Source organism: Puma concolor, chromosome D3, assembly GCF_028749965.1.
Source record: "Puma concolor isolate L17-30 chromosome D3, mPumCon1.1.hap2, whole genome shotgun sequence".
NCBI lineage: Eukaryota > Metazoa > Chordata > Mammalia > Carnivora > Felidae > Puma > Puma concolor.
The window spans coordinates 34050922-34123010 of NC_141678.1; the positions used below are offsets into that span (position 1 = coordinate 34050922).

The following is a 72089-nucleotide window of genomic DNA, read 5'->3' on the forward strand; positions in this document are numbered from 1 at the left end:
ATTCTAAAGAGCATTCCTAGATACCAAAGGAGTGGTCGTCACTTGAAATGTGTCACCTAAAAGGCGTGGGCTGATCAGGGAGGTGACAGCAACTGTCCCTTTCACCTTTGTCATCTGGGCCTGTTATCAGAGAGCACCCAATCTTCCCTTTCACTTTTAAAATGCCCTGGATTGGACGACAGATTGGTCTCACTCCAAGTAACCAAACTGGGTGGGATGGTGTGGGGTCTGAGGGTCAGCCAGTGTGACAGCGGACCCAGGAATTAACAAGATGAAGCCGACGTTGGGATTAGAACAGTGGTTCCCACGCAGAAAATCTGAGCAGGGCCACAGGAGAGGGCACACGGTATCTTTTTGCCTGCATGCTAACCCCTAAATGGCAGTAAGGGTGCACCCCTAAAACTAGAAAATTAAATACAGAAGTTCAAAGAGCCATTTCCCTCATCTTATAAATGAGAGAGAACAGGTTATATGTGATCAATTCTATAAACTTAAAGTCAAAAATTTCTACCGAACAACTTTATCAAATAAGCAATAATATCTGTAGTTATTTTCATCATAATGAAACCTCTTCTGATTCTTAGAGAGAGAGAGAGAGAGAGAGAGAGGGAGACCTCAGAGAGGAGAACGAATTTCTCTAAACCCCCAGAGCCAGTTCCTGTCAGCGTGGGGACTTGAGCCCAGCCCTCACTGCACTTGGCCAGTGCGTTTCTACTCGATCTTGTCCTCCTCTCCTCATTGTATAAAGGATTTGGTGATATCTAGAGGAGTTGGGGCCTTTAAAAAAAAAAAAAAAACAGTCACTATGGCCTTATTAGAGACCATCTGGTTGTTCCCCAACTCTCCTCTGTCACTGCCCTGCATCTTGACCACACGCACAGCATGTTACATGCACTGCAGGGGGGCCCCACCAAGCACTCATGGGCTTGGTGCCACAGCTCTCGGAACCTGAAAAGCCCTTTAACTGGTTCCACGAGTGAGTGACTCAGATATCCCTACGCTCCCTGAGCCCTGGACGTTGTCACTTCCTGAGTGGTTTCCATTGCTGCCTCACAAAGTCTGACTGAGCACATCTGGCTGTGTGGGCTGGGCACACAGTAGGCCTCAGTCACTCACATGATAATGGTGTTCGGCCAGGGGATCAGCCATCCTGTGTCACAAAGTCCTGTCCCGCTGGGTCAGCCAGGTCATTAGTGCTCAGGTTAGAAGATTCTTCATTCCAGCAGTCTCCTGCATAGGTTCTTCGGGTGCCTGTACCCCTTTGGGTTAAACTATATGTCAGCACTGAAATTCTGCCCACGTCATAACTCTGTCTGCGTCTTCCTCAGTCGCTCACGCAGTCCTCAGTCCTGAATCAACCAGCCTTCTCTCCCCCAGTGTTGCTCCGTGGGGTAACAAGAAGTGAGGATTTTAGCCCATGGGTCCTCGCCCTAAATAACATCTGCCAAGACCTAAAACGTGATCCAGAAGAAAAAAATTCATTAGGCAACATGAGAAGTTAACAGACAAAATGACCCTGCCATTGCTAGACTTCCTCTGTTGTTTTCTTTGTACCATTTTCTTTCTTTCTTTTTTTTTCTTTTTTCCGATGTTGGTTTATATCTGGTTGCAGATCAAACCAGCATCTCCTTCACACGCAAGGCATCTAGTTTGGCTTCACTGAATACCACTCAGAAAATGGGGTGGATAATTCAGTTTGTCATGGTCATTTCTGAGCCTCGCTCCCTCTCTCATCTTGGAGACTGTTATGTTTTTTCTAAAAACGAAATGTTCTATATAAATATTACCCAAGCAGGTATTTCTGCTTAAGCCATTTGGTTACCAAATGGTTTCAATGAACTCAGGATTGGGAGCTCCAAATAAAACCTATCTTCTCTAATTTAAAAACAAAACCAAACTCAGCTACAAAGCCATGAAGTACGAATTCCGCTCTGCGAAAGAAATATTGGGACTTGTAATTCTTCTATTTCCCTGTCCCACCCAGAGAGTGACGTTTCGTGATTTATTGCCAGCCGGGATACTTTTATAAAAACGTAGGACTGCTCTGTTTTCTCGTCCGGCCGAACAGGTCCTTCCCCATCCCTGAGCCCCGCTGTGGTGCTCGTTGTCCGTAGTATTGGTGTCGTGTGTGATTTGCTGCATGACCGTGTGTTGATCAGTGGAGCCGTGTGTAGACTGATGTACCGCTGGTGTTTTAACACTGTGTCTCTGTAACTGTTTGCGCTGCCAGCTGCTACACTGAAGCAACCATGTTGTTCTCAAGGCAGTCTACCCTTGATGATTTAGATGGACCAGAAACTGTTCCTAAAACAAGTGAGCGTGCTCGACCTAGGCTTCGTAAAATGTTCAGCATGGATATGTCCTCCTCATCAGCTGACAGTGGCAGTTTAGCATCAAGGTGCTTAACTCGTGCATGCTTTGTTTTTTCCCTCACGTTACCACTGTTCCCCTTTCGTGTCATTGCAAACGTAAGCTCTTGTGATGTCCGTCTGGTTTTGGTTTTGGTTTCTTAATTTTCGTTTTAAGAATTTGCATGACTGACCAAAAGCATAACCGCCGCTCATTCTGGGACACGACTGGTCACTCCCAGGACAGCATTCTCTTACACTAACCGCTCTTTGCTTTTTGTCTGTTAGGAGTTTCTTAAAAATCCTTATTACAAACGTTGTCCTCCATTTTGTAAGTATTTTCCACTTAAAGAGATAAGCATGCTCCCTCCTTGATGGAGAGCTCATGGGGGCAGTCCTCACAGAGGAAAATGGGCCAGGAAATAGAGAAGACTTTTTCTCATGATTTCATCAAAAGAGACATGCAATAGAAGAAAAAAAATTAAAATCTGCCACAAGGAGTCGTTTTTAGTGGATAAGACCAAATCTACAGAACTTAGAATATACTTTACCATTGGCTTTTGTAAAGAACATTATCGTGCGGTAGAATATAGAGCCTTTGCCGACTGGAACTTATTGCTTTGGGCTTGAGTTTTCTCATTAAGTCCTACCGTAAGACAACACTCATTCAGAAATGAAATGATTTATATACAGTCCCAAAGCTCTTTGTGGAATTGCCTTTTTGAATGGTCCACGGAGGCACAGAAACATCAGCTGCATTGAGCTTCTCGTGACACCAGAAAAATCACCCGAACCAAGACAAATTTCAGTTTTGACCGTGCATGTTGGTAAATCAGAGGGGTGTTAACTTATTCTCTTCCATTGCACTCGGTTGAGTCCTGAAGGTACCAGGACTCGTTGACTCCCTTCAGGGCCAGACCTGATCCAAAACCATAAAGAACGTGCTTGTAATTGGTTAGAGTCCAGCTGGAAGTTAGACTTGATGTGGGGTTGGCTCCACTGTTCTGAAAATTGCCTGGGGTGATCAATTTCATGGCCTTCCTAGGAGGTAAGTCCTAGAAAAATACCCAGTTTGCCTTGGCATTCCAAGAGCTTTCTATGCGATGTCCCGTACTGAAGTCCAAGGTCCTGGGAACATAAACACATGAGTGGGCACCAAGGGTTCACATAAATGTTCTTCGGTCTCAGGATGCCATGAAGGGCTCTGCCAAGGCCTATTCATCTGTCCATCCATCCACCCATCCACTCATTTATTGACATGTCTACTGTCGTCCATGACAAGAAAAGTGGGTATGACCTGTATATTTAAGAATCTCTGTGTTTATGGGCCCAAGCTGCTCACCGTGTGCCATTCAGATAACAGTACAATTTCAGAGTCTAACATAGTATGGTCCTCTATCTACCAGATTCCACATCTCCAAAACATTTTTGCCTTTCTGCCCTTCAGGGGCTGGGGTAGACAATAAAAACAGGCAGGCCATGAGTTTCACTGTTACAGCTGCTGTATTTTCATTTCCAAAGTCGCCTACACAGACATGGCAGGGAAAGTTAGGAGATAAAGGACAGAGAAGGAGAGGTACAAGAGAGATGGCCAGGTTGCCAAAACTGGAGGGTGGAGATAAGTAGGGAAGCTTAGGGAGAATGAATACTCCATGGGGAACAAGTAGAAAAGATAAGTTGCAGTCACTGGGGACAGAGATAGCAGGGGTACACCCTGAGGGTGCAGCCTGCAGGATCCATAGCACTGGAGAGGGTCCATAGCACTGGGGAGGACAAAATGGCAGGCCTTCCCATGTGCAACACAAAGAACCCAGCGGGGAATGTTGGGAGCCAGAGAGATGGTGAAAATTCAGTCATATGTAATAAGCACCAGTAAGAAAGAGGTAAAGGATGGAAAAATAGGGAGGAGGAACAGATATCCAAGAAATAAGGCATTTTTTCCATAAAGCGTGCAGGTTGTTTAACTTAGCCAGTATTTTCTCACTCCTATCCTCCCCTTATGGGTAGGAGTGGGCCCGTTACATAGAATTGGGAGTAGAGTACCTCCTGGCCAACACCCACAGACCCAAACGGGCAAAGTTTCGACTCCATAGGCACCATCCTTTAATAGAGTGGTAGGTATGCTATGCTAACTGTCTCCATTTGAAAAGAAACCCTGGAAACCAGGGCTGCAAATCTTGATACGATTTAGACAACCTCTGTGCATAGGTGGCTTTAGCAACGTCTGAGCCGTGTCGTGTGACTTGTTCAGGGTCTCAACCGTGCGCGTGCACTGTGGGCTTTCGCATTTTGAGGCTGCTGTTTGCAGTCTCTGCAGACCAGACATGAATACTCTGAAGGAACAAAGCAGGTGGATGGAATGTCGGGGGCGGGGTGGTGGGGGCAGGGGAGGGAACGGGGTGGTAATTTTCTCGCCCGCCTTGATGTTTGTATTGGGGAGTGTTGGGAAGGTGTCTCGAGAATCGGGAGGATGCTAAGAGCGGGGTGTGTGCCCTCCCTCTCTCCCGACAGTGAGCCCACGCAGTGCACCATGCTGTACTCGCGCCAGGGGACCACGGAAACCATAGCGGAGGTGGAGGCCGAGCAGGATGACGAGGCGGTGGCCAAAGACGCCGATCAGAGAGGGGAGGAGGCCGCGGACTTGGGGCCGGTGGAGGCCTCGGAGGCCTCGGAGGCCGGCCTCACCCCAGATGCCGAGCTGCCGCACTACTCCACCGAGGATGGGGACGTGGAGGCGCCTCCCTCCTACAGCAAGGTGGTCAGCTTCGAGCGCCTGTCCTTCGGCTCGCGGGACGACTCTGCAGGCCAGAGCCACATGGCCGTGAGCCCTGACGAGAGCCGCTCAGACAGGCTCGAGTCCAGCATCTTACCGCCCCTGACTCACGAGCTGACGGCCAGCGAGCTGCTGCTGAACAAGTAAGAGTGCTGGGCGGGTTGGGGGGGGGGGGTGTTCCGCAGGTTGTGGGTAGACAAACTCCCGTGGACAACCGTCCACCAGGACATTCAGAGCAAACAGACCCAATGTTCAGTGCTCCCATCGTGAAGCACAGAACTAGCCAAAGCCGTCCGTGATAGACACTTATGCACACATTTCTTCCTCCAGTAGGCTATTAGGTTGACTCCGCCAGAACTCTGGCCACATGGGAAGGAGGGGAGGGCAAGAGGGATCATGCAAAGCAGAAATCAGTGATTTGGAGAAATGAAGACGAGTTTATTCTCATGTTGTTTATTTGAACAGGATGTTCCATGATGACGAGCTGGAAGAGTCCGAAAAATTCTACGTTGGCCAACCCCAGTTCTTGCTGTTGTTCTATGCCATGTACAACACTCTGGTGGCCCGCTCAGAAATGGTGTGTTATTTTGTGATCATCCTCAACCACATGGTCTCTGCCTCCATGATCACCCTTGTGCTTCCCATTCTGATCTTCCTCTGGGCCATGCTGTCTGTGCCCAGGCCCAGTAGACGATTCTGGATGATGGCCATTGTCTACACAGAGGTAAGCCTCGAGTGGGAATTGCTAATAAATCGCTTCCGGCATTCACTCGAGGCAGGCCAGCCCTGTCTCCCAGACAGTTTCACGCAGGACATTCAAGTAAATGGATGTTCTTAGATAGGCAAATGGCTATTAACTAACAGTTATTTAGTGCTGGCGATTGTACATGTCTTTTCACAAGTCACACCACACTAAGACAGGCACCGATATCATTTGGTTTAACATACAAGGAAACAGCTTTAGCGAGATGAAATAACTGACCCAGGCTGCCCCAACTGGCAAGTGATGGGAGAGGCTTTTGAAATCTGGTCATCTGTCCTATGATATGAACTACTGAAATAATGTGTTATTTATGCAGAAAATAGTGTCTCGTGCCAGTGGATGTCCAGTGAATGGATGCTGAATTAAACAACACAGTAAACAATTTGAATATAGTTTGATACAACATGCATATTTCCCATTTTTAAGCTTAAAGCCAGTTTCAACACACAAAAACACAAAGTCACATAAGCACCTACCTAAAAATCTGAGTAACACGAGGGTAAATTACCATTTCATTTTCGTCATGTGTGAGGGACAGGAGACACTCTTCCCAATTATACGAACCTGTTTTTCTATCCTTCCCCATCAAATATATGCAATGTCACAAACTCCCATGACAACGATAAAATTGGGAATTAAAAGGGAGGCTCAATAGCCTTTTTTTGCTTGGGTTATTGTAGTTCTTTGTGTTCTGAGGTCTTTGAAGAAGGCGAATTTTCTTACCTGGCTCATAAAGGAAAGTTTTCACTAACATTGGTACTGTAGTTGCTTCTTAAAGGATGGAATTCATGATGAATGTACATTGAGATTCCAGAAATTTTGTAGGTTTATAGGTAATTCACCAGTAAAATAAAGCAAAGCTTTTATCAAAGCATCTCGAAAGTATCAGTGTAAAGTATCATGTATCTTATTTCCATAGTAATTATTTAAATATATTTAAATACTTATAAAAGGTGGAAAGCCAACTACCTAGCTATCACTTTAAGTAGACTGTCTGTCACGATCTTGCCAAAATAATCATTTTTAAGTCTTACTTCCATCACATAAACTTTGTGATCCGGGACATAAATGACCCCCTATTTGGGGAATGGGTCCATTCTCTGTACCACCTCTGTATAGAGGTGAGGGAGTTTCTAACCTAGAAGTGAAGGAAGGGAGTTTCTGATGTAGAAGTGAAGGAAGAAGGAAATTCTCTAAAAATTTAGAGAAGGGAACAAGAGCTACTTACGTTATTTCATCATAAAATGAAATCTTCCTAGTTAAGTTAAATTGGGGTTCCCCATTTTCTCTGTCACACCAAGAAGGGAGGAAGTAGAAGATTAAGGTGATGTTAATTCACTTCACAAGTTAGACTATGCACCAAAACCCAGGAACTATGCCAAGCATAAGAAGAGGGCAATAAATTTAATAAAAAACTTTTTTTAAAAAAAAGTTGTTTTTGTTTCTCAATGGCTCACAAACCAATATGGTGAACACATAGGATGTAAACAAAGAATTGCCCTACAGTACAACACAAAACCGCATTAGAGAGCATACAAGAAATACGGATATGGTCTGTGCCTCGTGCAGCCTGGGTGGTGTGGAGAGAGGCCATCGTAGCATCTTCTCAGTAGAAGACAACTTAGAACTGAGTCTTAACAGATGAGTGTAAGGTCATCAAAGGACAAAAAGCAAAGGGTCAAACAAGGGTATAGACACTCTGACGTGTGCCCAGAATGACACATGGCTTGTGATGGCTGGGAGGCAGGCCGTGAGTGGACAGCACGGTAGCAGGCTCTTGGGAACGTCAACAGGGTGTATGCTCAGGACTTTCTCCCGTTGGTATGAAAGTTTTTGAAAAGACGCTGAGAGGTCATGGGATGTGAACTGACCCAATGGCCACGAGGCTGAAGATGAATGGGGTAAATGAGGAGTTTTAGTAAGTGACCCAAACGGGTTGGGGGTGCGAGTGAGAAGGAAAGAGGCAAAGATAGTCTTCAGGTATCTGCTCTGGCATCCGTTTGTGGCAGTGCTGCTCAGCATGGTCAGAAACACAGGACTGTTCTTTGCGGAAGCTTGGCTATAAGAAGGAGAGAGACGGGAGGAGGGCAAAGTGACTCTAGGTCAGAAGAGGACTTCGAAAAATATTTTTTATGGATGAATTGCATGAATTGCAATTAATTCCCGGTGACCCAGCTGTCAGAGGGATGTTTAGATGAGGCCTGTCAATTTTCTCATGTGTCTTTGTCACAGACCGCTTCCCCCCAACATTTGTACCCTTAACGAGTCACCACAACCGGCAAGTTTTTATTTCTTTTTATTTCTTCTTGAGGAGAACTTCCAGGGAGCAACGAAATGGTGAGAACAGGGGCACCTGGGTGGCTCAGTCGGTTAAGTATCTGACTTCGGCACAGGTCATGAGCTCGCGGTTTGTGGGTTCGAGCCCTGCATCGGACTCTGCTGACAGTGCAGAGCCTGGAGCCTGCTTCAGAATCTGCGTCTCCCTCGGTCTCTGCCCCTCCCCCACTCACGCTCTACCCCCTCTGCTTCTCAAAAATAAAATAAAACGTTAAAAAACATTTGTTTTAATGGTGAGAACAAAGAGGTCAAAGGAAAATGAAAATAGGCATCAAAACTGCCTGAGATGCTCAGGAAGATTACAAATGAAAGCAATACGTAAAATATAGAATTCTTTTTGTTCAAGTTTGTCCTCGTTACCATATCTTAATAGCTGAGTAATTAAACCTTATTAAATCAGCAGAAACTAGCCAAGTCCTGAAAAATAGAAAAAATCATAAGTAGGTGCCGTGAGTAACCTGGCCGGCTCTGAGGTATCTGCAGTCCTGCCCTGGCAGCGGTAAGATATCGCTCTTGGTCTAAAGTCCATGTACGAATGATAATGTTATTTTTCCACATCATTGTGTGTGATCTTATCACCAAAACTGTGAAATGATCTTTTTCTTAGCTTTTATATCACTATTTTTCATATAGAACCATTCTTAAAAGGAGTGATTTTTTTTTTTTTTATTTCCATCATCTGCATGTAGGTGGCAATTGTGGTCAAGTATTTCTTCCAATTTGGCTTCTTTCCCTGGAACAAGAACGTGGAATTGAACAAAGATAAACCTTTCCACCCACCGAATATCATAGGAGTGGAGAAGAAAGAAGGCTACGTCCTTTATGATCTCATTCAGCTCTTGGCTCTTTTCTTCCATCGGTCCATTTTGAAGGTACTGCACGTTAACACTTAACCGGGTCACGTTGATCATTGCAGCCCCGGGTGATACTCCTGGAGAACCTGAACATTACGATTGGCGATGAGGCCAAGGCATATGGGGTTCAATAAGGGAAACTGTAACAAACCTGGAAGAGAATTCCCCCATATTTCTACTTCTATTATGAACATATCATAATTAATCCATATTTGTGGGAATTATGTTAGAGAAAATGCATAACCTTGCAAAGGTATGTTATCCAAGGAAACCACTTAGCCAAAACTGAGTTTGCCTGAATTTTCTAGTTCTTCTGATAAATTACCTGAATTCATGCAGCTTACTAATTCTTGTTATGAATATATTAACAAATGTGTTGACATTATGTTTTCAGTTCTAGAAATTGAAGTTTAAATTTCTGCGTTTAAGACATGGTGGTATTATGTTGTATGTCCACTACACCTCCGTTTAAAAAAAAAGACATGATTGTATAAATTTGGTCACTTCACAACTCTCTTGCAACTTGTATCCTTTTTCACATCATTTAAAAAATGTATATATAAACCTTTAGGCATTTTGCTGCCTTCTCATTAATATTTCAGTGGTTTAGCAGCTACAGTTGAATATTTAAAGCATAGAATAAACAAAATTTTGGCGTTTCCTATTGATATACTTACTCTGGTTTCTTAGAAAATTTCATATCTATGGTGAATGTATTTGAGGTACTCTTATGCTGAAATTTTGGCTAATGATACGAAAAATCATTTTTAGAATAACAAATCTTTTCATAAGGAGACAAAACTACCCTACAGCTTTGGAAATCTAGGAAACCAAACAGTTCAAACTACGTGGAAATTTCAAATGTGGTTAAAACTATCCTATTTGGTATGAATTGCTATAGATCTTATAAATAATTGGAAGAATTCACTAACAAATACACTACTATGAAAGTAGTAAAAGAATCTAAACATGTTCCAATGTTGGCCAAAGAGAAAACAACTTTTAAAACGATTTAAAAGAAAAAAAATGATTTAAAAGAAATCAATATAAGTTGGAAAATCCCATTAGGAAAATCTAGAATGTTTGTTATGTTTTCAAGAATGCATCCACTGACTTTTCTTTTTGAAATAATATACCCATTAATATTTAAGAATAGGGACGCCTGGGTGGCTCAGTCAGTTAAGTGTCAGACTCTTGATTTTGGTACAGATCATGATCTCATGGTTTGTGGGATCATGCCCCACGTCAGGCTCCACACTGGGCATGAAGCTTGCTTTAGATTTTCTCTCTCCCCTTCTCTCTGCCCCTCTCCACCTCAAAATAAATAAATAAACTTTAAAAAATTAAAAATAAAAGAATAATCTGTGTATTAGGTGACATTGTCTTTTAATGAGTTGGTCATGCTCCAAGTTATTTTTTGACCAACTGAATGTTGGCAAATTGGACTGGAGCTCTTATCCTCTACAGCATGTGTCAGAGGGAGGACTGGGTGAGCTCCTGGGGAATAAATGCATGGCCTGGCAGTCTGGGCACTCAGGAGGCAGTGGGCTCCCTGGGGAGCTTCAAGAAATGGCAGCAAGGTCATTGTAAGGTGGATTTGCTGTCCAGGTAACCTCTTGCACCAGCAAGACCCCTGGTTTTTCTCAGCCTCTCCTGCTATCCTTCCTCCTGCTGTCCTACCAGCCCCTTTTGCCCATTTCTTTGAAGCAAAATGCAGGCTCTACAGAGTGCATCACAATCTCTGTCTCATATGTGGGCCAACATTTTTTGAGTAGAGTATTTGCAGCTCTGTTCCTGACCCAGCCGTGGGTGATGCAGGGGTTCACAGCTTACCGTGGCTGTTCAGGGAGACACAGCATTTGTATTCAAGTGTAGGTATTTGGTGAACATGGACGGTGGGGCTAAATTCACCCACTGATATTTAAAATGCTACTTGTAAACACAGAGAAATATGTTCTAGAAAGTGCTTTCCCTCAGGAACGAGTTAAGTGATTATAACTTCGCCTTTACTCCATCTGCCAGACATGATCTGCATCCATGTCAATTAGTTAGCCAAACTCATGATCTGCACCAGCCCGTCCCCGCTCTCTGGGACTATCATAAACATCTAGATAATAAGCTTTCCTAGAGTCCCTTCATTTTCCAATCCTTTTTCTGCTTTATTGCAGTATGAGTGACAAAAATAATTGTAATATATTTAAAGTGTATACATTGTGGTGATGTGTTTTACGTAGACACAGTGAAAGGATCACCTCCATAGGGTTCATTAGTTCCCATCGCCTCCCGTATATATCTGTTTTCTTTTTCATTATTTTTTTTCCTCCCTTCCTCCCATCCCCCACCCTGCTTCCTTCCTTCTTTCCTTCTCTCCTTCCTTCTCTCCTTCCTTCCTTCCTTCCTCCCTCCCTCCCTCTTTCTTTCTTTCTTTTTTTTCTTTCTTTCTTTCTTTCTTTCTTTCTTTCTTTCTCTCTTTCTTCTTTTTCTTTCTTTCTTTTTTGTGAGAACATTTAAATTCTAACTATCTAGCATATGTCAGTTTTATGATGCAATATCACAGCCACAGTCACCGTGTTTCACATTTGCCTTTCTAATCGTGGGGGATGCGATGCTACCTCACCGGGAATGGCCGTGTGAGTTGTCCCTTATGCTTTCTCAGTGCCACGGCTTATGGGATGAAGATGACATCACCGACAGTGGCACAGACAAGGAAGAGTCGGATGATGAGCTGTCCCTCAGTGGTGGCAGGAGAGCCTCCTCTGATTCTCTGAAATCCATCAACCTGGCCGCGTCAGCGGAGTCGGTGCACGTGTCCTTCCCGGAGCAGCCCACGGCCATCCGGAGGAAGCGATCGGGCAGTAGCTCCCAGATATCGCCCAGATCCAGCTTTTCTTCCAATAGGTCCAAAAGAGGTATCTGTCGCATGATTTCCTTAGGCTGGAAAAACTCTGAGTTTTCTGCTTGTTCCGGTGCCAGTGGGTCTGGGTCTTGGGCAGGGGCGTTTACGGGGTGCTCTCAAGGAGACAGATGTGGTGATGTGAGAAGAAAGTGCTTTGACATCACAGGCTCAAGTTCAGTTCGTAGCTCAACTGTGTGACCTGGGGCAGCCATATCATTCTTTAAAACATCTGATTCCTTCCCAGGACGAGGATTTGGGGTCGTTGTGAAAAGTGGCCAGCACACTGCCTCGTATAGTAAGTGCTGGGCACATGCTAGTTTTTAAATCATATCCAGAGATATGAGATATTTCAGGGTGTGTCCAGAATGCTATAAATCATAATTTATTTTGAAAATATTTTTAGATTTTATCAGTGGAAACTTTTAGCAAAACCACCTATTTATTCCCTAAGCTAGTTAATTTCTAACTAAATAGTTGGGTATTATCAGCAGATAGATAAGCTCTCCAGTTTCCACTCTTGGAGAAATTGGGCTTTTGTATTTATAGTGCTCCTGCCTGAAGCTTTTCAAACACCCGTGTATTCATCTTCAGAATACACTTTTCAGGCAGGCACCAGCAGTCATCCATATTTGTTTTACAGTTAGAGAAATCTGGACATGAAAAAGGCATGGGGCATGGACCCAATCTGGAAAACCCACAACCTGAGACCCCGTTTAGCACGATAAAAACTATTCTTCCAATCTGTTTCTTCCTGGAATAAAGATCATATAACAGGGGCGCCTGGGTGGCTCAGTCTGTTAAGCATCCAACTCTTGGTTTCGGCTCAGGTCTTGATCTCTGGGTTCATGGGTTTGAGCCCCATGTCAGGCTCTGCACTGGTAGAATGGAGCCTGCTCAGGATTCTCTCTTGTGCCCTTTCTCTGCCCCACCCCTGCTTGAGCTCCCTCTCTCTCTCTCTCTCCCTCAAAATAAATAAATAAACCTAAAAAAAAAAAGATGGCATAACAACCCCAGAAGGAGCCAGTGTTGGGTGTAGAAACCCAAATACATTTCACTGTGGAGGCAGAGTTGAAACTGCAGATTGCAAATCCCCAGTCACTATTCTTACAGTCCATCGTATATAGTCACCCTCTCAATCTGCTTCAAGCCATCCTCTGCTTGGTGGGTTCCAGGGGCTTCTGTGGTGTTTATGTCAACAAACCTGTAACTCAGCACATCTTGGGTTTTTTTTCTGTCTCTAGGCAGCACAAGCACCCGAAACAGCAGTCAAAAAGGAAGCAGTGTTTTGAGCATCAAGCAGAAAAGTAAAAGGGAACTTTATATGGAAAAGCTTCAAGAACATTTAATCAAAGCAAAAGCATTTACCATAAAGAAGTGAGTCCATGAAGACACTTGGTGTGGGGTGTTTTATTTTAGGGTCAGGGAGCTGATATCAATTATTTCATATAAACCAGGGGTGCAGAGCAGAGAAGTTACCTCTCTATCACAAACATCATCTGCTTAAGGCATAAGAAAATGACTTGTTATTATATTGTTCTTAATGGAGATGTAATTGACATATAAATTAAGTTCAGGCATACAATATAATGATTTGATAGATGTATACGTTGTGGGATGATCACAATAGTCAACATTCATCACCACCTGTAGTTACAGATTTTTTCTTATGATGAGACCTTTTAAGATTTACTCTCCTAGCAGCTTTGTAATGTGAAGTACACGGGGCACCTGGGTGGCTCAGTTGGTTAAGCGTCTGACTCTTGGTTTTGGCTCAGGTCATAATCTCACGGCTCATGAGTTCAGGCCCCACATCAGGCTCCTCGCTGACAGCGTGGAGCCTGCTTGGGTTTCTCTCTCTCCCTCTCTCTCTCTCTGCCCCTCCTCTGCTCTCTCTGTCTCTCAAAATAAAGAAACTTAAAAAAAAAATTTTTAATGAAATGTAAAGTGCAGGATTATTAACTGCAGTCACCATGCTGTGCACCCAGGACTAACTTTATAACTGGAACTTTGTATGCTTTGACCCCCTTCACCCTTTTGCCCAACCCTCCTTCATGGCAATCACCTATTTGTTCTCTGTATCTCTGAGTGTGGGTTCTTCATTTTTATTTTTTTTAGATTCCACGTATTAGTGATATCATATGTTATTTGACTTTCTCAGACTTGTTCCATGTGTGTGTGTTTGTGTGTGTGTGTGTGTGTGTGTGTATTCATCCCAATAATATATATACTTCATTATATACCACTGTGCAAACACACACACACACATTTTTTTTATCCATTCATCCATTGAGGGACACTTGGGGGCCATGAGTTGGCTATGATAAATAATGCTGCACTGAACCTGGTGTGCAGAGATCTTTTTGAGTTAGTGTTTTCATTTCCTTCAGGTAAATACCCAGAAGTAGAATTGCTGTATCATATTGTAGTTCTATTTTTTAATTTTGGAGGGGAGCCTTCATACTGTTTTCCACAGTGACTGCACCAATTTGCATTCCCACCAACGGTGCACGAGGGTTCCCTTCTCTCCACTTCCTCACCAACATGTTATTTTTCTGTCTTTTTGTGTGAGGTAATGTGTTGTTTTTAAAAATCACTTTTCAGTGTGATTCATTTTTATATCCATTACATTTATAAACATAGGTTTCTTATTTGAATAGAATAAGTAATTTCAAGGATTCATAGTATGTATTTCCAAGCATCATCATGCTAAAACCCACCTAGACAGAGAGGTGTATGATGTCAAAGTTGGAAGGTTAGAGAAACACTCTCATCCTGGAGAGGGGAAACTGAGGTTCACTGGCACACAGCTGGTCTCCAGCAAAATGCATGAGCCCCTCCTCCAGTGCCAGGGACCTTGACAGGCAGCAGACAAGCAATGGGAATGGAGGAGGTTAGGCAAGGCTGGCCTTGAATGTGGCCTCTGAGACCAGGAGGGCCATCCAACATGAACATGGCCTTGAATTGAAGGCAGAACCCAGAAAACAAGGAAGACAGAGCAGAGGCTGGACAGAACAAGATGTAGTCAAAAGCCCAGGGCACTATGTAGGAATCAGAAGGGGCACAGGACCCATAAAGGGGAGGAGCAGAGGCTACCTAATGTGTACAGGGTGCTCAGGTCAGACTCCAGGTCTAAGCACCATTATGTAGTCCCATCTAATTCTCACCCCAGCCCTGTGGGGTTTTACAACAGAGGAAACAAAAACACAGAGAAGTAAGTAGCATGCTCAGGGGCTCACAGGCAGGGAGTAATTGAATCAGGTGACAAACCCAACACCTCATTTCTGGGGCTTTCGACCATTCTCTTGTGCTTCGAACAACAGACGAGGCCTGTGGTCTCATCAGCACAAGGAGGCAGAGTGCCAAGGAAGGCACTTGAATGTGTCTGCACTTGCCATTAGAGCAGAAGCCTCCCCACCCCACACCGGGCTCTGCTGGGGCTGAAAAGGGAGGTGTGACCTGCTGGGAGAGAGGGATACGGAGGAATGGAATGATGGAAATACCCGGTCATCCCTCCCATCCTGCCCCTCCTGAAGCAAGTGCTGGGGGTCTCTGTTTTGCAGGACTTTGCAAATATATGTGCCCATCAGACAGTTCTTCTACAACCTCATCCATCCAGACTACAGTGCTGTGACCGATGTGTATGTGCTCATGTTCCTGGCTGACACTGTTGACTTTGTCATCATCGTCTTTGGCTTCTGGGCCTTTGGGGTAGGTTGGGGGGTGAAGGCCACCACACTTCTAACGAGTAAGAGCGATGCTGTCCTGTGAAGTGCCACTCGTGCCTAAACCTGTTGTTTCCTTCCCAGAAACACTCAGCAGCAGCAGACATCACCTCTTCGCTGTCAGAGGACCAGGTGCCTGGGCCTTTTTTGGTGATGGTCCTAATTCAGTTTGGAACCATGGTCGTGGACCGAGCACTATACCTCAGGAAGACCGTCCTGGGAAAGGTCATTTTCTAGGTCATTCTTGTGTTTGGAATTCACTTCTGGATGTTCTTCATCTTGCCTGGTGTGACTGAGAGGTAAGGTGGAAGCCGGAGGCACGCTCCCACTTTAACGCAAATATGTTCCAGGAGGTTATCATGCCATACACATCACCACAACAAAATCACCAGGTACAGGCAGAGGCACGGCCGAACAGCACCATGGGTTGGAAAAGTTAGAGATCTTCATCACTATCAAATTCAGTGTGGCTCAAAACGTGAACTGATTCCTCAAACACATTTTCATTGTGTGTTCGTACGCATTCATAGAAATCGGGTTTTTCAGGGTGGGAGAAGTGATGACCTTGGCGATCTGAGAAAACCAGAGGCCCTCCATTGTGATTGTCTCTACCCCTTAGTAGACAGAGATGAACCAGAGATGGTCTTACAGGCACTGCTAAGAGAATGAGAGGCTCTCAGACTATGTCCTATGAGAAAGTGGGACATAAAAAGAGCAGCCTAAAGTTCAATGGGGAAAGGGCCAGTGAGATCCTTGGAGGTGGCTGTCTGCTGCCTTTCCCTGTCTCCTTGAGCTCTAAGGTCCAGTCATATTGAGGGCGCCATGTCCTCCTACACCTCATGGGACCTTGTTCACTGCCCTTCTCTCCTGCCTCCAACCCACTCTTCCTCCTCACCCTTTAGATTTCCCAGGTTGCTTCCACCAGAAACACTACTTGGGACCGAGTCGGTGCCAAACGCATGAACAAATGGATGCGCCAATGAATGAAAGAGAAACAAGGGAGACTGCTATAAATAGGACATTATGGGAACAAAGGGTGAACAGAAGGGGACATGGAAGCACCCATATAATGTAATAGGAATGATCTTTTTAATGAACATATCATTAAAAGTCTTCATGTTTTACAAGAAGCTGATCTTTTTATCATACCTCAAGGGTCATTCCTGGCCAAGCCTTGTGAATAACATGGTAATCTGGCTGGCCAATGCCATTTTCTGAAGAGTGACTAGAAAGTAATGAAAACTGCTCTCACTTATGTGGTTCATAACTTGACTCAAATGGCATTCTTAATGAGGAAATTCAACTCTCTCCTGACAATGCTTCAGCTACCTGTCTACTCTCACCTGGATGGTTAGGCTGTGACCTTTTGATTTTGGTGGCAATGCAAATATTGTAAAAGCAAAAATGGAGTTAGGATATTTCCCATGAGTCTGAAGTAAAACTAAGTAAATAAAGAATTGTTACCCAGAAAAATACCAACAGCCAAGTAAGTCCTTCACACTATACTGCGTATGGGGAGAGTAAACATACCTCAGCTGATAAAAATAATTCAGATTAAGGCAAGCTTTTTGTTAAAAGACTAGTATTTTGTTAAAATACTTTGTAAGGACATTGTGGATCTTATTTGTTAGTCTTTAAAGTGGAATAAATGTGCTTTTCTCTATAAATAATTCTATATACATATCAACTCAGAGAAGTAAACCACATTCAAAAGCCATGGTAGTTAGATGATGAATGTTATTTCTGTGACATTTAAGAGCATCAATGGGCATTCTCCACCAGCCTTCCTAGAAACTCTTAATTTCAGAGATGAAAGGGACCTTAAAAAGCTTTCTAGACCTGCTAACTTCACAGATGAAGATAGGTAAAACCCATACAGAAGAGTGGTGTCCCCAAAGTCACTCAGTTGGCTAGTGGTGAGACCAGATCCCAATCACAGACCTCTTGACCCTACTGTATGCTACACCCCACCTCCCATGGGGGGAGGGGTGATCACTACCAAGCAGATTTCTTGAAATAATACAACCTACAATTCGTTGTGCAGTTGTGAAAAGGATTTGATTTTTCCATCCCCAGAACAGAGTTCCAGAGCATGGATGTTGCCATGTCCTGATAGAAAAGTTCATAGAGACTGGTGTTTCCAGAAACAGGGCAATGGAGAAGCCATGGAGAATCCTTCAGCAGGATCAAATTACCAAATAGTTGGGTTATTCCTGCTGGTATGAGTTTCCAATTGATGCTGTAACAAATTGCCACGAACTTAGGGCTTAAAACAGAATGAATTTATCATCTTACGCTGGACTAAAATCAAGGGGTAGGCAGGGCTGCATTCCTTTCTAAAGGCTCTAGGGGAGAATCCCTTTCCTCGCCTTTTCTAGCTTCTTGAGGTGCTAGCCTTCCTTGGCTCATGGCCCAGCCTCAGTCTTCAAAGCCAACATCAGTGAGTGAAGTCCTCTTCTCATTGCTTCACTCTTTCCCTTCCTCCACCATCATGGTTCCCTCTGACCGCAGCTGAGAAAGATTTCTTCCATTAAGAGCTCATTGATTAGATTCAGCCCACCTGGATAACCTAGGCGCTCTCCCTACTTCAAGGAATCTAATCTCAACTATAAAGCCTTCTTTTTCTTTGAAAGTTAACAGGGGCACCTGGGTGGCTCAGTTGGTTAAGTGTCCTACTTCAGCTCAGGTCATCATCTCACAGTTCGTGAGCTTGAGCCCCACATCAGGCTCTGTGCTGACAGCTCAGAGCCTGGAGCCTGCCTCAGATTCTGTGTCTCCTTGTCTCTCTGCCCCTCCCCTACTCATGTTCTGTGTCTCAAAAATGAATCAATATTAAATAAACAAAAAAAATTTTTTTAAATGAAAGGTAATATATTCACAGGTTCTGAGGATTAAGCAACAATACCTTGCAAACCGAATAGAGCTGGAATGTTTGTTATAATACCTGAATTAATGAAAACTTCAACTCAGTTTCTCATTTATTGAGTACCTGCTATGTCCAGGGCAGTAGACCAGGTGAAAAGGGGCATAACACTAACGTGAATAAAGCAGAGACCTATCCCCATCTGGGAAGGACCACATGATGGGATTCCAGAGATTGAGGCACTATGATAAATACTAACACTATGCCCATAGCTGCACACCTAAGACTAATATAATGTTATATTAGTATAATTAGTATAATTATATTATATATATTATATAATGTTATATATAAAATCTCCTATGCCCTTTGTAGACAGAGGCTTATCCCTCACCTCTAGCTTCTGGTACATCCATTTTCTGTCCCTACAATTTTGCCTTTCTCAGAATGTCATTTAAATGGATCACACGTCCTATGGCTTTTAAGGCTGGCTTTTTTCACTTGGCATAATATATTTGACATTCATCCATGTTGTTGCATGTATCAGTACTTAATTATTTTTTTGTTGGTCAGTAGTATTCTATCATGTAAATGTACCAAAGAGTGTTTAAATATACAAAAGTTGAAGGACATTGGGGTTGTTTATAGTTCTTTGGCAATTACAAATAAAGCTGCTATAAATATTACGAAAAAAAAAAAAAAATGGCCACAGAGATCATTTCTGTCTCATTGGATCTCACTTTTGAGCCTCACCTAATGGTCATTCCTAGTGCAATGGATTACCCTACCTTTATTTTTGGATATTTTTTTCAAGATATATTAGGATTGGTGAGCCTTGAGTCTACATTGCCAGCATGTCAGTGACAATATAATTTCATGTCATTTCAAGCCATGCTGCCATCACTTGTTAACATCCCAGATTCATTTTTCCTCCTCCAGATATTGTTGCTAAAAATTTTACTCATTACTGTGCAAAAGAAAGCAGTCATTAATAGTTATGTTATCTAAATCCTTTTCAAAACAGGAAAAGAATAAGAGAAGGAACAGATTAGGAGTTGAAACTACACAGAAAAAAAATTATGGCTACCAGTTATAATATTCAGCATCAGGAAGCTCCAATATTTTAAATAATTCATCTGATAAGTGATTTTTTCTGTGTGTGGGCACGTGATTTATTTAGTCCACAAACTTTCAGTGGTTGCCTATAGTCTACAAAGTGCTGTGTGGCTGGTGCCGTGGGGGACAGATTGGTGAGTAAGGCATAACTCCAGCTGCTAGTAATAAAGCATGGAGAGACCACCAAAAGAAAAAGTCCTTCACTGTGGGACAACCTTAATGTTCCTATTAGATTTAACAGGATTACTTCAGGAACTACTGATTAACTTATTCCAAGTTGAATCACTTTAAGGTTGAAGGAAGGGAAATGTTCATTTATTTTTTCAAGTTTTTATTTAAATTCCAGTTAGTTAACATAACATACAGTGTAATATTAGTTTCAAATGCATGATTTAGTGATTTTGAAATTTACATACAACACCCGGTACTCATCACAACATGGGTTGGTCCTTTTATAAGGGATAGAAGACAACACAGTTTTATAACTTTTTTTTTAATGTTTATTTATTTTTAAGAGAGACAGAGGCAGGATGCGAGTGGGTTAGAGGCAGAGAGAGAGGGAGACACAGAATCCGAAGCAGGCTCCAGGCTCTGAGCTGTCAGCACAGAGCCCGACGTGGGGCTCGAACTCACAAGCTGTGAGATCATGACCAAAGCCGAAGTCGGACGCTCAACCAACTCAACCACCTAGGCGCCCCACAGTTTTGTAATTTTGATTATTATTTTGATAGATAACAATTTTTCCTCATGCAGTTTTCATATAAATTATTTGTAAAATCCAAGGACATTTCCCTGGAAAGCTGAAAGAATGTTCTTTCTTACTATTACACCAATAGAGACAGTCCCTAGAAAGGGAGAGGGAAGGAATAGTTGATATTGGCTCTCTGTAAAGTTCTGATATGTTTATTAATAACTTGTCAAGTGCTAGATCATGGTCAAGTGTATTTAACACATTAGGACCTGAAATACCAAAGCTGGTTTCTCTACAGGGCAAGACACTTCTAAGAAATACTTTTAAGATTTCCAGTTGTTGAGATCCACGTAGAGGTCCCTAGGTCCCTGACATACATGGGCCAGTGCATCCCCGGCTGGTTCTTAGATCTGGTCAACTAAATAGTATTTTCAGTTTAAAAAAAAAAATAACACATGTCTTCTTCTAATGTCAGAATTAAAAGTTAAGATGACGAATCTGAAACATAAAATAAAGAGGAATAAAGAGGAAGCTTTAAGTGTTGCTCTTAACTTTAAACACAGGGAAGATGGTACAGAAGTCTTGGCAAAAGGGACTACCATTTCGACTGCTGAAGATGTCATTGGAGAAAAGAATGTTAGATCATGGAATCATAGATTTTCAGAGCTAGGGAAAGTCTTCAAATGAAGACAGACGTCTTGAACATGATGGCTTGAGGAACAAACGCAATAGGTTATAAACACAACTGGAACCAAGGGTGTTGAAACTTTGTTAATCCACTACCTGCCTTTATAGATGGATAGCAAAAAAAGGGGGGATTCATTCTTCAGGATACCTCCTCCTACATCTTCCAAATTACAGGTCCTTTGAAGTAAAAAAAAAAAAAAAATACATCTTTTTGATGAACTTTAATTTGGATCACAGTAGCAGCATCTTTCACATTGTGAGAAAATGTTCATTAGTAAATTCGCTTAAAAAGAACTTAGTTTATTCATGGCCTAAACAACTGAATTATGCACTAACACATTGGAGGCACCATTTGTAGAATTGTTTTTAATTATTAGACTTTCTTACCCTGCTGTTTGCCTTCAAAGTGATCTACTACTAGGTGCAGAGAATTCCTTACAATTGACTGAACTGGCTCTACATGCCAGAGGGGCAATTCGACTTTTTTTTTTTTTTTTTTTTTTGAATCCTAAACTGGTATGCTCTTATACCAGAAGAATATTCCATTATTTCACTTTTATGTTTTTGCGCTTTAGGAAATTCAGCCAGAACCTGGTTGCTCAGCTTTGGTACTTTGTGAAATGTGTTTACTTTGGGTTGTCTGCCTACCAAATCCGTTGTGGCTACCCAACGCGAGTCCTTGGAAACTTCCTCACCAAGAGCTACAATTATGTCAACCTTTTCTTGTTTCAAGGGTAAGGAAGGACACTCCGTGTTGTCACAGTCACTCACAGAGGGGAGGCTGGCAATAGAAAGGCACTTGTTTCCTTGGGAAGAAACAGGAAGGTGAAAAAAGGCTGATGGGGCAATTTAGATCATCACAGAACTCTTAAGACTTTTGGTAAAAGACAGATACGCCTCTTGAAATAGCCTTTCTAGGTGTAGTTGCCACACACCTGGTCAGCATGGAGTTCTAGAATTATCCACATGGGTTAATTTTCTATTACTGGATCCTGCATAATTACTGTGCTAACATTTCAGGATGAAAACCAGGGATACACGATCCTTAGGTATTAATGTATTTCTGGGCACAATGGAACAGAAATTCGGCATTCGTACTATTTGAAGATCCCCTTGGAATTTTGCGTATACAATGAGTTCCTCCGTTGAAGAGGGCCATTTATTCCACCTAACGTCAACCTGAATGCCACATGACTTGCTTGTCCCTGGTAGTAAGTTAGCTACTAGGCAAGGCCTATCGGCTCTTCCGTGTAAGAATTTCGTTGGTAGTATCTCCTCTCTGTTCCAATGAAGATCATACCACAGCCCGGAAGGTGAGGCTGCTCATGGCACCGCTGGCTCCTTGGTTGTACCAGACCTGGCGGCAGGTGACTTAGTCACAGAAGAGGTGTTGAGTGTGCTCGGTCAGTCACTTAGTGGTGTTCTCTGTGTATGGCCTGATATTTCTTCAATGGGCTGGATTAGTGTTCACTTGGCAGAGCTGAGCGGCCTTGGGGAGAATTTCCGAGTATAACCCAAGCTGCTCTGAAGAGCCTAGGGTGAACCTAGGTCTCCAGCTGGGAGAAGCTCTGTGTTAGTCAAGAAACAGGGAATAGTTCCTAGGCCAGAGAGGAGCCCACGCCAACCCATTCCCAAATATGAGAACGTAAGGCCAGAATCTTATTAACCTGAGGCAGCCACTCAGTCCACCATCTACTAAGTCTACTGTGTGCCCCCAACCCCATGTCCTGCTCCCTCTGACATCTCTCATCTCCCCTCAGCTTTCACGTATCAGCTGTACAACTTTTCCTAGCTCATTCAACAGCAAAACCCCAGTACTCAATAATCCCGCGACCGACAGATTCTCATAACATAAACACATACACGTTTTAAAATGTAAAATGATGGGTCTTTTTGCAGAAGATATTACCTTAAATGTAGAAAATCCTAAAGAATCAACCGAAACACGGTTGTAAGTAATCAATTCATCGTAAAGTTGCAGGATATAAAACCAACATGCAGAAATCAATGGTGTTTCCATACGCTGAAAACAAAACATCAGAAAAGAAAAAATAAAGAAAACTATCCCATTCATAATAGCACCAAAAAACAATGAAATACTTAGAAATAAATTTAACCAAAGAAATGAAAAGATCTGGGCAATGAAAACCACAAGACTTTGATGAGAGACATGGGAGAGGACCCCTTCAAACTTATTTAAAAGGCAATCCTAATTTGTTAAGACCATCAGCAAAAAGAAAAAACAGAAAAAAGAATGGAAAATACTAATTCATACGTTGACTTAAGATGAGAAGCAGTTGTATTCCAAGTTAATTTTACCATAAGGGTCACCTTGAGAATTTTTCCCAAGTCATAGGGCTAAAACAATAAGGAACTACATGAGCTCCCGGGGTTGGGAGGATGAGGGGGCCACCCCACAACTGCCTCTCTAGCAAGATGTGGTTTCTGGCAGGTTCCGCCTCGTTCCCTTTCTGACTGAGCTGAGGGCTGTGATGGACTGGGTGTGGACAGACACGACCTTGAGCCTCTCCAGCTGGATCTGTGTGGAGGACATCTACGCTCACATATTCATCCTGAAGTGTTGGCGGGAGTCTGAAAAAGTAAGCCAATAAAAATGCCTTACCCCTTTTCGTTTCCCTCCCATCTAGGCTGGGTATAAGATTCATGTGAATCTCTGCAAGCTTTGTGGCCAAATACGTGGAGGCAGGGGGCAAAAATGGTGAGGACCTGTGACTGTCCCATTGGTTTCCACCCCAGTGGACTTGGGAATTTTGGACTCACTGCTGCCTTAGTCAGCAATGGCATCCAGATGTGTTCTTCTTTTGGCCAGCCTATATTGTAGTTATTTTTAAAAGAAGAAATGATATATTGCTCTGTGACCCCATAATTCTTAAATGGCTCATTTGGGAGCAGAAGGGAATGTGGTAGTATGGAGAAAAGTGGGGTCAGGTGGCTTGGACTCAGGCTCACCCTCTGATTCACTCTTTGATGAGCGACGGGACAATATAACTTCCTTGTGCAAAGGAAATCGAAGTGCAAATATTTGCTTATTCTGTTAGGTTGAATATTGAAGTTTGAATACGGTTACAATTACTGTTATTTATTGGATTTTTTGCAAAAGCTTAACGTCGGAAACAGGAGTCATAACAGCAGTGGCAATGGCTCAACAAGCATTGGCTGAGGTGGTAGAAAGTATCCCTTTTTTGTTTCTCTTCTTGATAATACCCTCCTTGAAAAAGTTCCCTCCAGTGTATATAATTTCTAGTATGTTCTGCTGCTGCTTCTTGGAGTTCCAGTTTCATAATCACGGGTCCCACTGACCTGCGGCTCCTGTATCTGAGGGGTTTGTGAGAGTAAAGGAGACAGGGCTGGCAGTAAACTTAAAATCTGCTCGCTTGTCCTCATTCGTAAGGAGCAGAGAAGCTGATAAAATGACAGAATATGGCAGATGTTCTACCAAAGGGACTTTGAAGGTAACAGTCATGGCAATAAAGCATCCAGAAATCGTGACCAATGAAGAAAAGCGGGAAGAACCAAGAATTGTTCTGTCGGAAGTAGAAAAACAAACGGAAGGAGGCGAAGACAATAGCCGCTTTTAACTATTTGAGATAGTGGGAAATAGGGGGAAAGTTTGAATTTGTCTAAAGACACAAGATAACAGAGTTGAGACAGGTTGGCAAAAGCTCTAGTAAGCTTCAGTGGCATCTGACGAACTTCCTAACAGTCGAAGCTACCCCATCACAGACTGGCTGCCTCAGGAGGTGGCTGCTGCCCAGAGGTGTCCACATCTACACCATCACACAGAGGAGAATTTACATCCTGAAACCTCTGTGCTGGGAAGCGTGGGTCCTAGATCTATTCATTCAGCAGTTTATCATATCAGTTGTCTATTGCTGCTTATCAAACTACATCAAACTTAGTGGTTTAAAAATAACCACCGTTTTGGGGGCACTTGGGTGGCTCAGTTGGTTGAGCCTCTGACTTCAGCTCAGGTCATGTGGGTTCAAGCCCCACGTTGGGCTCCCTGCTCTCAGCACAAAGCCCACTTCAGGTCCTCTGTCCCCTGCTCTCTCTGCCCCTCCCCTGCTCGTGCTCTGTCTCTCAAAATAAATAAACTTAAAAAAATCACAACCATTTTCTTTGCTCACAATTCTGCGGGTCGGCAGTTTGGGCTGCATGTCGCTGGACGGACTTGCCCAGGGTCATCCTGTGGCTGCTGTTCCAGAGGGAGCAGGCACAGGCCAGAGAAAGGCCCGAGAGAGAAGCGGTTCAAGAGACAGGCAAGTGGAGAAGATAATTTCGGAATAGAGAGGATCTGAACCTCTGTAGATGGTAAGGAAAAGAACAGTAGGAAAAAAAAAAAGAAAAAGAAAAATTCTTAGTATCGAAGCCAAAGGATAAAGGTCTGGGTGGGGGGCCTCGGGAAGCGTGGAACCAGAGGCGTGGGTGAATAAGTGAGTAGTGGCAAAGAGGAGTGGCCATCCTACGGGAAGCTGGGGAAAGATGTGGTGAGCCGACTGCACACCACATAGCCTGGCTTCCGCATGAAGTAGAGGAACTTATCTGTTGACAGCAGGAGGGAAGGACGGCATTCTAAAACCCAGAGCCTGTCCACTGAGCACTGGAAACCGTGAGATCCTACTTCCTCTGGATGAATGGGAGGGGAGTCCTCAGGTGGGGGTTTCTGAATCAGAGCTCACGTTACTGTCCCATATCGATACAGGGCCACCTTTCATGGGAGCATCTGTGTCTGCCCCATTTGTTAGCTCTTACAAGCTTTTCACTGCCTTTGAGCCAACAGGTGACAACAATCTTTTTTTTTCAAGTTTTTTTTTTTTAATGTTTATTCATTTTTGAGAGAGAGGAAGAGCCAGAGCGTGAGCGGGGGAGGGGCAGAGAGAGAGAGAGGGAGACACAGAATCTGAAGCAGGCTCCAGGCTCCGAGCTGTCAGCACAGAGCCCAATACGGGGCTGGAACCCAGGAACCCTGAGATCATGACCTGAGCAGAAGTCAGGCATTTAACTGATTGAGCCACCCAGGTGCCCCGACAACCTTCTTAATACTATAGTGAGGAAGTCACAGCCATTGCCCGTCGTCCTTGTGAAGGACAGGGTTTGCTGTGCCCTAGAACACAAAGCATTCCTCCCCACAAAGGGTTTACGATTATTGTTGTCATTTTATCTTCAAGAAATAAAAAGCCTCATTTCAATGTATCACCTTTGGTGACACATGCATCACCTCTACTTAAATATATACTTCTATCTTATGCTCAGTCGCTGGCTATTTCAGAATAAGAGCCTTTTAAATCACACAGAGTACAATTTGCTAAGGAACTTAGGTGTGTGGGAGGTCAGTGTCAGGGGAGTCCAGGCGAATCTGGCACGCGTTTTTACTCCGTCCCATCAGAGACAGAAACGTTACCAGTGACCATCTCTTGTCCAGTATAAAGCAGAAGAGTAAGCTGCTTTTAAAAGTAAATTTTCGGGGCGCCTGGGTGGCGCAGTCGGTTAAGCGTCCGACTTCAGCCAGGTCACGATCTCGCGGTCCGTGAGTTCGAGCCCCGCGTCGGGCTCTGGGCTGATGGCTCGGAGCCTGGAGCCTGTTTCCGATTCTGTGTCTCCCTCTGTCTCTGCTCCTCCCCCGTTCATGCTCTGTCTCTGTCTGTCCCATAAATAAATAAAAAAACGTTGAAAAAAAAAATTTAAAAAAAAAAAAGTAAATTTTCTTGGGGCACCTGGGTGGCTCATACGGTTAAGTGTCCGACTTCGGCTCAGGTCATGATCTGGCGGTTTGTGAGTTCGGGCCCCGTGTCGGGCTCTGTGCCAACGGCTCGGAGCCTGCAGCCTGCTTCAAATTCTGTGTCTCCCTCTCTCTCTTCCCCTCCCCTGCTCGTACTCTGTCTCTCAAAAATAAATAAATGCTAAAAGAAAAAAATTAAGTAACTTGTCTTGGGGATTCTTCCAAGTCGAATGTGCTGTGTTCCGGGCGCTTTATGAACACACTTTATGAAGCCAGAACAATTTCCTAAAAGGCAGAGTGTTGGCACAGGAGCACTCGCAAATGCAGGCCACTCGGTCCCAGTCCTCGTTTCCAGTGCTTTCCAGGCAGCCACGTCCCAAAACACTTTAGGAAGCTGATTGGAAATGTAGCCTGGAAGGTTATGCAAACTGGGAGACCCAGAAGAGCATTGACTTACCCAGGAAAGGGGTGACAGGCAGTGCAGGACAGGAAGGGGACGGTCCCTTTGAAAGGTGAAGGGGGAAGTAGCCTCAGAGTGAGAGAGAGGTCCACAGGTGCTGGCCCTGTCCTGCCCCGGGGCTGAGCAGGAGAAGGGGGAGAGCGGAGGGGGAGGTTCTGGGGATTTTAGCAGTGAGCCTCAAAGGGTGGCCTCCAGGAGAGGAACCGATATGGCACCACTACAGTCAGAAGAGACCCAGGCTGTTCTTAGCAGAGAAAAGTCTTGAACCAACAAAACACTTCGCCACCTTGTGCCTGAGCGCTCCTGCGTGAGGATGAGAGGCCGCTTGTCTCAACTTGCCTCCCGGAGAAAAAGATGAAAAAGCAAGCCTGTGTGTGTGTGAATATATATCTGAAATTCTCCAATACTGCAGTTTTTCTTTCGCAATAGAAAATTGTAATCAGTGGCCTCAAATTCCAGCGCAAAGATACCGAAATATAGTGCTGGATCTGAACATCATGCCCTAACTCGGAGCACAGCCACTGAGAGGCACTATCTCCTGAGCACAGAATCCGTAATGCTGCCCATACTGGCTCCCGTGCACCCCCGTCCAGCCCCCGCCCTATTCTTCCAGGCCTGACTTCAGCGATCACGGACGGCCAGGGCCCATAGAGCCATTGTAGCAGTGCTGGCTCCCAGACCTCTGTCCTTGTTTGTCGCTTGTCACATGAGCTCAGCGCCTGCAGGCAGAATGTGGATGAGTTTTCCTTACCTCACCTCTAGCGAAATGAATGGCTGCCTCCTGAGGGATTGTGCCCCCCAGGATAAATCTCACAGCCAGGCTGGGGAGTGGGGGTAACCCCCATATTGTGTGTGCAGCCCAGCTTCAGGGGCTGACCCTGGAAGGCAAAAAGGTCACGGAGAAGCAACATTTAAGCAAGGATTACACGTGCATATCTGAAGCCCTTTTGATTCCGGACAGCAAAGCTGGCTCCTTGCGCCTTGCTCAGGAACAGTGCTTGGTGGGTCCCTAACAAAGCTGATGGAAGTGATCCCATCCCTACCAAACGCACTGCTTTTGTAGGAGAGAGCAGGTCCCTCACGTGACGCACACTTCTGCCACCACCCCCACTTCCTGCTGTTCAGCACAGTCCCCGCTGAGGACCCGCGTGGAGTCCTGGCGGCCGAGAGAGAGGGCTCTTCTGATCGTATAGATCTTATTGCAGGGCTTGAACCACACTGCCTTCTGACAACGTGTGTCATGAACGAAGTGAAAAACTTTTTTCCACCCACCAAGAGCAGGTGGTTGATAGGCACAGCTTTGGAATATTCAGGAATTTGCAGTAAAATGTCTTTCTCCCACATGATCCCTTGAAAGCAGAGGCTTTGTTCAGCAGTATTTGATCCATCGGTCCATAGGTTCATCACCAGCCAAAACCAACACAGTTTTAAGGAGAAAGTCCCTCGGGTCCCATTGGTCCCTCGTGGCACCACCGTGGGGACGTGTTGGGTGCTCATTAGAGCTTCACATCACTACTTAATTTCCTAGAGTGACCCGAGCGAACTGAGCAGAATCAGAACTCAGTCGGGTCCCGCGGCAAGAGCGCGCACCCCTCCTCCCCGACCCAGACCCCGCCTGCTTCTCGGGGCCAGAAGCCTGAGCCCGGTGTGACCCCTCTGTTGCAGAGATACCCGCAGCCCCGGGGGCAGAAGAAGAAGAAAGTGGTGAAGTATGGCATGGGAGGCATGATCATCGTTCTGCTCATCTGCATTGTCTGGTTTCCCCTTCTCTTCATGTCCTTGATCAAATCTGTGGCGGGGGTCATCAACCAGCCCCTGGACGTCTCGGTCACAATCACCCTGGGAGGGTACCAGGTAACCACTGTGCACCTCCCCCAGGGCTCACTCACCCGCCGGCGCCTTTCCCAATAAACAGCCACAGGATGTGGAGTCAGCTTCGGTGCTCCAGATTCCTCCCTACATTTCGGCTGGTCGGCAGATACGTGATGTATGAGATAAGTAAAGCACCGAGGACAGTGAAAGAATCCTTTTGTTCTGGTTGGGTAATCACTTCAAAAAGAGATCTCTGGGGGCGCCTGGGTGGCGCAGTCGGTTAAGCGTCCGACTTCAGCCAGGTCACGATCTCGCGGTCCGTGAGTTCGAGCCCCGCGTCAGGCTCTGGGCTGATGGCTCGGAGCCTGGAGCCTGTTTCCGATTCTGTGTCTCCCTCTCTCTCTGCCCCTCCCCCGTTCGTGCTCTGTCTCTCTCTGTCCCAAAAATAAATAAACGTTGAAAAAAAAAAATTTAAAAAAAAAAAAAAAAAAGAGATCTCTGAGGCCGGCTGCCCTTGGGTACCCGGCGGGGGGTGGGGGGGGGGGGGTGATAACACGGCGGAAATGTTGTTCTTTGAACCCAGGATGCAGAGACGGGCCTTGGAGGGCTAACGGCACCTTGTTTCTTTGTTTTCCAGCCTATTTTCACAATGAGTGCACAGCAAAGCCAGTTGAAAGTTATGGATCAGCCCAAGTTTAATAAATTTATGAAAGCTTTTTCTAGGGACACTGTAAGTAAATGCATGTAGTAGATCTCTGTGAAGACCTTTCTAGACGAAAGGTGAGCTCACTGCTTGTCATTTTGTTCACTCCTCTGTCATGGCCTGTGGTGGTGGGAGGGACTTTTCAGGGGTTACCAGGGGTCCGCAGCGCATTTCAGGCCACTGGCCCCTTCGATACTCTGAGCCATTATGTCCGTATCATTGGATACGTGTTAATAAACGTAATTGTAATTCGGGACATTTTAATGTAAGCTTAACAGATGTAGGTCCTCTTTCATATTTTTAATTTTTTTTTTAATTGTAGTAGATACTGACCCCTTTGATGGGTAGGTCTAATCTGAGAATCTATATCAAGGGAGTCATTCAAAATGTTGGAAAAGCTCTATGCAGGCCCTTGCTTGTGCTGGCATTCTCTGCATTAGTAAAAGCTGGAAGCCACTGAGGGCTTCATAACTAGGGACCAGTTAAATAAGTTATGGCAAATGTATCAAGTGAATTTGATAGGCACTGGCTGCCCTAGGGCGGTCGGCGTGGGAGAAGGGGACCACCACTTTTCATTTTATTTACATGCTATGTCTTCTGAATATTTTCCGAGCAGCGTCTTTCATAATACAAAATAGTCATTGCAGAGACTCTGCATGGCGTGAACATTTCTCAAGATAAAACCTAAGTGAAAAAGGACACACATTCCTATTTTTTGAATTAAAACAAATGAAATCTACATTTCCTACCATATATCACAGCGGTGATGCCCTGGTGGTAAAGTTGTGGCTGATGTATTCTCTTCCCTACCTTACAAACTTTTAATCGCATGATAAATCGAGCTTTCAGAATTAAAATTTGCTCTACAAATAATACTTTGTACTTAAAGAAAATGATTAGGCACACAGATGCTTATCTCCTTTATAAAATTATCAGCCTCTAATGCACACTGCCAAAACTAATCTTGAGGGATGTGCAGCTGTGAAGACAGGACCAGGATATTGTGGGTGGATTAAATTTGACTGGGTGGTGAGAGGGAACACCCCAATAGTTGATACATTTCCTTCTTAATGGGGAGGAAAATGACACCAAGTCATTTGTCTTTTCTTTATTGATGAGTTGGGATGATCCCATAGCTGTATTGGTGAGGCAACATCACCAAGATTGCTCCACGGCACTCGGGCTGCCCATCCCTGTGGGGAGGGGAACAGAATAGTGCAATAGAGCATGAAGACCATGCACTGTAAAAATCGCCCTTCCTTACTAAGAATTCCCCTTCATGTAGCCAGTTGCAAAGAACAGTAATCACTTTATTTGTACATCACCACAGGGGGCACATGGGTGGCTCAGTCCCTTGGGCGTCCGACATCAGCTCAGGTTATGATCTCAAGGTTGGTGGGTTCGAGCCCCACGTCAGGCTCTGTGCTGACAGCTCAGAGCCTGGAGCCTGCTTCAGATTCTGTCTCCCTCTCTCTCTGCCCCTCCCCTGCTCGCGCTGTGTCTCTCTCTCAAAACTAAACAAACATTTTTGAAAAATTTTTATTTGTACGTCACCATATATATGATCTATTTAGGCATGTGTATTTGTGCGCATACAGGGTGCTATGCAATTTCTGGAAAATTATGAAAAAGAAGACATAACTGTAGCAGAACTGGAAGGAAACTCAAATTCTTTGTGGACCATCAGCCCTCCCAGTAAGCAGAAAATGATAAGCGAACTCATGGACCCCAATAGTAGCTTCTCTGTTGTTTTTTCATGGAGTATTCAGAGGTAGTTACTGTATTTCCATGCATAATTTCCCCTTTCCCCCCAATCTAAACTCGGGGTGGGGGTGGGTGGATAGAAGTAAAGAAAAAGTCGATGGATGTGGTTTATATCTGACATTACACTTTGGGAACGTTCACTCGATGCTACAGCTAACATCTGTGTTTACTAAATAACAGTTTGCCTAGGAATCTCTGACAAAAATAAGAACTTCTTAGTTTTCCTTTTTTCTACTCACTCCAGTTTTGAAAGAGAGGCTGGCAGTGAGTTTTGTGAATGAGAGAGAGAGAGAGGTAAAGCAAAAAGAAAAAGTGTCGTGACTTATAAAATGAAATGGTCTGGATGATTGTAAGATTTCCCTGAAAGGTGGACATTTGGTCTTAGCAATAAAGAATTGGCAGTCGCAGGAACCCGAATTCTCACTCGAATCCCTCCAACGTAGGGAGGTCCTGTCAGATCTTTTCTCTGAGCAGGAGATGTGAGAGCAGCCTGGGAGTCCCAAGATGGGAGAGCTGAGAGAGATTCCTTCTTACCTAACCTGAGCCTATGGCCAGCACGTGGCCACTACTGCACTTGTTGATGATCTGTGTTAAGTTTGTATTTAAACTCAGTTAGTTAACACACAGTGTAATATTAGTTTCAGCTGTACAGCATAGGGATTCTTCACTTCCATACAACACCCGGTGCACCTCACAAGTGCCCTCCTTAATCCCCATCACCTATTTCACCCATCCCCCCACCCACCTCCCCTCTGGTAACCGTCGGTTTGTTCTCTGTGGCTAAGAGTCCCTTTCCTGGTTTGCCTCTCTCTTTTTTTCCCCTTTGCTCACTTATTTTGTTTCTTAAATCCTGCACATGAGCGAAATCATATGGTATTTTTCTTTCTCTGACAGACTTATTTTGCTTAACATAGTACTCTCTAGCTCCATCCATGTCTGTGCAAATGACAAGATTTCATTCCTTTTTACCGCTGAGTAATATTCCATACACACACACACCCCCCACATCTTCCTTATCCATTCATGAGCATGTCTTAAGAAAAGTTCTTGCATTCAGAAGCCCAATGTGTTAGTGAAGCAATCGGGGAACCTCAACACAATACACTAGTTGGTTGGCTTAGTGTTTGTTTGTTTGTATTTGTCATAGTCTTGTGATTCAAGATTCTATGCCAGCAGTCAAGTGACAGGTTCACTGGGTTCATGGTTCCTGGCTTCTAGGATAAAAGTAAGAAAGAATTCCGATAGGTACAGAAGAAGCCTTCTCCAATCTAAAGTGAACTTACAAGGAAACAGTAAAGAAATATCTGAAAGGGGGCTGTTCAGAATTGAAAGAACTCTTTCTTTCATCTTATTTTCTCCTTTAGAACATCCCAAATTCCTCACATGAAATTCTGTACTGCCAAAATTCACTTTCTAGCCTTTTCTTTGAAGAGCTACCAAAATAATAATAATAATAAATAATAACAACATTAAAGATCAACTCTTGATGGAACATTCTTTAAAAGCATGGATTCTATTAGTCACCATGGAGACTAACCTCACTAGATTAATAAAAAAAAAAAGTGTGTCAGAAACTCATTATCAGAGCATCAAGACGGTTTCTCTTCTAGTCAACAGACTCTGCCCTCTCACCTGCCATCTGTTTTAAAGGTGTTTGTGGCCTCCCCGGGCTTTACTAACTTGGTTGTCTAAGAAGCTGGACGTAAAGGTGAGGTGGACAGAAAAGGTTGGGGGTGACAGTTGTGGATCCAAGGAAGACTTGGTGAGATTAATAAAATGAAGAGTCAAGTGAATTTTTGAACGTCTCTTCTAGACTTCCAAGCAATCACTGACATTGAGCCTTTTTATTTCTCTTCACAGAAACATGAGTTTGGGTGCAAAGGCAGAAATTGCAACCGATAAGCTTTCTTTTCCTCTTAAAAATACCACACGAGAACATATAGCTAAAATGATAGCCGGCAACAACACGGAAAGTTCAAGAACACCGGTGTAAGTGATTGCTCCTGTTAATTAGCTTTAATAGATGGATATATCTGGTACAAAATCTGCATCTGCAAACTCACGTATACCAGAAATGCAACTTTCTTCAGTAACTCAAGTCAATCTCTACTTGGAGGCCTCATTGTGTTACATTAAGGCAGCTCTGTTTTCCTCCCCCGGTACTCTGTCCGCCTACCCTGGGAGTACTGACCTTGTTCCTGGGTAGCAAACTTGCTCTTATCTGACCATAATCACCAAAAGCCAGAGAAAGCCCCTGGGATACCCCTCCTCTACTATGACCCCCTGGCCTGGGGTCATTGAATGGATGGGAGATGAGGGGAAGATAAGGGGTAAAAAGAAATTTGGGGGGGGGGGATCTACATCTTAATATATTCTCCTGCCGTATAAGTACTCCACTTCAAACAGATGTAAGCTGTGATGTCTAGATTCTAAGCAGGAGGGAGAAAAAATGCTATTGGTGTAAAACCACTAAATGAAGTATTCCAGACGTCCACCAGCCAATGCCTAGTTCTGACCTCCAGTCTGCCTTGGCCCCACTTTAATGCAGTGAATATAAGCCGCCATGATGCAGTCCTCAGACGTGCTCCCTACGACAGCCTTTGTTAATCACTAAAGTTGAAGGAACCTCAAAGACTGTCAGTTCCTCCCCCATTATTTCACGAGAGAACAGACAGGCCTAGAAAGACACTGCAACCTGCTCAGGTCACCTAGCTTGTCCTTGGCAGAGGGAGGGTTAGGTCCAGGCCACTAGTTCTCACCTCAGGCCTCAGTCTTGTCACTAGATAGATTCATGCCGTCCACTTGATTATAGATGTATCTAGAGAGAGAGAGTACAGACCTAGATCCTAGCAAGAAAGACAGTCCCTTGCTTCAGAAACAGTCACAGTCATGGAAAATCTCTGTAGCAGTTTTCAAGTCATAAACTGCTCATGTACAGAGTTTACTTGAGTATTCGAATAGAAACAGGTAAAATTTTTTTGGCTTCAGAGAATTCTAGTTAGAATGGAACCCATAAATTGCGATGACATCACATTGTATACATATACAAAGATTCACCATTATCGTTTGATATGAGGTCAAAGTAGCAACAAAAACATCAATTTTATGTGGGTAAAACAACTAAAACTTAATTACGCTTCCCCTCCTTTGTTTTTTTTTAACATACAGGACTATAGAAAAGATCTACCCATATTACGTGAAAGCACCTAGTGATTCGAATTCAAAACCTATAAAGCAACTTTTGTCTGGTAAGGCTGAGAAGGAATTATTTCAGAACTTTTTTTTTAACCCTCTTTTATTCAACTTCTGCAGTTTGCATTTTCAACCTTTCTCGAGCTTCTTTCCAGTTTCCTGTCTCTGTGAGACAGAGCTTATAGGAAGCATGAGACTCCCAGCTGCGTTCCACAGCCAGAAGGAATCAGTCACCAGAAGCCATATTCTTCATTGTTTTCATTGATATAGAACTTGATGGGCTTAAATCCACATTTAGTGCCTTAGTCTGTTTACTTGTTTCTATTAACATCCATATCTTGGGCAGAAAATGGCCTCATGCAGTATTAAATATGAAGGCCCCACGATAAGAACAATAAAAAGGTAGCAGGAAATGTGCGTGATTCAGCCCAAGGGTCGTTAAGTATCAACAGTAGTCTCTAGGGACTGTATTTACCCCAAATAACAGAGATGGTAGTAAGATGATGATATGGAATTCTTAAGCATTAATTATGAAGCATTGTTTGACTTCATCAGTTGCCTGGACCAGAACAGATGGGTATGGATGGTAAAAGTAGAAGGACAATGCGGTATATATCCAAGTCACATTCATTCCTTTGCCAACATGGGTTGCTCATTGTCACCAGGCAGTATGCCAGGCACTGGAGACGAGGTTCTACATGGTTCATGTTTAGCTGGAAAGATGGGGATTGCGTAGGTAAACAGGTAGACGCCCCCATGGAGATCTCAAGAAGTAGAGGCAGCATAGAGGTTCCGAAGACAAGTGTGGGCGGGCCCCCACATCTCTATGCATTTCTTCCTCATGAGGTTCAGCCTGTGAAGTCCCCCTTCCCCACACCACAGGTCTTGGTGTTCTCAGGTCCTGCCAACACAACAACTTCTCTGATTAGCTTTACTGAGTTCTCTCGGATCTTTACCATAAGGCCTATTTAGCATACGTTGGTGGTTATCACCAGTTTGCAAAGGGGGAACCAAGGCCCAGTGTGTGAATTACTCAGCAAAGGTTATACAACCAGTACGTGGACAAACTAGATCCAAACATGGGCCAGATGTCCCCCTTCAGAACTCTCTAGACTTCAGAACCAAGGTTCTTTTTCTTCCTGAGCATTCTCAGTGGTTCACATTCTTCTTGAGGAGGGGTTTCTTTATCTTTAGGAGTCTCCTGCCTCACTCTCCATCCATCCATCCATCCATCCATCCATCCATCCATCCAATAGACTTACATTGCCACACACTGTCCTAGATTCCTTTGATCTAGGAATTTAGCAGGAAATAATGCAGCCACGGCCCCCACCCTCACAGAGTTTATAGTCCACCACCATGATTCTCAGTGGAGGCCATATTATCATTGGCAGTGGTGGTATTTTCTTAGAAAGGCCTACACAGAGATCTCCAAGCTTTCTGTTGGCCCTTTTACTGTTCTTCCATATTCACCCTAAGCTCCAACACAAGCAATCATTAACCACACATCATGGGTTTTCAGAACTTTCCTGAGCTTCATGCCATCAATCCTTGCGGAAATAACCTCCTCTCCCTCTCCATCTCCACTTTACTGATGTTCTCAGCAAAATTCAACTCAGAAGTCATGTCATCTGGGAAGCCCTCATGGATCCTACCAACCAGAATTGTTCTCTCCTTGTCAGCACAGGTCTAATAGTGGCTGCCACGTGCCCATAAGTTGTGCTCATGTACATGGCCTGTTCCCATTGAGATATGGAATTGTGCTGTATTCAACTCTGTAACCCCTGATCACCTAACAGAGGGCCTTCCTCCCAGAAGACACTCAATAAATGCTAGTAATATGATTGGATTAGTCAAGTCAATAAAAAGTCAGTGATCTGGGTTTTTAAATGTCTAACTAGTTGCTTGGAATTATTAGCAAAGAAATATACTCATGTATATTAAGCACGTGTGATACTCACGTATATATCACGTGGGTCTTCGCTCTCTCCCCTGTGATACGGCTGCCATGCTCACTTAGCAACAGTGAGCGTCCTCTTTAGCGACAAGGAGAAACCTTATGCACACCTGCGGCCTGCTTTTCTTTCTCCACTCACACTGTTAACATGAGCCCTACTCATCCTGGCATCACACGCTACGGATAGTGGTAATCAGGTTCTGCCATCTGACAATTGTTTGCGTGCATTGAATCTTAATATGCTTATGCTAACTTGGTTTCATTTTTCTCGTCTTGCAGAAAATAACTTCATGAATATCACCATCATTTTGTCCAGAGACAATACAACTAAATCTAACAGTGAGTGGTGGGTTCTCAACCTGACTGGAAACAGAATATACAATCAGCACGCTCAGGCCTTGGAACTGGTGGTCTTCAATGACAAAGTCAGCCCGCCCAGTCTGGGGTTCCTGGCTGGCTATGGGTAAGGACGCATTTCAGTTAGCAGTCACAAGAGCCTACTTCTGTGTCATATAAAGTTGATGGGAAGCTTTGTACCTTCCCAAAATTCTTGAACTTAACAGCTGCAGTGTTAAAATTCATAGATCATTGGCCCTTCAAGAACCAGAGTCCCAAAGAAGTCAAAATGCCTTGGGCGAATAACACCGTTAAGGACAGGACTAGAAGTCATAGTTCTGGTTTCTTGACTCCACGTCTTCCTGTTATGTTTGATGTAATTCAATGTTTAAACTTAGAAATTGGTGTAGGGTTATCTCTTTTCCGTATAGATTGCCTTCTGACCTCAGCAGATGCTCAGTCAAGCATCGCAATTTTGGACATGGTCCAATGTCCAAAATGGTCTGATGCTATCATTTCACCGTGTTCTGATGCTTACATTCTAAGACACACGCATCCCCTACAAGACATGAAAGTCTGTTAAGAAGTCAATGTCTATGCAGAATTATAGTATTAAAATAAATAGCTAGGTGCAGAAAAGTATATATAGTACAATTGCATTTCTATCAAGTATATTATGTGGTTTCTTTATATAATATTTGCAGTAAAACCCCCTGAAGTTCATGCATGAGACTACTAGCATTGGTTGTTTCCAGAATTGAGATTTTTTTGACACTTTTATTTTTCAAGTCTTAAAGCACTGTAATGTATAAAGTGTGTTTACACAAGGAATATGAATTACCTTTAAAAAAAATTTTTTTTAATGTTTATTATTTTTGAGAGAGAGAGAGAGCCAGAGAGCAAGCAGGGAAGGGGCAGAGAGAGAGGCAAACACAGAATCGGAAGCAGGCTCCAGGCTCTGAGCTGTCAGCACAGAGCCCTATGCAGGGCTTGAACTCACAGACCGCGAGATCATGACCTGAGCTGAAGTTGGCTGCTTACCCAACTGAGCCACCCAGGTGCCCCTGAATTACCTTTTTAATAAACAGAGTAAATGTTTTCACCAAAGGGAAAAACTCTAGAGAAATTTTGTTATTTTTTTCTTTTAGACGTGTTCTATTAACTGTGTTTAACTGGTAGATACAATTTCTAGCTACCTTTTTTTTTTTTTTTTCCCCAGTATCATGGGATTGTATGCTTCGGTTGTCCTTGTGATTGGGAAGTTTGTCCGTGAATTCTTCAGTGGGATTTCTCACTCCATCATGTTTGAAGAGCTTCCAAATGTGGACCGAATTCTGAAGTTGTGCACAGATATTTTTTTAGTTCGAGAGACAGGGGAGCTGGAACTCGAGGAAGATCTCTATGCCAAATTAATATTCCTGTACCGCTCACCAGAAACCATGATCAAATGGACTAGAGAAAAAACAAATTGATGCTTTAAGACACAGACTGCAGATCAAATTAACATTTGAATTTAAAAAAAAGCACAATATCCTCATAAGAGCTAAGCATTTCTAGTTGGATGGAAATGGTTTCTCTTCTGACAGGTGGTCAAAAGGAGCTGACTTCCTTCTGCAGTCTAAGCTACCTTGTAAATGAAGGCGCTGTTGAAAATGTTATTTGTAATTCCATTTCTCCAAAATCAGGGCTATTTGTTTCATGATATAGTCAACAGTGTCTTGCATTCTGATTGACGACGCAAAGGAATCATTTATGGGTCTCCTCCCTCAGAGAAACAGGAGAGAAGAAGGGAAAAGGAAAGTTGCCCATGGTTTTCTGTGCGGAGCCCGCACACTTCCTGAAGAGATGCTCTAGTTCAGTAGGCCGCACCCTGTTGCCAACGGGGAAGCTGCTGTGGGGAGAACAGATGGGCCTCAGCACGCCCCGAAAATACGCAACAGCAATAGGAGGCTGAAACTCCTGAAGAGATTTCTGGGGCGGGGGGCGGGGGGACAAGAGAGGGAGCCAAAGACTCATGAAGATACCAGTGGACGAACGAGCCTCATTCTAAGCAAAAAGTTAACATTAGTGACACTCTTACTGCCTTATCTTAACTGAAGACTAGTTAAAAAAAAAAAAAAATCTTTCCATTAAACACCAGTGACTTCTCAGGAAAAAAGAAAAAAAAGCAGCAAAACAAAAATGGGGACACCGGTTTTGTCGAGGCCCAGCAAATGATTCGCTTCAGTGGTGGCTGTTATGCTTCAGAGTTCGGCTCCTCCTCAGACACAGGCTCCAGGTAGAAGGATGAAAATGGCGCCCAGCTGGGTGTGGAAATCTCTGACTCTGTAACTCTTTCCCAACTGAGGTCCTGAACGCCCTTCTACCTTTTTCCCCATCCCTCAACACGCTTTTTCCCATTTCGATGATTTAAGGCAATGGTTTTTTCCAGTATGTGGCATTGTCCTTCCTGTTTTTCAGGTATATCGAAGAGTTTACATATTCCAATTCACATTTTTACATCTGAGACGGGTTTTTTAAGTTCATAGTTATGGAAGAAATATGTATATTGAGCTTGGGGAAATAAAAAAAAACGGCCTTTTCTTAAATTATTATTATTGGTAATACAACCTCTTCATGAAATAACGATGTAGCATGAAAATTTATGATTGAAATGTAGTTTTCATTCTGTATTAAAATACAGTTTCTGAGGAGTCGTTAAATGGACCAGAACATGTCCAAAAAAATGATCCTATGTAGTCTGGGTTCAGGACTGACTTAAAATAAAGCACATCTTGCAAAGCCATTTCAAGAATAGTCTTCATTCTGCCTCCTTTGCGTGAAGTAGGAAAAAATGACTATCTTCAATACTGTGTACAAGGAGTTAAAAAAAATCGTGGTAAGGGAATATGGAGCTTTAAAAAAAACAGAGATCAGACGGTGTTCGGTGTTCGGTGTCTTCTAGAGAACTGGTGCATATTTCTCTTCAGGCGGGAAAGCCAGCGTACTTCCCACCCTGTGGCAATCAGCGCCTCCAGTCGTCGTAGCAGCAAACTCGGACCACAAACTGTGGCCCACACTCTGATTTCCCAACAACACGAAGAACCATTGTGCGTATTCCGGGTTGTGAACTCTTTCTTTGAAAACAGGGCAGCTCAAGGGAGTTTCCAGAGAGCAGGTTATGACACGTTCAGGAAAGAGGAGAAGTAGGAAATCCTCCCGAGAAGAAAGTGGAAAGTCAAACTATACCAGAATGGTAATGCTCTTCAAGAGAGCAATTTCCAGGGTTCAAGAAGAAGCTTCCTGTATGTGGGGGGGGGGGGGTATAGAAGGAAATGTAAAAGATAGAAATAAAGGATTGTAGAAAGGAGGCGCTTCCTCCGGGGAGGCATGTGCTAGAGTGGAAATGGCAGACGACGAGGAGGTCCGCAGGCCTGGCCAGGCCACCATTGGGCAGGGAACCCCCGGGCCAGCAGGCCCTGTCCCCTCTCAGCCCCACGTATCTGACAACATGAAGGGATCGTCGTACTGTAGCCAGCCACGTTCCAAGCCCCGGCCAAGCGGACGCTCCTTGTGAAGGTGGCCTGCCGCCTTAGATTGGGTTCTCTGGAGACGGCCTCCGAAATGAACATCCTGGACCAAGGACGTTTGGGGCAGTGGTCCCGGGAGTTACACTGGTCAGCAAGGAAGGCAGGATTGAGCAGAGGGACGTGCTGCCCCGTCACGAAGCTGCAGCTGAACGTCACCCAACCCTTCAGGACACTTGAGTTCTGGGGTGGTTCTGCCTCGTCCCGGGCAAGGGCATGGCAACTGGATGCTGGAACAGCAAGTTGTTGCCACCGCCACTCCCTGTGCGGGTTTCACCTTTGATGAGGCGGGAGCCTACTCCCTGGAAGGAGGGGCACAGCCTTGACCCATGAGCACGGGCGTGTGGGCGTGCAGAGGGCATTCGTGGAGACTGCAGTATCCGTCACTGTCTATCCTTGGGCCACTCAGACCCGCTGGCTTCTTGTAAGAAGATTGTGAGGACTTAGTTCCCTTATGAGGGAAGAGTAAGATGCAGGAGATCCGGCCCCTGCTGCCGCAGCTGGTTTTGAAGCCAGACATAATACTCAGCATCTATCCTCCACCACCTGTTCTAGGTTCCCCTCACCCTCATCTGGTCCCTGTCCCAATGAGGCAGGGAGCCGGGCAGGGTGAGCCAGACCCTCGGCCACAGGGGCCCAGCGTCCTCGTTACCAGCCTTGCTCTGGTCCCAGCTGCTGCATTTACCTCTTTGACTGTTCAGTCTGGTCCCCCCGGGACCCCTGAGCACCAGCGTCCGCCTCCCTCCCCGACTGTATAGCCGCAGCCTTCCTCTCTCAGCCTACCCTTTCCGTAAGGTGACCCCATCTGTAATGTGGCTCCATCCGTAAGGTGACCCTGTCCCTTGCCAGAACTGTCCTATTGTCCTTCTAGTTTAGTGATCCTTTATAAAATGATTATTTTCCTTTTTCACTGGCTTTCAAATCCTGATTTCTATTGTTCTTTGGTGTCTTGTATTAAGTGCTAATTTATTTTCGTCTGTTTGAAATACTGGGTTCTAGCTTTCACCCATGTTGTTGCGGCCATGTCTTTCTGGTAAACTTGTATTGTCTCTAGGGACCTGATTCTGCTCTTTCTTCTTTTTTACTGATACGAAGTTGATACTGTATTTAAGTACAGCCCTTTTCTGTGGCTCCTTGGGGTGTGGCACTAGGTTTCCCAACTTTTGGGTCAGGGGATGGCTCTTCTGGCTCTGTGACTCTGGAGACCCCTCCCACAGTCCCAGAGTGTCCACAAATATGTCTTCCATTCTGAAGCCCCCAGCTCTGCTCACCTCTCCATGAGGCCCACCCAGCCTCTACATGGCTCTCTCTTCTCATCGGCACCTGTTCTGCCCCCTCTATTCCTAGCAGTGCCCCCGAGGCATGGGGCCTGGTCCTGAGAAGCAGTTTCTATCTGTTAGTTTTGTTGTTGTTGTTGTTTTGAGAAAGGGAGAGGGAGCAAGCAGGAGCAGGAGAGAGGGGCAGACAGAGAATCACAGTATTCAACAAGGAAGAATACATTTAATTTCACAGTTAGGGATAACAGCCTTACATTTCCCTGGCTTGCTTAAATCAATTACTTGCGATAAAGGTGCTTTAGGACAGTGTGCACAAGTGATTAGTTCTTGGAAGCCTACATTGTTTGGAGGAAGAAGAATTTTTTGTAAAAAAATAAGCTATTTTTCATTAGCTTAGAGCATTGTTTCAAGTTATAAATACCTGTGGTATTTAATGTGGGTGCACCCACATTAATGAGGCCATCCTTCAACACCAGCCACACTGCTTCTTGGGACATCTTCATGGGACCTCCAATGGTTAGTCTAGATTTTGTCCCCAGAAGGTTCTGAAGTAGCTCAGAACACTCTATTCGTTAAGTAATTTCCATTACTCTATACCTAAGACCAAAATTTCAATCTCTAAATAATTTTCCACTACAAACTATGTCCCAGTACTTTGGCTGACATCACCTAGGTGAGGTTCTGCAGTGAAATGAGGTGGCAATATTAAGACACTTGACAAGTAAAATACTAATATGGAATTGTTCCAAATTGAAATATAAGCCTCCTGTCCTTTTTCAGTGAGAAAGGGAAGTTAAAATATTAACTATTCATTTATTAATTAACTATTAATCAAGTCAATGTCCAAGAACCCAAGAACACTAATAGCTTTCTTATCTTCATGAATTAAAAGTCAAAGAGATTAAAGCCCTCCATTTCTGATTCTGATCAGTCTCAGGCAGAGATGTTCTCAGCCCCTTAGAGAAATTGAGGTCACTTCAGGAAAGCAGCTTGTGTTGTCTTCACAGATTCTTTTGGTCCTTACGATGGCAATTCAATTCGGGGCACCTGGGTGGCTCAGTTGGTTAAGCATCTGTTGACCTCAGCTCAGGTCATGACCTCACAGTTTCATGAGTTCCAGCCCCGCATCGGGCTCTTCACTGGCAGCATGGAGCCTGCTTAGGATCCTCTCTGTCTCCCTCTATCTCTGCTCCTCCCATGCTCACGCTGCCTCTGTCGCTCTCAAAAATAAATAAATTCAAAAAACCGTTTAAAAGACAACAATTCAATTCAACACCAGGTTTCTGATTGTGCTTCATTTTCTAAAGAGCCCCCAAATCAAAAAGGACCCACAGAACTCACCCATCATGATCAAAGGTCCTGCCTCCCCAGTTATCTAAGGCAAAAGCATGTTCTCAGAACCACCAAGAGTACTGCAAACCCAGAGCAGAAACTCAGGGGAGCTTGAGTGAAACTGATGGGGAAAATCATGCTGATCCAAGACTGGCTGAGAAGGCAGTCAGTCCACACCAGGGAAGCAAAATCCACAGCCATGATCTTAACTCAACAGAGATCTATCCCAACGAGCGGTTACCTTTGGCTCGGTGCATTTGCCATATTGGGGAGGAATCCACATTTGCACCCCGTCCCCTCTCTCAGAGAGACACGGCTGGGAGGGAGCCGGGGCTGCCCTCTTTACAGAGTGTGGAGATTGGCAGTGTTGACGGCTCCAGCCATAAAATGCATTAGAGATGCTCCTCTTTCCCTCCCGGTCAATTAGTAACTTCTCGGTTCCCATTTGTTCTTCACGCCCATATTACTACTGGCTGGAATGTTATTGGGTCTACTTTCTATTTAGTTACAAAGAGGCGGTATCAGTCCTGAGCTGCGGTAACAGCTTCCACCATCCCCTTGGCATGCAATTAATTATCTGGACCTCCAAAATCAGCCTCCTGCGCAAGGGCTCTTCCTCACGTGCAGTTAATTATCCAGACTACGGGAGGGGTGGACTGTGCAGCCCTTCATGGAGCAGCTACACGAATGCAAGGTTAGCCTCTCGACAGCCCGTTCTGGGAGCAAATGCAGACGGAATGTCGAGGCACCTGACGTAGTGCCACCGCTATCTGCCTATGTCACCAGCACTCAGTGGTGCCCATAGAATATAGCTGTTCTGCGGTTCTAGAGCAATGCATCAAATGTGTCAAGAATCACCTTCGGGGTGAGGGAAATTGGTAGCTTTTAGGGAAATTGTTTACTAGGTTGCAGGGACACTTTCCCCAAAGTCTTTGTTGAACATTGATTTCCACACCATCCGTATTTCTAATTCTCATTCTCTCCGGCGGTGAGGGTAAGTAATTCCAGCCAGGAGGATAGAAGGTGCTGGGCGGGGGACACAGCTCCCCGGCCCTTGAGTGCCACAGCCCCCAGCCAAGCACCTGCTGCGCCCTCCTTCCACCCTGGCTGCAGCACCCATGTACCCCAGAGCTTAGGACTCAGGACAAGTTCTCATCGTCTCGGGGGACGGTAGGCAAAGATTTAGAGCTACAGCAAAACATTAGTTTGAAACCTTTTGCCAAAGGAAGGAACTGAAGCTAAATGTCTCAGGTAAGGATGCCATGGGAGGAATGGAAACTGCAGATGTCATTTAGGTAGCTCTGGGCCCCCTATTTTCCTGCCCTCTGTCCTGCACTGAGGTCTGGGAAAGTGTTTCTGAAAGGCTACCTTCACCCAGGAGGCTGTCAGATGCCTAGGTGTTTCCATCTGCCCACGGAAGAGTGGCATGGCCAGGGACCGCTAGCAGTGTGGCTGAGGCCCAGGCCAGGTGACCAGAGCTGAGACACCAGAGTAGGAATTCTGGAAAGAGCCCGAAGATTTGTTATGAGAAAGTGCTCTAGAACAGCCTGGCGGCTTCATTTCAGTGAGCTCGTCGGGCTTGGGGGTCGGAGCCCAGCCTCATGTCAGCAAACACATGGATGCTGGAAGGGCATTTAGTCGTTGAATTACATCAAGCAATGAAATGTATAGAGAAACGTGGAGGGGTTGGACTGGGAAGAAGCCACCTAGTATATTTCCCATATCCTCGGGCTTGGCGCAGGGGTGCGGTCTCAAACGCCTCTAAGCACCCGGGTCAGCCCTCCACACGCCTCGCCCCCTCCCGCAGCCTCTCACCCTTTCTAGTTTGCTCACGCCTACCTCACCATGGCCCCCCGTCTCGGTTCTTCCCGGCTTTCCGTGTACGTGGCCATCACCCTCTGCTAGGTCGGGCTCCAGGTGCCACTTGGGAGAGAGAGGAGACGGATTGGCCAAAGGCTGAGGGAGTGAGCTTAGGTTTTCCAGAATGGAGGAGAAGAGGGAGAAGAGAGCCTCCGGTGATCTGCCCTCCAGGCCGTTCCCTGACAGAGGACGGACCCTCCCCATGTGAGGATTCACACTCACTGGCACATCTGTGCTGTCTTACAAAGAATTCCCACCTCATTCCTGGCTGATGAGACACATATTTTTTAATAGACACATAGTCCACAGACAATGTCACATTAATGTCAGGCGTACGGCAAGGTGATGACAAGTTATGCTGTGTTCACTACAAGTGTGGCTCCCATCTGTCACCACACAACACTATTACAATACCATTGACTATATTCTCTACGTTGTGCCTTTTATTCCCGTGACTTACTCATTCCATAACTGGAAGCCTGTGTCTCCTACACCCCTTCACCCACTTTGCCCATCCCCTCCCCCCTCCTCTCTGGCTACCATCAGTTCATTCTCCGTCTTTATGGATTTGTTTCTGCTTTCGGTTTGTTTGGTTTTTTAGATTCCACATATAAGTGAAATCATATGGTATTTGTCTTCCTCTGTCCGACTTATTTCACTTAGCATAAGACCCTCTAGGTCCTACCCAGTTGTCACAAATGGCAAGATCGCTGTAGTTTTTATGGCTGAGTAATAGTCCATTGTATATCTATACCGTGTCCTCCTTATCCATCCGTCCGTGGATGGACACTTGGACTGCATCCACGTCTTGGCTATTGTAAATGATGCCACAGCAAACATAATATTCTCCAATTAGTGTTTTCATTTTCATTTTCATTGAGTCAATATCCAGTACTGGATCACTTGGTATTATTGTTTTTCATTTTTTTGAAGAACCTCCACACTGTTTTCCACAGGGGCCACATCAATTTACGGTCCCACCAACAGTGCATAGGGGTTCCCGTTTCTCCACATCCTTGCCAACACTTGTTATCTCTTGGCTTTCTGATTCTAGCCATCCTCACGGGGGTGAGGTGATATCTCATCATGGGTTTGATTTGCATTTCTTTGATGATGAGTGATTTTGAGCATCTTTTCATGCGTCTGTTGGCTATCTGTAGGTTTTCTTTGGAAAAATGTCTGTGCAGGTGTTCTGACCATTTTTATTTTTTTTTCTTAATGTTTATTTATTTTTGAGACAGAGAGAGACAGAGCATGAGCAGGGGAGGGGCAGAGAGAGAGGGAGGCACAGAAGCTGAAGCAGGCTCCAGGCTCTGAGCTGTCAGCACAGAGCCCGACGCGGGGCTCGAACTCACAAACTGTGAGATCATGACCTGAGCCGAAGTCGGACACTTGACCGATGGATCCACCCAGGTGCCCCTGTTCTGACCATTTTTAAATCAGATTATTTCTTGGGTTGTGTAAGGAGTGTGTGTGTGTGTGTGTGTGTATAGAGTTGTATAAGTTATTTATATATAGTTGGGTTATATTTTTAAAAGATGTCTTTCCATTACTTAGGAGGTATCAGGCTCTAGGCTGATTAATGGCATTGTTGCCTTGGGTAAGAGGTCAGTCTCCAAACCTAACTGACAGGTGACCACTGAAGTTCAGAACAGCCCATGAGTTTCATTCAGGGTCACAGAAGGAATGTAAAGAGCCTGGCTCTTAGTGGAGGATCAACTATATGAGCTCTTCCTCATAAGTAACCCAAGTCCCAGGTCATAGACAAGACAAGCCATCATCTAACAGGGACAGAACTTCTTCTGCAGATCCCTATGCACCCAAGATATAAAGTCACCTTTTTACTTACGGGAAGTAATGCCAAGTTTACTTCCCTATGGTCCCTTTTTCTTCTGAAGATTCTCTCTTCCAAGTTGGCTTCGTGGATGATGCATGTCACCATCAATGATGAATGTCACCCTTGTCCACATTCAATGTCCCCACCATGAAGGCAGTTTTAGATGTATAGTCTTAATTCTTTTCTATCCATTCTGCTTTTTCGAACCACAGAGGGATTTCTTAACCACTCAGAGGGATTCTACGTAGAGGGATTCTACGTTAATAATCCATTGGCATCTCAGATTCAATATGCCCCCAACCAAAATCATGATTTTCACCTCAGCTCTCTTTAACTTTCTTGCCTTATATTTGTTACTAATACTGTCTCAGGCTGAGGACCTCAGACAGTCTGACATTCACTCAAGCCACCGAGTCGAGCAGACACCTGTCTGGTCCAGTCCCCTAAGCCTCTGCTATGCCGGTATTGTGGCTCTGCCCCCACACTTCTTCTTGCTGACCGCAGCGACCCCTTCTTGGGCATCCAGGCTTCTACTCTCCATCCGTCCTCTCTGTTCCAGCAGCTTCCAGATCTTTCTGATGATCAGAATCGACAGAGAGCTTTGAAAAGCCAGAGTTCAGAAGCCTACAAGACTAAACCATCAGATCATAGAGATATAGGGCCCAGAAATACCTTTTTTTTTTTTTTTTTTTACCTGCACCCAGCTGATTCTGAAGTATCGGTCATGGATCTGTGTTTAAGGACAGTACATCTAACCCAAAGGCTCCTAAAACTCCTTAGCTCCTAAACTGCTTAGAATCATCTCCAGCTCTTGTTTAAAAAATACAGACTTCTGGGGATGCCTGGGTGGCTCCGTTGGTTGGGCATCCAACTTCAGCTCAGGTCACAATCTCTCAGCTTGTGAGCTCCAGCCCCACGCTGGGCTCTGTACTGATAGCTCAGAGCCTGGAGACTGCTTCGGATTCTGTGTCTCCCTCTCTCTGTCTCTCCCTGACCCTCCCTCTTTCTCTCTCTCTCAAAACCAGGTAAGCATTAAAAAATTAATTTAAAAAAATACAGACTTCTGGACTCCCTAGGACTCTGACTTAGAAGGCCAGGGTCTAAACCTTTTCAGATGATTTCAACCTCAGCCAGGTCAGAAGATACTCCCTTCCCTTTCTGCCCTCGAGTTGAGCCTTGCCAGATACGTCTATATCTAAGGCATCATGATAATGTATAGAAGATGCTCAATAGAGGCTGGTTCTGCCATCCTTCCAGCCACGCTGGCTCCAAAGTTTTGTCCCCACCACTCCTGATGAAAAGGATGTCTGAAGCAATTGGGGAACTAGAGCTCCAGAGACAGAAGGTAGGGGTCCATTCCCTTTCATTCACTTCCTAATCAGTTACACTTGCTCGGGTGTTGGTCAAATGCCTGTTGGGAAAACTAGGTCAAGTTTACTGAGAAGAGTGAAGAATGCAGCCTTCTAAAAATAATGGCTGACAAGGGAAGTCTCTGGACTCAGGACCAAATAGCCAATAATTGGAAATGTCTGGCTGGACTCATCAATAAATGATAATCCAGGAGGCACAGTTGGTGGCCCTAAGCGTGGCCTCAAAGATAACTAGAAAAGGCCATGAGTCTCCCACTTGGAGTAGATTCAGTAATACTAAGCTGGCTCTCACACCTCACATGAAATCAGCCTCCTCCCCCTTGGATTACAGGAGAGATGATTTTGAAAAGAAAGCATAAATTTTTCTATCCTCAGCTAGAGAGAATTCATATACGCAAGTCCCACCAGGAAAGGTGACACATCGTCTTGAAGTTATGCCAAGGGGTGGATCATCTCCAGGCATCCGTTTTGATATATGGAGGGCAGATGAGTAGGAAATATGAGAGGGTGAGAGTAAAAAAAGGCTTAGAGTCACCAGGGAAGGACATCACCTGGAGTGATGTCCAGAGTACCTGGACCAGGGCAGAATACAGTCCCGACCTGACTTGTCTACAGGATGGAGTATTCAACCAAATACACAAAACTTAGGGACCATGATGGCTTTTTGCAAGCCTAAAGCCAAGCCAAATCATAAATGTCTATACTTCCAAGTGTGGAAATATCACTGCTTAAAATCTTCCTAAATAAAATCAGGGTTCATCTATTAGCTGTTTTCATAACGCATTCATCTTTTTATGTTTTTGGTACCAATTCAATCGCAGCGAAGTCCTTTCTGAAAACATTTTACGTCCATGAATGTTGTTCCATCTCCGTGTAGGAAAGCTTCGTGCAAACACCGAGGTGGATTGAGCTATGGAAAGTTCTGAGGTAACCTCCCTGAACTCCCAGTGCCTTTGGCTAGCGGACAGCTCAGCTGGGCTGCTCTGCGCAGCATGTTCTCCCCTCCCCTGGTGCGGAAGGGCTGCCCAGAGCCTGACCTCTGAGGTTGCCAGCACATATGCAACATATGCTCCGTGGGCCAGACCATCCTAAAACACTAATGATGCATTAGGGAACTGCACACCAGCAATATTCAGTTATGAGTTATGCTGCTTCGTGGCACCCAGACTGATGCAAGGCAGTGAAATATTAATGAACCTTGCAGATGGCTGTGCCTCACATTGTTCAGCCCTGCCCTGAGCCCGCAGCAGTTAATAACCAGCTTTTGTCCTGCATTGCACTTGGGACAAGAAACCCAGGAAACATTTTTTTTTTTTAAACAGGGGAAAAAACAAAAACAAAAAAACATAATAATGCCAGAAAACAGAGAAAAAACGTCTGATGTAAGTTGATATACTAAAGTAAAGCCTGTCTGCAGAACAGACAGAACAAAGACCCTTGCAGACAGCAGTCGGCTTGGGAGCCTAACCGTGCCACCAGGCTGCCTCCCCACGCTGGGGTCTGGCAGAGAGAACACACTGGAGTCAGGCAGGCTCCACAGAAACACCAACACAGGATCGGGCCAAAAGCTTCACGAGGCAGAGGTATAAACATGAATCATCAGACTCAGGGCTGATGTATGGGACCCCTCGTGAGAATAACCTGGGAAATGTGCTCCAGCAAAGGGAATGCATGTTTCAGGGAAGGAATTAGAAGGAGGAAGGTTTACAAGCTAGGAAAACATCTCCACTACATAGCTCGTATTCCTTTCTCCCTCATCACGACGGTGTGGCTGAGGGCCACTGTGTGCTCCCAGGTGCTAACGGGGTCCAGGTAAACGAAAGAGCAGGCAGGTGCTGTGCAATCTGGCAAGACACAGCCGGAACAGCTAATTTCTAGTACAAGTTTTTGCCCCACGGAGATCCGTCAAAACAGCTTCCGAGGGGAATGGATTTTGCACGATTGTTTTGGCCTCAGATGTTGGCTTGCCTTTTTTGAGACAGCATGGGCCTAGGAAAGAGCCCAGACTTTGAGGTTCTGGTGCGGGATCCATGTATGCTGGAGTAAATCGGGAATACCAATATGTCTATGGCCTCACAACGATAGCGTTAGGGTAAAATGAAAGCATGTACATCAGCAACAAATAGCTAACTAGTGCCAAGTCCTGTCAGTTAGGGACGATCGCCAGATGGAGGAAATTTATGTACCCTTTTGATCAGCAATTTTATCATTTTTGGTAGAGATAAGCATACAGAGCCAAACGACATAGTAATAAGTTGGACCTAATCATATCCCCTTCAAAATATGGAAACGCGATTGCAAGGAGAAATTGATAAAACCAAAGTCCCAGCCATAGTGGGAGATGATCCTACAGCTCTTTTAGAAACTTACAGACCAAGGGCAATAAAAATAAGATTTGAACAAGGCAGCTCAGAAGTTTGATGTGTCCGTTATTTATGGAACACAACCATCTACAGATAGAGAATATACAAACTCTCCAAGGACCCATGGAACAGTTACAAACCAAGAGCGCGGAGCCTTGCAAGGCCACAGTGAAAGGGCAACTTTCCTCCTCCCCTCCAACTCAGCACATTCGGTCTTTTATTTATTTATTTTTTTTCCCACCCTCAGCCCATCTGTAAACGCTGGTAATTTTCTAAAGGACTTTAATAATATGAATACACTTGGAAAATCAACGGAAAAAGTCAAGTTTATAAAGTTTAGGTTTCCTGCCCTGAAATACCTAATCATTGATTCTTGCTTGGATTGTTCACCATGAAAGCTTAGCTTTCAACATCTCTAATGACTTACCCTTAGTTTACCCCTCCCTTCCTCCCTCAAAGACCCTAGCAGCAAGAGTCACAAGTTCAAATCACTTCTGGGCCAGGCAAGAGACGGAAAGGGGTCCAGCCATTACCCGTGGCAGCCATCACCCAGCAAAGAGGTCCATTTTTGGCCTGTGCACATACATGCCCCAGGCTTCCTGGTCTTCTGGATTTTTCAAGGGAAGCCAGAAACACAAATTTTTGGGTGGAATGCCCAAACGTTTAAATGTCTTCAGCCAATTCACACTTTCTTAACATACTCTGTGGATCAACCAACTCATCTCTGCTGCTCGGGTGGACAGGTGGGGTGCCAGCTTACGAATTGCTATTGAGGCCCCTCACATTGCCTGTGGTTTAGGTTGTTGGGCACCCACACACTTCCCCACCCCAAGGGGGATGATTTTCGTACGGTAGGAAGTGTGGGAGTATATTCCCACAGAATCATGCAGTTGAGATAGGGATCTATTCTGTCTCTCTTTTAAGAGACATTGAAGGATTGTCCTGAAATTTATTGACCTGATTTTCATTCAGACTAATGTTTTCGTTAATGTCTTCCTTAGAAAGTTAAGAATCCCACCCCCTTTGTCTTTTAGAAGGATGGGGAGCGAGGTGGCAGCAAAGGGGTAGATAGGTTTTAGTTCTAAATTACAGCTCCCAAAATACAGGTGTTTTAGGACCACAAAATTCCTCTAATACCATTGTAAGATGAAGGACGAAAGGTTGTCCTTTTCAGTTCAGTTCAAGGAATATTGATTCTGCTGTTACTACCACGGGCGTAAGTATGTACGCCAGGACTGCCCCAATCTCAGGGAAGCTCACAGAGTCACAGATGACTTCTGACCCATCCAGCCACCACGCGACCTCATATCATACTGGTGCCGTGGGATCCTTTAGAGCTCCTCACCAAGATGACCTGTTAATCTTTTGCTTCTAGAAAACAACTTTTTTTAAATAGTCCCTCCAAATGGAGAAATTGACTGAGGTTTCTGGAATTCACATGTCTCTTATAGAAGTGGTATCCTCATCTCAGCCAGACCCCAGCAATGAGTGACTCCTTGGCCTGTCACACAACTGCTTTAGATCTGGTGGGGTGCCTAGACCCAAGATGAGAAGCTTTTGAGAGCCACCAGTCATCCCTGTGGGCTCCCTCCCCTGCATGGGCTACTCTGTGCCTTGCTCAGAATCATGATGTGGTGACTTATTTAAGCAGCAAAAATAGGGTGTTATATCTTGAATGAACAGAGATGTGGGCTTTATAAAGTGGACAAAACATTTAAAACACTTAAGTTCATTCACTCACACAAACACTTGGGAGCATACCATTTATATATTAGTTTAAATTCTCAAATATATGACTTTTATCCATGTAACTATTTGATTTTATGAAAGCATTCTCCCATGCATAATCTCATTTGATCCCCACAAAACCCTCTCAGGTAGAGGAGACTGATGGGCCCACCGCCATCTTACCAGTCGGGAAAGAGAGGTGAAATGCCTAAGCAGCAGTTACCCAGATGTGAAAACAGAGGCCTAAATTTGACCCCCAGGTTTCTGACTTGAGAACTCAGGCTTTCCCCGCTTCACTGGGCAGTCTTTGGACACAAAATTGTACAAAGCTTGTTCTTAAACATTTACGAGAAAATGCACTGACCCGGCTTGCAAAGAATGTCTGTCCCACGGTTTGTTGCTTCTCAACAAACACTTTGGAAGCTGAGAGAACAAAACACCTGAAGGAACACATGAGGGACCACAGGATGTTAAGCCCGTCCTGGAACCTTGGGCACCTCTGCCTTTCTCCTCAAATATCAAAGCAACTATAACCTATGGTGCAAGAGTATCCCCCATTCCTGGGGGTTTGAGAAGAGGCATCAGATTCATTAATTCTATAACTAGGGATGTAACCACTTTGCCCAACCCCCATTTGGGGACCCGCCCCCTTCCCATTTAATAGTCCTTGTGCCTTTGGAGTGGCTGAGCCCCTGCTCAGTGGATGCATGCCCCCCCGGACCCCACTGTACCCCCATGTTACGGTTATTATAAACGGCCTTAATCCTTCTTATTAATTGTTACTAATTGTTCTAAGAATTGTTACTAGAAATGTTGTCTTGGTAAATTAGGGGAGTATGATTACAAAAATCATGCCTCAAGCTTGGCTGTGCAGAGACAAAACAACATCTTTCATCTCACCAAAGGAAGGAAGGAAGGAATGGAGGCAAGATCTGGAGTCAGTCCTTCCGTGGGAAGGACAGATTTTATATGAGGACACTTTTGCTTGTGCATGAAAGGGGGATTGGTGGCCAAGCAAGCTTGGGAACCTGTGGGGCATCGTATCTGCCGGTATGTTCTATCAGTAACAGACAAGTACTCTGGATGCACAAAGATTTCTCTCCGAACTATCACCAATAAAGGAGGCCCTAGGCTGAGAGATGAGCTTCTCTGCCAATAGCATTCATGCAACCATTAGCTCTGCAGCGCGGTGGCCCTTCACCCTCCGCTGAGCCTGCCACCAACAAAGAGTATCAAGTCGCCATCCCAAAGAGGGTAAGATCAGGTCAAAATGCATCTGCTACCTAGGATTTCAGGGATGCAAAATTAAATCACAGATCAGTAGAGCTGAAAGGGAGGTTGAGGCCGGCTATTCCAACTCCCTTACTCTACAGGAAACAAAGTAGAGAAGTGTCATGTCTGAGTGAATTGAGCCAGTAACAACTCTAATGCCATACACTTAATCATGAAATTGGGGCGCGGCCTGTCACAGGGTAAAGAATTAAATTTAAAACACTATATTCCTCTTTTTCCCTGCTGCCTTTCTTTTGTAGACTGTTTTAATGAACTATGTGCCATTCTGCACATGGCTCATCTCCCCGAAATCCTTGGAGGCCTCATCTTCACTACCTCCTGGTTGAACCTCAAGACCTAAGTTCTGGTCATCAGCTATATAGGCCCAGAAACTCAATTTTAAGGTTAGCAAGGGCTAACTTCATGTCTTATCTGTACATTATGGACTTCTGTACTTCTAAGTCCCTGAGGTTAAACTTAAGGTCCCAGTATGTGTTACTGTCACCCCACGGTCTCAAGGGTCCTGGATCTCAATCCAGATATTTTTCCACTACCACAGGGTCACCTTCAGAAGCAGCTGATATGATCCAGAAATAACCGCCCCCCCAATGTTAAAACTAGACAGAATCTAACATAACCCCCTGGTCTTCATGAGGCAGGAGAGTGCCAGAGAAATTAAGTTCTTGGTCTAAAGTCACACAGCTGGTTAACCACAGAACTCAGTCTGGGACAGGTCTCCTGACTCAGACCACAGTACTTTCTGGCTTGGAAAAGCGGAGGGGCCAGACGGAGTGTGTTTTGCCAGCAAGCGGGACTTGACATCTGGAAGGTTATAAGCTAACAGCTCTGCTCAGAGAACAGGAGGGCTGGGGGACAACGTGAGGGAGAGTTGTTGAACCCCGGAGGACAGAGTGCAGCTTGGCGGGGAACAAAGGCGCTCGCCAGCGCCATCTCCCTCGCCCATCCCCCAGCCAAAATCCCAAAGGGAACCAGTTCCTGCCAGGGAACTTGCTTGCACCGCGCAAATACCCAAGGCTGTGCTTCTGCAGATCCATATCTCCAGTGGGTCTGACTCCCTCCTGGTGCCACAGGGCGCCTCCTGAAGCGGATCTCAGAAGGAAAAGCGAGCTGAGCCTGCCCCTCCCGCCGCCGTGCACCTTGCCGATCCACCCCAGGTAATACGCCAGATCCCCAGCACCACAAGCCTGGCAGTGTGCAAGTAGCCCAGACGGGCCATGCCACCCCACAGTGAATCCCGCCCCTAGGAGAGGGGAAGAGAAGACACACAGCAGTCTGATTGTGGCCCCAGCGGTGGGCTGGGGGCAGATATCAGGTCTGACTGTGGCCCTGCCCACCAATGCAAGTTATTCAAGACAGCACAGGGGAAGTTCCCTGCAGGCCCGCACCACTCCAGGGACTATCCAAAATGACAAAACAGAAGAATTCCCCTCAGAAAAATGTCCAGGAAATAACAACAGCTAACGAACTGATCAAAACCTATTTAAACAATATAACAGAAAGTGAATTTAGAATGATAGTCATAAAATTAATCGCTGGGCTTGAAAACAGTATAAAGGACAGCAGAGAATCTATTGCTACAGAGATCAAGGGACTAATGAACAGCAGGAGGAGCTAAAATATACTATCAATGAGCTGCAAGATAAAATGGAGACAACCACAGCTCGGATTGAAGAGGCAGAGGAGAGACTAGGTGAACCAGAATATAAAATTATGGAAAAAGAGGAAGCTGAGAAAAAGAGAGATAAAAAAAAATCCAGGAGTATGAGGGGAAAATTAGAGAACTAAGTGATGCAATAAAGAGAAATAATATACACATAATTGGTGTTCCAGAGGAGGAAGAGAGAGGGAAAGGTGCTGAAGAGGTACTTGAAGAAATCATAGCTGAGAACTTCCCTGATCTGGGAAAGGAAAAAGGCATTGAAATCCAAGAAACACAGAGAACTCCCTTCACACGGAACTTGAATCGATCTTCTGCACGACATATCATAGTGAAACTGGCAAAATACAAGGATAAAAAGAAAATTCTGAAAGCAGCTCTAACTCCCTTTACGTGCTCTAACATGTAAAGGGAGACCTGTAAGACTCGTGACTGATCTCTCTACTGAAACTTGGCAGGCCAGAAAAGAATGTCAGGAGATCTTCCATGTGATGAACAGAAAAAATATGCAGCCGAGAATCCTTCATCCAGCAAGTTTGTCATTTAGAATAGAAGGAGAGATAAAGGTCTTCCCAAACAAACAAAAACTGAAGGAATTCATCACCACTAAACCAGCCCTACAAGAGATCCTAAGGAGGATCCTGTGAGACAAAGTACCAGAGACATCGCTACAAGCATGAAACCTACAGACATCACAATGACGCTAAAACCATATCTTTCTATAATAACACTGAATGTAAATGGACTAAATGTGCCAACCAAAAGACATAGGGTATCAGAATGGATAAAAAAACAAGACCCATCTATTTGCTGTCTACAAGAAACTCATTTTAGACCTGAGGACACCTTCAGATTGAGAGTGAGGGGATGGAGAACTACTTATCATGCTACTGGAAGTCAAAAGAGAGCTGGAGTAGCCATACTTCTATCAGACAAACTAGACTTTAAATGAAAGGCTGTAACAAGAGATGAAGAAAGGCATTATATAATCATTAGAGGGTCTATCCATCAGGAAGAGCTAACAATTATAAATGTCAATGCGCTGAATACCGGAGCCCCCAAATATATAAAACAATTACTCAAAAACATAAGCAACCTTATTGATAAGAATGTGGTAATTGCAGGGGACTTTAACACCCCACTTACAGAAATGGATAGATCATCTAGACACACGGTCAATAAAGAAGCAAGGGCCCTGAATGATACATTGGACCACATGGACTTGACAGATATATTTAGAACTCTGCATCCCAAAGCAACAGAATATACTTTCTTCTCGAGTGCACATGGAACATTCTCCAAGATAGATCACATACTGGGTCACAAAACAGCCCTTGATAAGTATACAAGAATTGAAATCATACCATGCATACATTCGGACCACAATGCTATGAAGTTTGATATCAACCACAGGAAAAAGTCTGGAAAACCTCCAAAAGAATGGAGGTTAAAAAACATCCTACTGAAGAATGAATGGGTCAACAGGCAATTAGAGAAGAAATTAAAAAAATATATGGAAACAAACGAAAATGAAAATACAACAATCCAAATGCTTTGGGATGCAGCGAAAACAGTCCTGAGAGGAAAATACTTTGCAATCCAGGCCTATCTCAAGAAACAAGAAAAATCCCAAATACAAAATCTAACAGCACACCTAAAGGAAATAGAAGCAGAACAGCAAAGACAGCCTAAACCCAGCAGAATAAGAGAAACAATAAAGATGAGAGCAGAAATAAACAATATAGAATCTAAAAAAACTGTAGAGCAGATCAACGAAACCAAGAGTTGGTTTTTTGAAAAAATAAACAAAATTGATAAACCTCTAGCCAGGCTGCTCAAAAAGAAAAGGGAGATGACCCAAATAGATAAAATCATGAATGAAAATGGAATTATTACAACCAATCTCTCCAAGATACAAGCAATTATCAGGAATACTATGAAAAATTATATGCCAACAAACTGGACAACCTGGAAGAAATGGACAAATTCCTAAGTACCCACACTCTTCTAAAACTCAATCAGGAGGAAATAGAAAGCTTGAATAGACCCATAACCAGCAAAGAAATTGAATCAGTCATCAAAAATCTCCCAACAAATAAGAGTCCAGGACCAGATGGCTTCCCAGGGGAGTTCTGCCAGACGTTTAAAGCAGAGATAATACCTATCCTTCTCAAGCTATTCCAAGAAATAGAAAGGGAAGGAAAACTTCCAGACTCATTCTATGAAGCCAGGATTACTTTGATTCCTAAACCAGACAGAGACCCATTAAAAAAAAGAGAACTACAGGCCGATATCCCTGATGAATTTGGCTGCAAGAATTCTCAATAAGATACTAGCAAATCGAATTCAACAGCATATAAAAAGAATTATTCACCATGATCAAGTGGGATTCATTCCTGGGATGCAGAGCTGGTTCAACATTCGCAAATCAATCAACATGATACATCACATTAATAAAAGAAAAGATAAGAACCATATGATCCTCTCAATCGATGCAGAAAAGGCCTTTGACAAAATTCAGCACCCTTTCTTAGTAAAAACCCTTCAGAAAGTCGGGATAGACGGAACATACTTAAACATCATAAGAGCCATTTATGAAAAGCCCACAGCTAACATCATCATCAATGGGGAAAAACTGAGAGCTTTTTCCCTGAGATCAGGAACATGACAGGGATGTCCACTCTTACCGCTGTTGTTTAACATATTGTTGGAAGTGCTAGCATCAGCAATCGGACAACAAAAGGAAATCAAAGACATCAAAATTGGCAAAGATGAAGTCAAGCTTTCACTTTTTGCAGATGACATGATAGTGTACATGGAAAATCCGAGAGACTCCACCAAAAGTCTGCTAGAACTGATACACGAATTCAGCAAAGTCGCAGGATACAAAATCAATGTACAGAAATCAGTTGCATTCTTATACGCTAATAAGGAAGCAACAGAAAGACAAATAAAGAAACTGATCCCATTCACAATTGCACCAAGAAGCATAAAATACCTAGGAATAAACCTAACCAAAGATGTAAAAGATCTGTATGCTGACAATGATAGAAAGCTTATGAAGGAAATTGAAGAAGATATAAAGAAATGGAAAAACATTCCATGCTCATGGGTTGGAAGAATAAATATTGTTAAAATGTCAACACTACCCAAAGCTATCTACACATTCAATGCAATCCCAATCAAAATTGCACCAGCATTCTTCTCAAAACTAAAACAAGCAATCCTAAAATTCATATGGAACCACAAAAGACCCTGAATAGCCAAAGTAATTTTGAAGAAGAAGACTAAAGCAGGAGGCATCACAATCCCAGACTTTAGCCTCTACTACAAAGCTGTCATCATCAAGACAGCATGGTATTGGCACAAAAACAGACACATAGACCAATGGAATAGAATACAGACTCCAGAACTAGACCCACAAATGTATGGCCAACTAATCTTTGACAAAGCAGGAAAGAACATCCAATGGAAAAAAGACAGTCTCTTTAACAAATGGTGCTGGGAGAACTGGACAGCAACATGCAGAAGATTGAAACTAGACCACTTTCTCACACCATTCACAAAAGTAAATTCAAAATGGATAAAGGACCTGAATGTGAGACAGGAAACCATCCAAACCCTAGAGGAGAAAGCAGGAAAAGACCTCTCTGACCTCAGCCGTAGCAATTTCTTACTTGACACATCCCCAAAGGCAAGGGAATTAAAAGCAAAAATGAACTACTGGGACCTTATGAAGATAAAAAGCTTCTGCACAGCAAAGGAAACAACCAACAAAACTAAAAGGCAACCAACAGAATGGGAAAAGATATTTGCAAATGGCATATCGGACAAAGGGCTAGAATCCAAAATCTATAAAGAGCTCACCAAACTCCACACCTGAAAAACAAATAACCCAGTGAAGAAATGGGCAGAAAACATGAATAGACACTTCTCTCAAGAAGACATCTGGATGGCCAACAGGCACGTGAAAAGATGCTCAACGTCGTTCCTCATCAGTGAAATACAAATCAAAACCACACTCAGATATCACCTCAAGCCAGTCAGAGTGGCCAAAATGAACAAATCAGGAGACTATAGATGCTGGAGAGGATGTGGAGAAATGGGAACCCTCTTGCACTGTGGGTGGGGATGCAAATTGGTGCAGCCATTCTGGAAAACAGTGTGGAGGTTCCTCAAAAAATTAAAAATAGATCTACCCTATGACCCAGCAATAGCACTGCTAGGAATTTGCCCAAGGGATACAGGAGTGCTGATGCATCGGGGCACTTGTACCCCAATGTTTATAGCAGCACTCTCAACAATAGCCAAATTACGGAAAGAGCCTAAATGTCCATCAGCTGACGAATGGATAAGAAATTGTGGTTTATATACACAATGGAGTACTATGTGGCAATGAGAAAGAATGAAATATGGCCCTTTGTAGCAACGTGGATAGAACTGGAGAATGTGATGCTTAGTGAAATAAGTCATACAGAGAAAGACAGATACCATATGTTTTCACTCTTATGTGGAACCTGAGAAAGTTAACAAGAACCCATGGGGGAGGGGAAGGAAAAAAAAAAAGAGAGAGGTTAGAGTGGGAGAAAGCCAAAGCATAAAAGACTCTTAAAAACTGAGAAGAAACTGAGGGCTGATGGTAGTGGGAGGGAGGGGAGGGTGGGTGATGGGTATTGAAGAGGGCATCTTTTGGGTTGAGCACTGGTTGTTGTATGGAAACCAATTTGACAATAAATTTCATATATTTAAAAAAAAAAAGTCAGTTTAAAAGCCAGCAAGCAAGAAGGGAAGAGATTAAAATAAAAACCATTGTAGTTGACTGCATTAAATTATATGACTAACTTAGTCTCTCTAAATAAAGATAAATAAGAATTTAGAAATAAAAAAATAAAAAATAAAAGACAAAAACATAATTAAAAACAAAACAAAAGAAAACAAAAACAAAAATAATGGAGGCCAAAAACAACTGTGGAATGACTGTTCAAAGTTATAAAGAAGAAAATTGTTGAGCAATAAGTTTACATGAAGTAAAACTATCCATCAAAAATGAAGGCAAAATAAAGACATTTTCAGATAAATAAAAACAGAGAATTTATTGCTGGCCGACTACCAAAAAAAAAAAAAAAATCCTCCAGGCTGGATAGAAATGATAAATGATACCGGAAGTTAATTTAGATAAACAGAAGGAATCAAGAGCACCAGAAATGGAAAATATATAGAATAAATTTAAAAGAACACATCTTTTCTATTTTTTCTTTTATTTTCTAAATGTTTAAAGTGAAGTTTATAATACTGTATTTTTGGACAGATTTAATATACAATGCCATTGCAAAATTCTTATATTTTAACAGAAGTCATTCAGTATTAACTTTTAAAATATTTCAGTAAGTTTAAAAAGCTAATTTAATCTCTAGAGAAACCTCCAAAAACAATGCAAAGAAATATAGCTAAAAAACCAATAAATAAAAATAATTTGCTTCACACACAGACACACACACACACACACAGGACAGTAAAGGAGAGACAGATACACAGAAAATAAGTGAGACAAATAGAAAAGAAATAGCAAAATGGGGGTCGCCTGGATGGCTCAGCAGGTTAAGTGTCCAACTTCGGCTCAGGTCATGATCTCACAGTTTGTGGGTTCGAGCCCTGCATTGGGCTCTGTGTTGACAGCTCAGAGCCTGGAGCCCGCTTCAGATTATGTGTCAACCTCTCTCTCTGCCCCTCTCTGCTTACTCTCTCTCTCTCTCTCTCTCTTAAAAATAAACATTAAAAAATTAAAAAAAAAAGAAATAGCAGACCATATGGCAGACCATATCATGCAGTTCAATGTATAATTAAATTCATATAAAATTACATAAACACATAAGCAAATATAAATGAACTAAAGATTTCGATGAAATTCCAGAAACCTTTGAACTGGTTTAAAAAGCAAGACCCAACTACGTTCTCTCTAGAAGAGATGGGCTTTAAATACAGAGACATGAAGTGGTTAAGAGTAAAAACATACAAAAGTGTACATCATGTAAACACTTAACACAAAAAGCCGACAAATTTCTATTAATATCAGAAGTAATAGACAAGGAAAAAAATAAGAAAAGATAAGAAAGCAAGAATTTTCAGAAACACAGAGAGATATTGCATAGTGATGAAAGGTTACCATCATAAATATAAACAGATACTCTAATAATGTAGCTCCAGGACATGTGAAACAAGAACTGACAAACTGAAAGGAGAAAAATAAATAAATCAACAAGTTATAAATATATATGTATATATTATATGATTTATATTATATATTTTTATTTATACATACAATATATTCAATTATTATAAATTAAATATAAGTTAAACAGTTATTTGATTTGTAAGTAAAAAAATTTCTATTTATATAAATATACATAACATATAAATATAAATTTTAGTTGGATACTTCAATACTCTCTAAGTAGCTGACAGAATAAGTAGAAAAAAAACATCGGTAAGGATACAGAAGATCTGAATGACACTCCCAATCAAATTAACCTAATTGACATATAGAGAACACTTCACCCTATTGAGGAGGGCACCTTTTGGGATGAGCACTGGGTGTTGTATGGAAACCAATTTGACAATAAATTTCATATATTGAAAAAAAAAAGAACACTTCACCCAACAGCAAAATACATTCATTTTCCAGTAGAACATTCACCAAGATGGACCACATGTCAAACCATAAAACAAGATCAAATGAAGTTAACAGAAATGAAGGCACATAGAGTATGTTTTATGATCACAACATGATTAAATAAAAAATCAATAATTGAAATATATCTGAGGGGCGCCTGGGTGGCGCAGTCGGTTAAAGCGTCCGACTTCAGCCAGGTCACGATCTCGCGGTCCATGAGTTCGAGCCCCGCGTCAGGCTCTGGGCTGATGGCTCAGAGCCTGGAGCCTGTTTCCGATTCTGTGTCTCCCTCTCTCTCTGCCCCTCCCCCGTTCATGCTCTGTCTCTCTCTGTCCCAAAAATAAAAACGTTGAAAAAAAAATTTAAAAAAAAAAAAAAAAGAAATATATCTGAAAAATCCCCCAAATAACTAATGGATCAAAGAGGAAAACACAAGATAAATTAGAAAATAGCAATTATAAATTTTTTTAATGTTTATTTATTTTTGAGAGAGAGACAGAGTGCAAGTCAGGGAGGAGCAGAGAGCGAGGAAGACACAGAATCCGAAGCAGGCTCCAGGCTCTGAGCTGTCAGCACAGAGCCCGATGCAGGGCTTGAACTCACGAGCCATGAGATCATGACCTGAGCTGAAGTCGGACACCTAACCCACTGAGCCACCCAGGCATCCCAAGAAAATAGCAATTATAAGTGAAAACACATGTCAAAATTTGTGGGCTGCACGTAAGGCGGTATTTAGGGGACAACTGCCTCTATTTGAAGATAAGGAAGGTATACAACTTATAGTTTAACCTTCCATCTTTTAAAAAAATGGAAAAAGAGCGAGTGAAACAAAAATGTAAGGAATAATTACACTAAGGATAGAAAACAATGAAAGGATAGACAATTTTTTAAAAAAGACCAAAAGCTGATGGACAGACATCATTTTAGATTTTACAGACATTAAAAGGATAGCAAGGTTATAAATATTATGGACAAATGTTGGGCAATGAATTTTACAACTAAAATAAAGTGGGGGGGAAATCCATGAAAGGCATATATTGCAAAAACAGACTCAAAATAATTAAAAAAAAATAGAATAGCCCTGTGACAATTAGCAAGCTAGAATTCATAATTGGAAACTTTCCCACAAAGAAAACTGCAGGCCGGGTGTATTCAGTGATGAATTCCGGCAAAAATTTACAAAGAAATATCGATCGTTACACAAGCCCTTTTGGAAAACAGAAGAGGGAGTACTTTTCTTCTCATTTCATAAGGTCAGTATTACTCTGATTCTCAAATCATTAAGAACATTGCAAGGAAAGAAAATTAAAGAAAGATACCCCTCATGAACAAATAAACAGAAATTCTTAACAAAATATTAGCAAATAGAATCAGCAGTATGCCAAAAGAAGGCATCTTTCTTTCTTTCTTTCTTTCTTTCTTTCTTTCTTTCTTTCTTTCTTTCTTCAAAAGAAGGAAAGGAAAAATCTACCATGATGAAATGGGTTCCATCCCACACAGAGCAGTGGTGCTGGACACACACTGAGCTCGTGAAAGACCGCCAGGATACTGGTACAAGGGGGGCATGAAATTGACTGATACACACCCGGTGACCCCAGCAGAGGCAGGAGGAGCTCACAGAAAAAGTGCAGGATCTTCCCGACCTTTCTATGGTTTTCTCCAAGGAAGATAAAACCTAGCTGAAGTCAGTTTACAGTGTCAAGGAAAGTTGATGGCAAGCTTTTTCTTTGTTGTGCTTTTTTTTTTTAATTAAAAAAATTTTTTTTCAATGTTTATTTATTTTTGAGAGACAGAGACAGAGTGTGATTGGGGAGAGTCAGAGAGAGAAGGAGACACAGAATCTGAAGCTGTTGCATCCACAGGACTCCTGAAACAGAATGCTACGGGCACCAGTGACAGTCACAACAAAGTTTATTACAATGAGAGGCAAGGCCGACCGATCGGGACCAACACTCTTGACAAGAGTGCGGCCCTGAACAGCCGGGGTACAGTTTTTATAATCGATCACATCGTTTTATCATCACCTGGGAACAGAACAAAGAAACAGGTTCCAGATGAGTTAGAAACAGTTGCCTAATGAGGTGTTTACTTTAGACTTTCTGCCTCTAAGTTGCAACCAGTGGATCTCCTTGACCTTGCCTCTGATGCTCTTTTCTTTGAACTTTTGTTTCCTTAATTGGTGGAGCCTAATTTACAAGGGTATGAGGCGTAGTTTACCAGAGCAAAGCAAGGCTGTTATCTCTTAACCTTCAGTGTCAACACAAAGCTGTTATTTTTCAAGCTAAGCATTAGCCCTACACTACAATTTAACCCTTACAAAGCAAGATCCAGGCTCTGAGCTGTCAGCACAGAGCCCAATGTGGGGCTTGAACTCACGAACCATGAGATCGTGACCTGAGCCTAAGTCAGATACTTAACCGAGTGAGCCACCCAGGTGCCCCATTTTGTTGTGTTTCTTATAGTGTCTTATGTGCCTCAGCTACTGACATCAGTCTAAGTGTCTAATAAACCAGGCTGGCCATTCTGCCACCACTGAGGCTCATTACTAATGATGGGTGAGTCGCAGGATAGACACCCAGCTGGGGACCACAGTGCTACGAGAAGGGAGAGGCTCTAAACATAGAGACAGGTTGGGAAGTGATGGCCAGAAAGTTGGCAAGAGAAACAACCCGTGGAACTTTTCCCTCCGCAGGGGAAGGAGAGAGAATACGGTAACTCATTAGAGATGGGAAAGCCTGGCGGTCAGACACCAAAGGAAAAGGATTTCATTTCCAATATTTCCTCGGTGGTAAGTGGAGAATCTGCCCAGATAAGGACTGGCCTCATTCAGTCTGTGGGAAGTCTTTTATAGGGTATAAAAGAAGATCAAGCAATCCCTGAAGCAGGGGAATGTTGATGGATGGCCGGCCACGGTGTCCAGACTTTCAGCCGTCCTTCCTCACCTGCCCGTTCACACTTGCCTGGCGGGGCCCACAATTGTGTCCACTTCCAGTACTCCTCATGCTGTCTCCTCCAGGCTCTGCTCCTGCACCTGAACCCTGCCTGCCACACCGCACACGGACGTCTATACCGCGCGGCGGGGGGAAATCTGCAGAGAAGCAGAGCACAGTTGGGGCAGGAGACATGTGACCCTTTATGTCCACACAGTCTGAGGGAAAGCTATGCAGAGCTCAACCTTTCTCTCAGGTCCCCGGCTTGTCTCTTCTCCCCAGTATACCTTTTTCTTCAAGGAGCCACCATCGGTACCTCTCCTCACTTCTGAAAAAAAATAAATACACACACACACACTCACACTCCTAAAGACAAACACTAATTCCCTGAGGCAGTGCCGGCGAAACTCGGAAAAAGACAAACATTATCCAAGTTGCTTTGTAAATTACAGGCTCGTTTCAGCTGCCCTGGAATAGGCATTTAATATGCATTGTAGGGTTAGCTCCTTCATTCCCACCCCCCACTTCCAGTCGCCTTTCAGATTGCGTGTACTCTTAACCCGCAGGGAATAAAATGGGCCATATGCCTTTTATGGGCTATTTCCCTAGCTGTCACAAGACTGGCTGATTCTGGAATCACCCCGATGAAGGCCCGATGGAGTGTATGGACATGGCCAGGCTTTCTCAGAGCCTGCCTTGCCTGGGAGCCTGAGAAGAGGGGGAGCTCCGTCTCTTTATTTGGCACATGCTGTGCTGGTGACTCTGCTCACAGCCATGACACATAAATTCAATTTCTTTATTCCCGCACAAAATGTGGTCACCATGACCACAATCAATGGTCTCTCCTCTCTCTCGCTATTAGAGCCTGAGCTCCTTGCTGCATCATAAGATCATGCCAAGGCAGTTCTAGGACCCCTACAAAGGGGGCTTTGTGTGAAAGAGCGGACCTACACCGGCTGACTCCATCTTGTTCTGTGTCCTCCACCTTGAGTGACTATGTCCCTGACATGGCCCCTTTTCCGGGAAAATCGCAGAAACCTCAGACCACGCCTCCTCCCCTTGAGTAACCTCCCGCTCACCCGTTCAAACTTCCCGATCAAAACACGCCCACCCGGAGACCTTCGTAACAGGACTCCAACCCTTCCCCAGCCAATCGGCTGAAGCCACAGCCATTACCTCACCAACTGCCCCTAGACCCCTATAAAACCTCTGTGCTTTTGAAACTCGCTCTCTCTCCCCGACATCTCACCGCTGTGTCGGTGCAGGTAGGGGATTGAGCTCGAGCTAGCTCGAATAAAGGCTCTTTGCTTTGGCATCGGACTCAGCTCCCTGGTGGTCTTTGGGGATCACGAATTCTGGGCATAACACGTGCACTTGTGAATCAGTCCTTCGTGCGTCCCTTTGGCATCCACGCATGTCCTGTCCTCTGTGAAGGAAGTCTGCAAGGTACCAGTGTAGCCTGCATCGCTTGGAGTCCTTGATGCCCACATGGCCCATGGTTTCCGGGTGGATATGCAGTGAGGTGCCTTTGGCCCGAAAGGTCTTCCTTTGTCATGTGTGAATGACTGAAGTGCTACCTTGAGACCTAGTGTCAACAAAGAAAGCCACAGAGCAGATGCCTTGTTCCTTGTTCAGTTCTGTTTGCTGGTTGGCTTGTGTCCCTCCTCTCCCCAGGACTCAGACGCAGAGCTGCCTTTTGATACAGCCAGCTGGGTTCCTGCCAGGAAAGCCCTTCTGCGGGTAACATCTGTACACCACTGGGCAAAATGCAAAGAGAAGAGGAGGAGGGAAGAAAGGAGAGGGGAAAAAAAACAGCCCAAAGGTACTATAAAAGAATAAAGACAACTTGGCATTTGGAAGAGCGGAAAGGCAATGGATAAGCTGTGGTTTTAATGAGGTTTTAACGAGCTCAGGTTTTAGCCTGAGGTCAGGGCACAGGCAAAGCTGCACAGGGACTGCTGAGATACCTGACGTCTGTCTTTCTGGTTCTGAAGAAACAGAGGACAGGGTTTAAGCTCACCAGTGAGGGAAGTGTGGAAGGGGGTCCTGGGAAGAAGAGAATCTGAAAATTGAACTTTCTGGCCACTCTGAACTAAGCATGGGCAGAGAGGCGACACGCAGCCCAGTTACAAAGCAAAGAATGAAACTGAGAAGTGCTGTTCAAGGGATAGAGTTTGATGTCTGCGACCAACCAAGTTAATTTTGATAAAACAAAACATCATGCATGCTCATTGGAGGAAGATGGCTGAACCTAAAGTCTCTACCACAGAGCATTCACAATGATCAGGGCACAAACTAAAATCATCTGGCATCTAAAGAAACTAGAAAGTAAGGGGCACCTGGGTGGCTCAGTGGGTTCAGCTGAGTCCAACTTCAGCTCAGGTCATGATCTCGCAGTTTGTGAGTTCAAGCCCCACATCGGACTCACTGCTGTCAGTCTGTCAGCACAGAGCCCTCTTCAGATCCTCTGTCCCCCTCTGTCTGCCACTCCCCTGCTTACACTCTCCCCCAAAATAAATTAGAAAGAAAGAAAGAAAGAAAGAAAGAAAGAAAGAAAGAAAGAAAGAAAGAAAGAAAGATGGAAGGAAGGAAGGAAGGAAGGAAGGAAGGAAGGAAGGAAGGAAGGAAGAAAAACTAGAAAGTGTGACACAATCTCAAGAGAACAATGGAGAATACTCTGATAGGACCCAGGCATCAAAATTAGCAGACAACGATTTTCAATCAGCTTTGACAACTAGATTCAATGAATGGCAAGGTCTTAATGAATTAAGAGACAGCAATTCTCCTCAGAGGAATAGAAAATATAAAGATCCAAGTGGTAGTTCTGAAACTCAAAATTATTATACCTAAAATGAAAATGTTTATCAGCTTAATGGAAATGACAAAAGACTCAGTCAGTGAACTTCAAAGATTGGTAGAAACTAATCTGCAGAAGAGAGAAAATGAATGTGGAAATACCTTGGCAATTAAGATGAAATGGACACATTCCTCGAAAAATAAAACTTAGCAAAACTGGAACAGGATGAAAGAGGAAATTTGAATAGCCAGATGTAGGTTTAAGAAATTGAATTTTTTTATTAACATTTTTCCACAGAGGAAGCTCCAGGCATAGATGATTTGACTGAGTAATTTATCAAACACATAAGGAAGAAATAGCAGTAATCTTACACAAACTCTTTGAGAAAGTATCAGATATCAAAATGTGACAAATGTCACTAGAAAAGAAAAATACAGGCCAATACATCCATGAAATACATATCAAATTCTTTAAGAAAATATTAACAAATTGAACCAAGTAATATATTAAAAGGATAATACACGACAACCAATCATCTGAGCCCTTTTACTGCAGGTTGCAATGAAGAAGGTGTCTCGTTTATCTTTGCTGGGAGGGAGAATGAAGTACAGGACTGCGTGATAGTTGGCTTTTAAGACTCAGGCTGAAGCAGACCCAGCAGAACTTTCCCTAAAATTCCCAAGCCAGGATTCCCTGTCCCTCCCCTGAGCATCTCACCAAATACCCCTGGTTATCACGACATGAGTAATCTTCTCCACAGCTCCTCGAAATTTCCTTTCCAATGTTTTCTGCTCCATTTATCAAGTGTGTCCTCTGCTCCCCCAAGACATCTGGATCCATCATTAACTGAGACCATGCTTTTCTGGAGACAAAGTTAGGTTAATTCATTGGAGATAAACCTATAGGGTGAGTATCCAAATTCCGTGAGCTTCCATTTCCTCATGTAAAAAATATGGATTGTAAAATATGTCCGTCTGATGTCTCTGGCCTGTTGTGAGCATTAAATAAGATGATAGGGTGTCAATGCTTTGCATGTATAGCGTCCCAACAAACTTTTGGTATGATATCCTGTAGCGGGAAGATTGCCCAGTATGATTACACTATGATCCCCTCCCAGTAGGATACTCACCCACTCATATATAAGTACCATGTGTGAACAAAATAGGAATAGCTTGTCTATTTTTAAATGAGGAAATATCCTAGGGAATATGAAACCATTGTGGGGACCTTGTCCTCTCTGTACTCCAGAAGACCTAGTTTTATACTCTGACCCACTGAAAGCCCTCAGCAAGTGTTCATTGCCATATTTTCTCTTTCTTGGATTCACCCTGCAGCTTGTCTCGCCCTTTGCATTCATTCATTTTGCACGCATACATTGAACACCTACTATATGCCTGGTACAATGTTAGGAACTCGTGGTGCAAGATGGGGGCAGAGAAGGGACAAACAAACCGACGTGCCCTAACGTGTGGTGGTCTGTGAGGGTTACGAATATGCACACAAGGCTTCTAGGGGCGATCAGAGGGGTTCAGCAACTGGAGACATTTCTCCTGCTTGAATCCCTCTCCTCCTGCTGCCTCACTACCCATGAGCCTTTTCAGTTCACATTCTTTCCATTCTTAAGGCTTAGTCCAAATGACTCCTAAGGCAGGAGGGCTCCTCTCATCATACTGTTTTATCATCTTGTTGAAATCTGGGCTTTTTCTAATTTACGGCGTTCAGACATTTGTAATATATATAAGGGATGGGTGAATGAAAACCTACCAGCTCACAACTCTGTGTAAGCTTCAAAATAAAAACAGAACCTTCTAGAAAAATTAAAATCTCCCCATAACTCTTTTTTTTTTAATACAACTTTATAATCAATTTTGCTGACTGTGTGGCCTGCGATGGTAACTCTAGGGTGTGCTGGTAATTGTGTAGACAGTGACGGTCACTCTTCAGGCCGTGGTGGTCACTAGGTTGCAGGGGCAAGGCACATGAAGGAAAAACAGAATAATGACCAAACCTCTCTGCTCATTAGTCCACACTTTCTCTTTGGTGGGCATGCAAACCTCCTGCACTTCTGGGTTCCCATAGTGCCATGTCTACCTGCACTCCAAGGACCTGAGCCAATGAATACTTATGTTCATAGCCTGTCAGCTGCCAAATCATGCACATGACTATCTCTTCATTTCCAGAAGGAGTGCCAGTGGGCTGGTGTGTTGACTTAAAGTTATCAAATATTCTTTACTCTAAGAGATAGACATGCATTCCCAGCATTTGGGGACCACATGCCCCCCTTTGATGAAATACAAATGCAATTAACGCTTTGCCCTTTAGTTCTAGGTTATATGTATTTCTGTCTCAGGTGGTTGATCTGTTTTTGTTTGTTAGACAGTTTTCCTCTGGTAAATGAGAGTATTAGTTGCCAAGACAAAGAGGGAGGGAGAGAGGGAGAAAGAGAGAGAGAGAAAGAGGGAGGTAGAAGTGAGATGAGGAGGAAGGAAAGAGGAAGGAAGGAAGGAAGGAAGGAAGGAAGGAAGGAAGGAAGGGAAGGAAAGAGAAAGACAGGGGAGAGGGAGGGAGGGAGAGAGGGAGGAGAAAAGGAAGGAGAAAAGAGAAAGAAAAGAAAGAAAGCTTGGTTGATGGCTATGGCCCCTGGCCTCTCATCCCTGCCTCGTCTTGGATTCTCATTTATATCTCCACTGTGCAGCAAGGCATCTGTTGCTTTGTAATAGATCACCTTCTAAGATATCAGAAAGCTTATTGTATATAAGTTCGGCTTAAACTCACCTTTCATGAATAATTGAGATAAAAGGCTTATGTAGTTCCCTATTAGGGTTATGGGAAATTACTAACTGCCCTATCTCGCTTCTGTGACCTGCTTACTAAATAGATAACTCAGGTTGCAAACTATGATTGGCCATTTTAAACCCTCTCAGGACAAAGACCTTTAAATTGATAGGTTCCCGCCAAAACTAATGTCTGTGTGTCACAATATAATTGGCTACCACGAAATGCTGTAAATTGTAATTGGTTAACTAAATAATGACGTACTCTGACTTGCTAAAATCCATATAAGCTCACTGCTACCTTTGTTCGGGGCCATTCTCTGCGCTTTTCTCCTTAAGATCAGGAGATCAGGGTTGGAGCGGCCGTGAATAAAATCTTGCCTCGCTTCTATTCGGCATCCGGTGGTTTTTTTCGACAGCACCCTGTTTCAGCTTCAGTGACTTTGATCGCAGCTGGGAAGATAAAAGCTCTGGAGAATAATGGTGTGTCCTCCCCTTGTCACCTCCATACACCCCCCCATATGTGAGTCTACGGGTTCATACATAATTCGCAACCCTTTTCCAGCTATTAATCATGCTTTTTTTTTTTAACCAAACTCAGGACTTACCATCAAAAAGCTCTTAAGACATAAAAGAGAAATTTACTAATGTGCTCTGGTGTTAGTCCAAACTGCAGTTGCTGGACAGCACAACTCAAGTTATTTTGCCTCAAGTTTGAAGAAAAAAAAAAAAAATTAATCTGTGTTTGCCCAAATTAACCGAAGGAGATTCTTTGTGGTAAAACGATAGGGAAGTTTACGTATTGGTCATGGGGTTTATTTTCCCAAGATTGTTCAGGTAAAGTGCTGGCCAGAGAAGAGAAAGAACTCACATAGCAGGGGTCATTGATTTCCAGGAGCTGTCCAGAGTAAACTAAATTAGTTTTCAGTGTTTTATGTGGAGGAAGCACTCATGGGCCTTAAGGTGTGGAAAACAAGATCTGGAATGATTTAGCTGCATGTAATAACTCTGGTCTCATCACAGACACCCAGGATCACTCCTTTGCTGATGGCATGAGGGGCAGGGAAGCATTCTTGTCAGAGAGAAGAGAAAATCCACAGGGTTCTTGTCATCACTTGCTTTCCTAGTGAGGAGACACTCCAGAAAACTGAAGCCGTGAACATGGTGGACCACACAGAGCCATCTTGTGCTGAGGCACAGAACTGTCACCTCTGGGTCTCACCACGGTGCTCGCTCTGTCCCAGCCCTTCTACGTCTGCTTTCCCTAGAAGCCCGCAGGCGAGTTCCTCGCTTCCTTTGCCACAGGGGCTGTAAACAAATCCTGGCACTTAGCGCCCTGGCGGCCATCAGATGAGGCCTTGTGTTAAGACAATGTGAAGGGGGGAGGGGAGACAAGGGCTTTCCCCCTCTTCTTGGCACAGCAGGAGCACTTCTCAGCTCAGTGGTCGTGAGCATTACTTTGCCTCGGTTTCCTCATCTGTCAAAAGAGCCATAACACTTCTTATTTTGCAAATGGTGTTACAGGAGGCAATGTCGTACAGTGATGACCACTTTTCTTTTTCCCTCTTCCTCCCCTTTGCCCCTTCCTGAGGTAAAAAGAGGTGAAAAAGTACGCTGACAG

General features: G+C 43.9%; 1 protein-coding gene across 1 annotated transcript; it reads left to right on the forward strand.

Annotated features, from left to right (window-relative positions):
* Nucleotides 1–2198: 2198 nt before the first annotated feature.
* Nucleotides 2199–39006, forward strand: LOC147575488 (piezo-type mechanosensitive ion channel component 2-like; the record flags this gene model as incomplete). The annotated part of the gene is given in 17 exon segments (XM_086682447.1): nucleotides 2199–2398; nucleotides 4860–5264; nucleotides 5587–5845; nucleotides 8911–9093; nucleotides 11732–11984; nucleotides 13213–13345; nucleotides 15532–15679; nucleotides 15778–15992; nucleotides 21626–21784; nucleotides 23503–23650; nucleotides 28916–29104; nucleotides 29700–29792; nucleotides 31364–31536; nucleotides 33390–33518; nucleotides 34698–34777; nucleotides 36958–37141; nucleotides 38234–39006. Coding segments are annotated over 17 exon segments (3204 nt in total), but the record flags the coding sequence as incomplete, so codon positions are not given.
* Between the last annotated feature and the right edge of the window lie 33083 nt (nucleotides 39007–72089).